Source organism: Anoplolepis gracilipes, chromosome 13 (assembly GCF_047496725.1).
Source record: "Anoplolepis gracilipes chromosome 13, ASM4749672v1, whole genome shotgun sequence".
Classification (NCBI taxonomy): Eukaryota; Metazoa; Arthropoda; class Insecta; order Hymenoptera; family Formicidae; genus Anoplolepis; species Anoplolepis gracilipes.
In genome coordinates this window covers 1,844,068-1,905,015 of record NC_132982.1, presented here as the reverse complement: position 1 = coordinate 1,905,015, position 60,948 = coordinate 1,844,068, and the positions used below count along the sequence as shown (strand labels likewise).

The following is a 60,948-nucleotide window of genomic DNA, read 5'->3' as shown; positions in this document are numbered from 1 at the left end:
CAAACTATTATTATGTGATATAGAATGTGATATTAAACTTTAAAATTTAATGTTATTTCTATGTTATGAATTTTATGTTTATGAATTTTATTTTATTTTATTTTATGTTTATATGTGATTGTATAGACAAATATATATATATATATAAGTATATTTTAATATATTATATATACATTTTATTCTAATATATATACTAACCTAATCTATGATCTGTGACGTCACGATCTCAGCCTAAAAGAGCTTTCTAAAGAGACTTTCGCGACCCTCTATTCATGAGCTCCTCTAACAGTGGATATTGTATCCTGAAATACAACTAATAAATACCAAACAAACAAATCAAAGTCACTAAATTGTACATTAGTTTATATTCACAAGTCTAATAGTTTGGTAATTCACTATACATTGGAATAAGTCACAGAGATCTTTATCGGTCTAAGACGGTCGAAAGCTACTGTCAAAAATATTGAAAGATATAAGGTTTGTTTTTTATTCTTGCACTAGTTCAAAAAGTGTACACTAAAGCGTTTGTTATTCCAGAACTGGTGTAACCAATATCGTTTGTTATTCCAGTGCAGGAAAACTTACAATTAGTGCACGAGTTCACTGAACTGGCTGCATTAGGTCTGGAGGTAGTGTAAGCAGTGTAGAGCAACCAAATAGCCGGCAATTTTAAAACAAAGTTAAAAGTTATAGCAAATTCGATTATTCGCACTAGTGCATACTAAAGGCTGCTAAAGATATCTAAATAAAAAGAAATCATATAAACATTTTAAGTAATTAAAATTCAATCATGATATATTTGTCCGTCATTTTTTTTAGTAGAACATACATTATTCATCATCAAAGTGTTTATATATTACGTCATTATACTTACATACTTCATATACAGGGTGTCCCAGAACAACCTTCCGTCCGTAAAATGACTCCTGACACAATTCTAAGACAATTTTTCCTTTACCAAAATTTGATTTAAAGCGTAGTTTTTGAGTTATAAGCGAAAATAGTTAGTAAATCACGCGTCGAGTATAGAAGGCAGCCAGGAGCGGCGCGGCGCACCGCGAGCGCGGGCGCAGCTGACCGTCCGACGAGTGATTACCGCCGCATGAGTCAAAATCGCTAACTATTTTATCTTATAATACAAAATTATGCTTTAAATAAAATTTTGGTAAAAAAGAAAATGTCGTATAATTACGTCAGGAATAAAGTGTTCCTTAAAATAACGTCGGACTGCTGCGATCAGCTGATTGCTACACGCGATGTGTGTATGGTTGAGTGTGTGCGTAAAAGAAAGGGACAGAGAGTTGGGCGGGCGGGCGTGCATGCGTGCGTGCGTGCGTGCGTATGTGATTTTTACTATATTATATTTTCCATAATTTTTTGGCTAATTTAAAGAGAATTTTACTGCAATAAGAATATAAGCGCTTTCATGTGCTTCACATAAGTAATGATTAAAAATAGTAATTTATAGTAAACTTTTTGCTGAGGAAAATTTGATTTTAAATTGTTTATAGAAAAATAAAAGAAAAATGGATTGCGATTTAGGAAATTTTCTGTATATATTTATAAATGATATTTTTTTTATATTTGTTAGAACTTGTAGGTTTCAGAAATGGCAACTTGTACTTTTATATTTTTCGCCGTTATTGCGCTCGTTATGCTTTTCAGATACTGTTTAATTGGTGATCAACTGACTTAACAGATATTATTGAATAGAAATAATAAGCAATATGTGTGATGTGTGTTTGTGTGTAAATGTCAAATGAGGGGAAATCTTTTATTTGTACGGAGCAATATGGAGAGAGAGAGAGGGGGGAGAGAGGAGGAGGGGGAGGGGAGAGAGAGTGAGGAGGGGAGGGGAGGGGAAGAGAGAGGGGGAGGGGAAGAGAGAGGGTGAGGGGGAAAGGGGGAGAGAGAGGGGAGGGGAGGGAAGAGGGGTAAGAGGGAGAGGGGTGAGAGGGAGAGGGGAAGAGAGGGAGAGGGGAAGAGAGGGATAGGGGGAGAGAGAGAGAGAGAATTCAGATTATTTATATAAAGATGTAAGAGAAAAATATTTACAATATCTGAATAGTAAATTTTAAACATTATTATTTTTTTATTCTAGCTATAATTATGACAAGTTAAAAATGAATTAATTAGACAAATAATGTGTAATAGCATATAAAATATATGACACATATATCCGACATTTGATATACGGACAGTCACAGTATCAAAAAATAAAGTTTACTTTATAGAATAGTAATCGATTAACCACACTATATTGCACTAATGCACACATTAAAGGCTGTGATACATGAAGTTACCTATATAAATAAAAAAAATTAATATAAAAAATTTAAAAGGAAAAATTTTTGTGTAAGCTCATACGATATCATTCTAAACGAAATATATAACTAAAGGCCAAAATCAAAACTAAACAGCCGATATAAGGGGTAGCGAGTGTATATTTATAAAGTTAAAAAACAATTATAATTACAATCAGAGACGTTTCCTACGCTTTAAAATCATTCTTAGTACAAATATAAAAATTAAAACATAATAATTAAACATAATTAAACATAATAATTAAAACATTACAAATAGTATCAATATCATATTGGTCGGAAGTCAACAAAAATTAAAATATAAAAGTATAAAAGATATAAATTAAAGATGTAAATAAGAAATGGCAAATGAGGAAAACAGCATATTTTTTTACAATAAACAACACATAAGAAAATTAAATTAATCGTCAAGAATAAAAAAATTATAGATAAATATTTGAGCCTAGCGGTCGGATGACTATCTCATGCTTTTTCTGATAAACCGAATTTATATCGACACTAATTATTTTTATTTTTATTTCATATGATAGGAGGTATATGTAACTAATACATACTTTGAATTTTATAGCGTTCTTTTCTGGGACCAGAAAAATCATAATATATTCCTGAGATACACAATTTTAAATTATTGTAAAAATAATACTTTTAGAAAATGATATTAGGCCTAATAACCTTAATCTTGATATATCTTTTTAATTTTTTATTAAAATAAAGGCCTCTTTTCCTGCACTCGCATCTCGAAGGAATAATCTAATTAAAAATAATAACAAATTACATACTGGGAAAAATTCTATTTCAATAAAACAATGTATTTAAGCATTGCATGTATTATTGTTTTAAATAGATTATTAAAAAATGTCGAATAAAAATTATTTTAAGTAATTTAATATTAAAATCAGAAATAAGTTAGATCTGTCATTGTTTATTCAATGTTTTTTGCTTTCTCTCTCTAGTCGATTCTATTTCAGTGCCCCAGGGCCCTCCATTAGTGTTATAAGCTCTATGTATTTATAACGCCTGGCTTTCCATTAGCCTAATTTCTTACTAGTGACGTCACATAACGAAGCCTTTAATTTGATTTGTTTTTTAATTTGAATATATACTCGCTTACATTTGCATTGGTTGTTTGGCTCTGATTTTGATCTTTGATTATATGTTTTATTTAGATTGATATCGTGTAAACCTATGCAAAAATTTTTTCTGTTAACTTCTTCATATTATTTTTTTTATATTTACATTTCTTATATTCAAGTATCTTTATGTACGACAGATTTTAATATACATACATTAATGCAGTATAATGTAGTTATATGTTTTCAACTCGGAAATCATTGCTGCTTTGACATTTACACGAAAAAAAATTCATTCCTAAATTGGCCAAAGTATCTGTGTGTGTGTGTACACGTGATGATATGAATCAATCGATTTCTTGATCCATCCATAGTTTATATACCTATAGAGCTGATGTCTATACATTTTGTCTTTGTTTCCGATATTCGCCAACAGATAGAGAAAAAGGGATATTTTTTATCTTTTACTGTAAAAAGCATTGTCATCTCAACATTAAAAATTTGTTGGCAGGTCTTCTTTGTTTATATAACGTTACGCGATTATTAAAATACTTTTGTTTTAAATGACAAATTTTTAATTTTATAGTCCATACGTTATTGTTTTATATATTATTTTTATGTATTATTAGCTGTTGTCCAATTGTGGTCAAATTAAGAAATTGAAATTTACCAATTTCAATTACAAGAATAATAAATTACATTTAAAAGAGAAAAAATATAAATTTATTAAAATTGACATATAATCAAATGCAGATTTACTCGTACTAAAATACCAAGGATGTTGTACACAATAGGATTTGCACCTTCCATTATTTTATATTATTGTGCTTACAAGAATTTTGATCTTGAATATATAAATCATTAACGCATTTCCAAGAAATCGGTTCAGAATCATATTCAATAAATATTATCATGTAAATTACTCCTGACCGCTTTTGCTATATGAGCTGAATCAAAAAAATGTGAAATTCGCTTATTATTAACAGAAAAAAATGGATTGTCCTCTGTCACAGATAGACATTTTTTTGTTTAAAATTCGCTGTTATGTCTGACAATGAGATAAACGCGAGTATTTTTAATCCCACGTTTTGTAATTTGGCAATAGCTTGAGGAATAATGGTTATTAACTTCTTAGCAGAAAATTATGAATTAAGAAAGAAGTAAGCCAAAGGTTGTTTCCAAAGCAAACTCCTCTAAGCATTAAAACTGCAACATTACATGCAGAACTATATGATTTGCCATTACCCAAGTCTTCAAACCCAATAACTTCATCCTGACTTACATTATAATGCAGATTTGCTTTAATTGATGCTTCATCAATGCACAAAATACAATATTTATTGAGAGATGACGAAGAAGACTCAAACTTTTTTTTCAAGACATCAAAAACAAAATCATGCAAACCGGGAGCAAATTTCCATTCTTCAATCATGCGTTGTAAAGTTTTGACATTAGGAAGGATAAATTTTTGTGCAAAAGAATTATAAGTCCTAATACTTCCACAAAACAATAAATTTAAACAAAACTTTTTAAATGCAAGCGGGTATTTTCGTCTCCTCTGGTTGACTTACGATTATTAAGAGCTACTTAAGAAGGGTTTTAACGAAATTTGCAATTTCTGGTGGTAGAAATTTATTCGTTGTCTCACAATATTCTTTCAAGGATATTTCTCTCGCAGATTTTTTATAATATTTTTCTGTTGTAGTTGTTGTTTTAATTTTCGAACTTCCCGACGTAAAGCAAGAATTTTGCCTCTCAAAATTTTTTTGCGTGGAGAATGATTTGAAAATTTTGGCTCTGTTTCAGTGTACTGATGTTTTAATTGCAACATTGATTCCACTTGCATTTGTCCATGTTGCTCGTTAATTATCAATTGATTGTTAACTGTAATATTAGAAAATATTAAATTAATTACAAAACTTAAAAAATTTATTATATTCCATTCATCACAAAAAAAAACAAATATATAAATTATGACAATTATATGTAATTTTTTTTTGTTTCTGGTTCACTGAAATTTTATATTACTAATATTATAATTCTATAGTGAACTAAAATTATTACCTCATACTGATTGACATTCAATCTGGTCTGAAAATTCAAGTTGCTTCTCACAGTTGGATTTCATAATATTACTGTCAACTGAAACATAATAATTATATTCAACACATTTTTGATGGTATTTCCAACGAGTTCAAAATACTTGATTTTTTGAAATTGATAAGATATTTTCGTCATTATGCAAATTGTTGTTTCCGCTTGACTCCAAACATTCCATATTATCATTTTTTACAGGTATGGGAATTGCATGTGGTTGTAATCTGTTTTTCAAATTGTTTAAAAACATCGATAATGTAAAATGATCACCACAAACTTTATAATTTGCATATAATTTTTCTGGTGTCATATTGTTTTTACGATCACATTTTTTCAATCAAATTTTTGCTCTAAAAAACGTTTTGTATAAAATATATTAATGAAAAAATACTTGATATAAATCAATAAATAACAAATCTATTAATGAAAATCATTTTTACCTAACTGGATCTTTCGGGAAATGGAAAAAAAACTAGGGCTAGATTGACGTCCAGAAATATTTTGGCAGCCTTTCATGTTGCAACTATATTCGCCTCTCTTCATTTTAATATTACACATATCACAAGAAAACAATAAATATTTTATCTTAAAAAGAAACAAAAATTATTTCAATCTAATTCATAAAAAAACATAAAGCTAATAAAATTAAAGGTTATTTATGACACTGAGCGCATCCATATTGTTAGATATACGAATTTGCTCATGCGCACAAAAATTTGATACCGAGTCGGACGGCTTATTATCGCTACTGTGTATACTTATACTGTGCTATCGTTTTTATATTCATTATTTCTAGATTTAAAATCTATTGTAAGAGAAATAGAAGAAATATTTATTTATTTATATATTATTTCAAGCTGTGGCCAAGAAAAGACTTGATTTGGAAATATTCTACACACATCCATCCATACTGCATCTCATTATACACTTCTATAACTATATATACAACTATCCTTATCACTATAGCTATATATACAACTAAAAACTATTCACAGTCATTTATATCACATATTTTTAATATTCCTTTTCCTTTTTCTTTCCATAATCTTTTTAAAATCTTCCCTTTTTTCTCATTTAAATTATCATTTTATATTTTCGCTAACTTTTCTTTATTATTTCTGTCTAAATCTTTAAACGAATCTTTTATCACGTTCTTTTAATGGTCTATATTATCTTTACTCATCTAAAAAATTCTACATGTTTTACTATTTCTCTTCTTTCCAATATTTAGTTCTTTTTCCATATTTTCGTATCTTACCTTTACACGTACCTCATCTTTGTATCTATTTTTATCTAAAGAGTAGCGTAAGTAAATTTTGTAAGAAATTTTTGGTCACTAAGTATACAATACTCGGCATTTTCGCGTGACACTGTGCATTACGTTTGATGACGTATCGCTATATACTTAAGGAGCAAGGATCTAGGAGTTGGAGATTCGATAATCGTTATTCAGAGAGTCGGAAACTCAATTTCGGGAGTTTATTATTGATGGTAATTGTAAAGGCACGACTTTGATCTTTATCGGTTTTATACTTGCAACGATTCGAGAAACTATTGTAATATTTGTCGATCACCCAAATTAATGAATTACACTGACTAATCGGCAACTAGATAATATTAAGAATTTTGTAAAGCTTATTTTATCCTGACAACGATCACAAACTATCCAGCTTAAAAAATTAACTTCTTACAATTTAAATATCTCGGTTAATTTATTCCCTAACTTATTTTCAAATCTACTTTTTTATATTTAATATTACATTTCGCTTTTCTTATCCTAGAATCTTCTTTCTTTGTATATCCCTCTCTCTTTCTCTTTCTTACCTTATCACTAATACTTAAAGCTTTACTACGCATTTTTTCTATTGTTTTGATTCCCTATCTTAAAATATTAAAATACCTTTCCTTTTCTCTGCTGCATAATTCCTTTTTTTCTATCCAACATTTTTTTATCAGATTTTTCTTTTATTTTTTAATTATTCTTTCTTCATGTTTTAACGCTCTCAATTCCTATTCTACCTTAAGTTTTTCTAAAATTAAGTCTCTATATATTAAAATTTTATATTAAAAATTACTATGGTATGTAGTAACTGTGGACCATTAGGAACATTCCAAGTTAAAATGCTATGTAAAACTGTAAAAATTGACGTAATTTACGTACAAATTACGTCAATTATAGTATTTTTAACAATAGTAATTTTTAATATAAAATTTTCTCCGTGTATATATCTCAGAGTACAAAAGTCTATTCTAAATATTCATCTGACATAATCAATCATTATCTTTTCTAATTCCTTTTTCTTTTGCCACCTTAAAATTTCTACTCTATATGCCATTACGCTCTGTACTAAATACCTGTACAACATCCATCTTCTTCTAAAATCAATCAATATTTTTATATATTCTCTCTCCTAATCCCCATATCCTACATACAGCAATTTTCCCTTTCTTACTCAATTCCTTAATATGATCTACATATAATTCCTTTTCCTATTAAATATAAAACCTAAATATTTGAAACTCTTTACCTCATCAATTTTTTCCCATATCCACTTTTCACTACGTTTGCCATCACTGTTAAATACTGAAACCTTTGTTTTTTCTGCACATGTTATTTCTAGCTTTCAGAAATCTTTTAACTCATCATATCCTCTAACGCTACTTGCTTCGCTAATAAAGCAATGTCGTTTGCATAAGCCAAAGACTATATACTCTTTCTTTTTCTAAACCTATACCTCCTATTCCTTTCGTTTTTAAAATTTGGTCTAAGTCTGCTATATATAGATCAAACAGGATTGGACACAACCTTGTCTTATCCTTTCTCTATTCTTAAAACTTTTTCACAAGTTTATCCTTTATTTTTATTGTAATTTCCGGAGAGACAGAAAAAAATAAACAGCCATTAATATGTAATGAAATACATAATCTTAGCAGTACGCTTAATTGTTACTTGAGAAAATTCAATGAAATAGTCCAATGCACTGGATGGAGCAATATGAAATAGAATTGCCTTTGAAATCAATAGAAACATATAAATAGTTACGTCATTATTAAAGGATAAAAATATTAAAAACTGATATGTTTTCCAAGATAAGTAGAGAATTCGGTATTTTAGAATCACGGGATTAGGCCCTGAGAAGCGGGTTTCGTAAAATGTAAGCTACGTGACTGCTTTAGACGACGGTTTCCTTCTGACTTGTGTCTGGGTATGAATTTGCATAAACAGGAGCGACCATCAAAATAATCATGAACGCCGGGATATTTTACTTTTCTATTATTCCTAAAAACGCGCGCAGTTCAAACGTACAAAACGTACCAAAAAATAATGCATAAGAAATTTATCCTTCACTTATTATTGTAATTTTTGAGTTTTTGTTTATTATTAAATATTAAATTTAATAAATTCCTTACAAGAATTAGAGGAACATCTAAATTTTCTTAAAAAATAGGCAAAATTCAATCAACTGTAACTTCGTTAAAAATAAACGAAAATTAAAAAAAGCGTTTTAAATGTTGAAATTTTTACTTTTGAAAGCTTACTGTTATTTTTGTGTTTCTGTGAGTATGATAATTTTTACATGCAAAAAACTACGAATTGAACCAAATGTGAATTTTTTTCACTTTGTCAGCCTGTTACGTCTCTAAAAAAATTCTGCCACAATTCTAACCTTTCTAACGTGAAAGCTTGAAATTTTCTTTACAAAATCGTTTTTTAAAAATTTGTCTATGATTGTGTCTTACTGAGTTACCCTCGATTAAATAAAAAGTGAGCACCTTGACTTTAATTGCTCATAACTCCGTTAAAAATCATCATACCGCTATGACCAAAAAAGATTCTTAAAGCTGAAACTTTGCTCTATCAAATGAAGTAATAGTTAGATTTTTTTTAAACATTTAAACATTTTTTAAACATATCCTATTAATGGATAAAAATAACGTAAAAATTATCTATTTTTCCATATTTCTCTTTAACCCACAAAACAATTGCATGGAACAACAATAAAAATTCATCCTTTACGTTTTTTATACCTTTTAGTACTGAATTTAACCAAAAATCGCCGAATAGCTATGAGAATTTTTTCATGGTGACCACTATGTTTTATCGAACAAAATATACAAAAACTTGTAAAATTGCTTAATTTCAGTAAGAAAAAATGGAAAATAAAGTCAATTAATGTCAAAAAATTGCTTTTTAGTACACTGAGACTACATTAGCTTTTACTAATAGTAAGTGTCAGCAAGAGAAGAAAGAAACATTTAAAAACTTTTTTCTCCACCAAAATTTGAAAACATTTGTAAAAATTTGAAAATTAATAAATAAATGGAGGAAACAAAGGTAGAAAGCTAGGCAAGTTACAAACAAAATTAATTAAAGACTTTAATTTAAACAAATAATATCTCGTTACAAATAAATGTGTGAATAGGACAAATTAAAATTTCAGCCGTGAATTAATGAATAATTAGTAGCGATTAGTGACAATAATTAGTAGCAATTAGTAGCGAACGTTTTGGTTCGATTTTTGGAGCTATTGGCTCTATGTCTTTGTTTTCTCCATTTATTAATTTCAAAGAGAGGTTTATATATATTTATTTAATTAAATTTGAAAATTATCAGCGAAAATGTAGAAGTCTACCGACCACTACACAAACGTATGCTGTACAGTAAGATCCGCTAAGTATGGCTCGCGAAGCGTATCGGGAAACTTTCTTGCAAGCGCTCACGGATCACATACAAACTGCGGAACTTGCCGCTAGGCGGCGACGTTTCCCGTAAGTGAAAGTACTTTAGCTACAATACTAAAGCCGCATACTCCTATTCATATTCGCGTGTCGAAATTTATGGTATGACATGTTTTGAGTGTGGATTTTATATTATTTTCTTAGCGATTTATCGTATTTAATAAATGATTTTTTCAAAGATAACTTTGTTACATTTTTAATTAGATAAATTTTTGACGTATTTCATTTTTTATCATTATCTTGTTATTTTATTTATTTCTTATAAGATGCCTCTGTGTTATTTATCGGAAGAGGATTATGCTCGCCAGTCAGTGATGCTACGCCGGGTACGCGGCTCCCGGCTCTACATGACGCACACACAAGCGCGAACCCTGTAGGTGTGAGCTCGGCGCCTCGGCTAACTTCGGAGAGTAGAGAAGGAGCAGTGTTGTGAGACGGGCCCGGTTTTCTCGCGCATGCGCAGCGAACGTAGCATCAATGAAGTATCTCTCCATATGTAAAAAGGTGTACCATTTGTTACCCGTATAATTTTGTAAGTTTTTTAAGGAAAAAAATAATTTTTTAAATTATTTTATGGAAATATATAGATATATATATATAATTATGTGTATATATCTATATATACTTTATATTATATAAATGTCAATTAATTTTTCCTGAAATTACAAAAGAGGTGTATGTTATAAAAAAAAGAGAAAAACAAGACGGGAGGATATAAAAATAACTTTAAACAAGATATACTTATAACAAAATAAAAAATTTAATTTGGCAGAAAAATTATGGTATATCAACATTTGTTGCAAGGGTAAGGAAAACTGCTAAAAACTTTACCAGTATTCATAAAACAAAAATACATTTATTAAAATACAAAATAAAATTATTTCATAAATATTAAAATTAAATCTTTATATTAATATTAAAATTTAAAAGAAAATAAATATTACGTCGTAGATGACCAATAAAATGAACAATAAAATAAAATATATATTTTTCATAACTTTAAAACTAAAAATTTAATAAAATTAATAAAAATATCAACGTATTATATTTAATGACTATAATGAAAATATCTTAAGTTTATTAAATAATAAGACTAAATAATTTAAAAATAAAAATATTGCACTATCTTTGGTAAGAAGTAAATCTAAAAAATAAATAAAATTAATATACATATATAATACATATGTATTTAAAAATAAAAATATTGCATTATCTTTGGCAAAAAGTAAATCTGAATAATAAATAAAATTAATATACACATATAAGACACATATGTATGTAGCATGCATTAATAAATATTGGCTAGATGTGTGAAAATTAATTAAAAATTAAAAATTTTGCAAAAAAATTAAAAATAAAAAAGCAAGAATATAATTAAGCACCATCAGATTTGCCTTTTTCTCTATATAAATTTTGAGTATTATGCAGTTCAAGATGCCTTGAGTCAGGTTGAAAATTTATACAATTAATATTTTTCGCTTGAAAACTGGACCGAACTACACAAATTGAAACGACTGACTCATTAGATAAACGGTTTCTTTTTTTATTTTTTACGTCTGTTACAATAGAAAAAGTTCGTTCGGCCTCAGCATTTGAGTGGGGAAAAGAAAGAACTACGTTAACTAATAATTCTAAATTTGGAAACATTTTTTCCCCATCGAAATTTCTAGATTTAAAAATATTTTGTCACATTTCATCTATTTGTAAGGAAGCTAATTCTTTTTTCCGGTCTTCATTAAAACTCGATGGCAAAATTCTCCATTCAAAAGCTAAATCAGTTATGTCAATATCTTTCAATACTCGTTTTGCAATAAAAGTTAAATCTTTAATTTTTAATCTACCTTCATAATACAAAGCAATTTTGGGATCTAAAAAAGTTAACTGTTCAAAAAGTGTATCTCTAAAAGGCAAACGTTTAAGCATTTCTCGAACTGCAGTAATGTAAAAATCCAAACATTTCAATCTAATCTGTTGTTAATGTTCCAAAGATAATGTATCCAAAACTCTCTCACATTCTGGCCCTACATATACATTTTCTAAATTTTGAATATTATTTTTTTTTTCTGTATCTAAATTACTAATATCTTTTAAAATATCAATTTTTACAAAATTTTGAGCTATTTTTGATATTAATTCTTGGCTACTCTCATATAATTTATGTATTAATATATCACGCGATTGAAATAATGCATTGAAATTATTGAAATAATGTAAGGAATATTTTAAAAATAGCAAATATGCTTTAATGGAATTATCGTTTAAATAATCTAAAATAAGTTCGGCAGATTTTAATTTATCTTCTACTGTTGCTAAAATAAAATAATTTTTCAAAACTTCCCAATTATCGAGAAGTCTAACAACGCATTTGTGCAAACAAAGCCACCTCGTTTCCAATAATTTTAACATTTTATTTTGCTGAATTTCGAAAAAATCTTGAAACTCGCCCAAAACTGCACATCTCTTCGCACTGCCCGAAATATAAGTGGCAACTCCTCTAATTAAACTTTCACAAAAATTTGGTAATTTTTCACAAGCTTTGCTGGCTATAATCGCGGATGAATGGCAAATGCAATTTAACGTTATTAATTCCGGTACTTCTACTTTAAGACGAGACATAAAAAAATTATTGCATCCGATCATAACCGGTGCATTATCGCACGCCATTCCAACAATATTTTTAATCGGAATTTCTTTTTCTTCTAAAAAGTTTTTAAATATTTCAAAAATTTTACTCGCGGAACAATCCGTTGCGTCTAAAGGTAATAATTCTAATAATTGAGTTGTAAGTTTTTTATTTACAGGCAAAACATATTTTACGAGTAAACACATTACTTTAGTATCCGATATATCTGTACTCTCATCGATTAAAATAGAAAATTTACATGTTTGTAAATATTGAACAATTGTCTCGACTTCACGTTTTGCTATAATATTTTTAACAATATTTGCACACTTATTTCGAGCAAGTGAAAGATCTTGCACGACTTTGGGCTCTATACAAATATCTTTTAATAAAGGAGTCAAATGTTCAGCGCAATAAAAAGCTACGTTATGTTCAGCAAAAAAAGCAGATAATTTAATTTCGGCGCGTTTAACCTTATCTTTATGCGATAAATTACTACTAACGGTGGCTTCAAAATTAGACGAAGTTACATTTTTTATATGTTTGGCCGTCTGTGAGTGTGCAGTTAAATTTGTTTTGCAACATTTGATGGCCTTATTGCATGCAGTACAAAGCGCTTTATTCTGTATGTCAGGATGAGGAGTTAACCATCCTTTAAAATCATTTTCATCTAGCCAAGAATGTTGAAAATTTTTAAGTCTACGTTTTTTACAACTCCTTTACCAATACTACTACTACTACTACTACTACTACTACTACTACTGTTATTATTACAATCCATAATTTAATATTTACTTACCAACAACTGGTATCCAACCTCTGCAGTCCTCCGTTGTCCGTTGCACGTTGAGCCCGCCAAAACTTTCGCGCCCATACCTCCTCTGTCTAGGTACGTGTCTGTTAATACTAGCCTAACAGACAACATGGCCGTGCATGCGCGAGAAAACCAGGCCCGTCTCACAACACTGAGAAGGAGAGATATATGTTTTCTGTCCTCTTCTCACCTTCTACCGAGTTCGCGAAGCAACGCGGCATCACACGATGCGCGTAGCTCACGGCTCGCTCTGAATCTTAAGTCTTATATGTATAGCTTTTCTCTCATCCTTCACAGCTTATTTATGACAAAATCTTTTTATTATATATATATTATATATTATATATTATATATTATATAATTTATTATATATATAATATATATATAATATATATATATATATACACATATATTGTTAAAAAAAAAGTTAATAAATAAATAAAAAATAAATTGAAAAATAAAAATTCTTTTTATTGCTGCGTGTATATATATATATATATATATATATATATATATATATATATATATATTATAAACAGGGGGTTTTTAGTTCGTATTCTACCCGGAATCTAGGGTTGTGAGTCCAACATAACCCCATCGGACCGGCTGGTGGGGTATGCGTAAATGCATTTACCTCCTGTCGCAAAAAAAAAAAAAAAATATAGAATAGAATTATATATAATTATTTATTATTATTATTGTAGAATTTATTTCGTAAGCTAAGATTGAACAAATCATATGCGTACAACATTTTATTTATGTTAACTTTGTATAAAAGTAAGTTTATTATATGTTACATATTTATAAGCTTTATTACATGTTTATTATGTATTTGGTAATCATATACAGGGTGGACATTTTAATCCATCCAATCGAATATCACGAAAACCAAGCCCGGGAGAGAAAAATGTTTCAGACAAAAATTGTATGGTTTCGAGGGGGCCATAAGATGGTACCATTGGTTTGACCTTGAAAAGTCATTTGAAGGTCACGTGAAGGTCACTTCAAGTTTTTTAAATGGAACACCCTATATATTTTTACATATTCTTGTAGCTCATCTCGAGAGCTTTCCAAAACACTTATGACAAAGTATTTTTCATTAAGTATTTTTTGAGTTATAAGGCTTCAAAGTTGTAGTATTTTGACATAAAATACTACAAGTATTTTGACATAAAATACTACAGATTTTAAAAATCTGAATTTGCAACTAACAGTTACACATTTTTACTTTAACATAATTATGTGTTTTAATTATACCAATTGATTCGTCTCGTTATTCTGTGCATAAAAGTATTAGAGTAAGATAATCAAAAAATGAATATTTTACGAGATATCTTGTATTTTATGTCAAAATACTGCAACTTTGAAGCCTTATAACTCAAAAAATACTTAATGAAAAATACTTTGTCATAAGTGTTTTGGAAAGCTCTCGAGATGAGCTACAAGAATATGTAAAAATATATAGGATGTTCCATTTAAAAAACTTGAAGTGACCTTCACGTGACCTTCAAATGACTTTTCAAGGTCAAACCAATGGTACCATCTTATGGCCCCCTCGAAACCATACAACTTTTGTCTGAAACATTTTTCTCTCACGGGCTCTTTTCAAGATATTCGATTGGATGGATTAAAATGGTCCACCCTGTATATTGTCATACATATTTTAAAATGTTAAACAATATGTTAAGCAATATAAAATTATTCAAAAAGTAAATAATATTTATATTAATACAATAATTTTTTTACAATTATAACATGTATGATACCAATATATAATAAACATGTAAGACGTATAAACATACAACATATAATAAACTTACTTTTATAAAAAGTTAATAATTGACGCAAATAAAATATTCTATGCATATGATCTGATTAATTTTGGTTTACGAAATAAATTCTACAATTTTATCAATTAATTAATATAATTAATTAATAGTATAATTAAATTAGTATAGTTACTTTTGAAAATATGTTGAATTATTATATTATTATGTTATTATTTTTGCAATTTTTTAATAACTTTCCATTTTAATTAATGGAAATATAAATTTGCACAATTTTATAATATAGAAATATATTAAATTAATTTACTCAATATTTTATCGAACATTTAATGCAGATATAATTATTTTAATCAAAAAATTTAACCATGCAAGTTTTTAATTAAAATGTTATAGTGGACTTCCACACCACCTATGAGGTTTCACTATTGGCGCGTTAGGTTTTTGTAATGTGGACCTTCGCCTGGAGTCCTATTGTATCACATTTTGTTATTTTATACACATATATTTAACGTTTCTATATTTCTATTTACGAGGTGTGTCTTTTGCAGACATGGTGTCTTTTCCAGACATGATATTTTTTTGTACACCTGTTTTTTCTGCGATGTGTGGATTCTTATACAATTAATTAGATGACGTTATATTTTTTATATTATTTTTATTTTATTTATTTGTATATACATACATAATATTATTAATTTTTAATTTTAAAAATAATAATTATTAACAATCGGACGGCCCCTCTGGCCACCCCGACCACTCCTTCCGCCTCGGCCGCCTCGTTTGCCTCTATAATGAGGATTAACTCCCCGTCGCCCGTGGACGTACCAACGGGCGCGGGACTTTCCGCGCCCACGTCCTCGTTCTGTAACAAATAAGCATATATATAAGTAAATAATAAAGAAATTAATAATTTATAACATATGAAAAAATCATTTACAAAAATTACGTCAGGAGACACATATCATGGTTTTTTAAATATTTTTAAAACATCTTTTAGCTTTTTGTGTTCCATACTAAAATATTATAAAAATAAACATTTAATAATGAACTTACTTTCTTTATTCTCTTCTTCGGCCGGCTGCGCCGGTTGTGGTGGCTTGCTCTGGCGGCTGCTCCGACATTTTCGGCGGCTGCTCCAAAATTTGCGGCTGCTGAGGATTTTGCAGCTGTTCCCTCAAATTATTAATTTGCTTTTGCAACTGTTGTTGTTATTGTTGTTGCTGTTTTTGCTGCTGCAACAGTTGTTATAGCAGTTGTTCGATAGTCGAATCCAACGACATACTTTTTAAGTCTTCGACGACTTCTTTTGTAAAAAAGAATGAATTTATTATTTATTTATATATATATATGTATTTGCATTTTTATATCTATTTTTATAATTGTCCGACAGTCTATAGATATAATACTTTCATAAGAAATATAAAAAATAATTTAATGCATTACTTACGTGACATATCCGGATCCGCCATTTTAAACTTTATTGCCATCTGTGCGTCCTTTGATAACGTATTTACTTTTTATCCTTTTTATTTACTGCGCGCCATCTGACCTGACTGCGCTATAATGTAATGATAACGTATCCTGACATCTTAATTTCTTATAATTGACTAATCTTGCCGTTTGAAAATTTGTGGCTTATTTGTTCTATGATGTTTCTAATGTAATAATTCATTGAATTACCGATAGAAAATTAATGATGCATTTGTTTTATCACGCAATCGTAATATCCTTTGCTTTGTCACTTTATTTAGTGCAAGTAAAATAGTAATACGTGCGCTTGTGTTAAATATCTGTTCATAAATTTTAAATTATCCCGAGATTGTAAGTTTTTCCAATTTATTTATACTTTTATCTCTTTCATTCTTATAGTCTTAGCTTTTACCAATCTTTACATTCTGTAAAAATGTGTGATATAATTAAAAAGAAGCGAACTAAGCGAAACTTTTCAGAAGCTTGGCTTAGTGATGACCAATTTAAATCTTGGATTCGTAAAGTATCATTAAATGAAAGCCTTTTCCATTGTATTGTGTGCAATAGAAATTTTTCGTGTACATCACACGGTTTAAGACATGCGGATTCTGTGTGTCATAAAAATAATATTAAAGAAAACACATTATTATCGAATAATGATAATAAAAATTTAAATAAAACAATATCCAAAAAACGTTTTCAACAACAATGGTTAGACATCGAACTGTTTAAACCATGGCTACGCGAAGTATCGGATGACATAAATTCATCTTTTTGCACGTTTTGTAATACGTCTATTGCCGGTGGAGTGTGTCAGATTTATCGTCATGCAGAATCCGAAAAACATCAAATAATGTGTAAAAAAAATGAAACAAATATATCTAATGAAGATATAAATGTGAATGAATCTCTTTTGTCATTTGAAGAGCGAAAGAAAATAGCAGAAATTCGCTTTGCTGCATTAATCTCCAATAAAAATATATCGTATCAAACGGCAAATAAAATTCTGACTCTTTTCCAAGAAATAGGAAAAGATTATAATGATTTAAAAAATATGAGTATGGGACGAAAAAAATGTACTTAACATAATTTCAAATGTAATATGTCCAGTTGAGATCGTGTTGTTAACAGCATTCAAAATACTAAATTTTCAATTTTCATAGACGAAACGTCTGATATTTCTAATGAAAAATGGATGACGTTTCTTGTTCGATTTATTGATCAGGAAACATTAAACATTCACTCGCAATTAGTAAAATTAATAAATATTGATGCCAGAGATTGCAGCGCAGAGAAATTTAAATTATTTAAAGCATTTAAATATGAAATGTGGAAATTAAATATTCCTTTTCAAAATATTGTTGCCTTGTCATGTGACAATGCGTCCGTAATGACAGGTTAACATCTTTCGTTTAAAAAAAATTAGAAAAAATTTGTATAAATTTAATAACACTTGCATGTCCATGCCATTCGGCTACATTGGTTGCACATGCTGCATGTGCTAAAATACCCGATTATTGCGAGGAATTTATAAAAAAACTTACAAATTTTATTAACTCTAGTCCAAAACGTTCGGCTATTTATAAAGAATTCAGCGAATGTTTTCAAGAAAAATTTTAAAATTGTCTAATACACGGTGGCTTTCTTACCACTCATGTGTTGAAAGACTTATTGAGTCTTGGAATACTGTCAAGCTATTTCTGAATGAAAATATCGTAAGCGAAAAAACAAAGATCGGAACATATTTATTGTCTATAATGCAAAATATAGATACAAAAGCTTATTTATTATTTTTAAAATATATTTTGAATTTTTTTAATTCATTTAATGCATTTTTCCAAGCTATAGAAACTAGAATACATTTATTGCAGCCAAAATCATTACAATTTTTAACCACAGTTTGTAAAAACTTTTTAAAACCAAAGCTTTTGGATTGTTTATGCAATTATATTAAATTTGATGAAAAAGAAAATCAAAAATCTTTAGAAGAAATTTATTTAGGATTTGATTGCGAAGAATACTTAAATGAATTAATTAAAGAAGGTCACACAGATACAGTTATAAACGTTAGATAGAATTGTTTGCAATTTTATGTAACTGCCGCTGAAGAAATTAGTAAAAGATTGCCAATTAATAATGAATTTTTGTCTAAATTAAAAGTTTTTCAGCCTGACATAGCTATATTAAATATTGATAGAGAAACATCATTCAATGATATTTCTTTTATAGCTGATACTTTTGGCGGTTTTGATGAAAACGGATTAAAAAAAGAATGGTTTAATTTACATTTAGATTTTACATTAACAGAAAAAGAAAAGCTATTACAATTAAATTTTGATGATATGTGGAAACAATTTTTACAAATCCAATACTCCAGTAATAATGACAAATATCCCAATCTCAAATCTTTTTTGAATGCTGTTAGATGTCTTCCAAATTGAAATGTTGATGCAGAAAGAATATTTTCCGTTTAACAGATTTAAAAACAAAAAAACGAAATAAACTTTCGTCTACTTTTGTAAACGCTATTTTGTGTTGTGTTTTTAAATCAGCTTTAAAAGCGAGAAAAGAAACTGTTCTACAAATGAAAATTGATGAAAAACATTTATGCCTCATGTCGTGGAATAAATTGTATAAGAAGCCTCCTAAAAAACAGAAAAGCAGTCTTACATTATATGCTGCAGATATTAATGATATTGCTGGTCCCTCATCATGCAACGATATATAATAATAATATACAAAAGATAGTGAATTTATTTTCTTTATTATTATATTATATTATATTATATTTATAATATTATATGAATAACAGACATTGTTGTTTATATAATATAATAAATATAATAAATAGTAGGATTTTTTATTTTTCTCAGATAAAAATGTCTGTAATAGACACCATGTCTGCAAAAGACACCATGTCTGCAAAAGACACCATGTCTGTAATAGACACCATGTCTGTAAAAGACACCATGTGTGCAAAAGACACACCCCGTAAATAAAAATATAGAAACGTAAAATATATGTGTATAAAATAATAAAATGTGGTACAATAGAGCTCCAGGCGAAGGTCCACATTACAAAAACCTAACGCGCCAATAGTGGAACCTCATAGGTGGTGTGGAAGTCCACTATAACATTTTAATTAAAAACTTGCATGGTTAAATTTTTTGATTAAAATAATTATATTTGCATTAAATGTTCGATAAAATATTGAGTAAATTAATTTAATATATTTCTATATTATAAAATTGTGCAAATTTATATTTCTATTAATTAAAATGGAAAGTTATTAAAAAATTGCAAAAATAATAACATAATAATATAATAATTCAACATATTTTCAAAAGTAACTATACTAATTTAATTATACTATTAATTAATTATATTAATTAATTGATAAAATTGTAGAATTTATTTCGTAAACCAAAATTAATCAGATCATATGCATAGAATATTTTATTTGCGTCAATTATTAACTTTTTATAAAAGTAAGTTTATTATATGTTGTATGTTTATATATCTTACATGTTTATTATATATTGGTATCATGCATGTTATAATTGTAAAAAAATTACTGTATTAATATAAATATTATTTACTTTTCGAATAATTTTATATTGCGACATATTGTTTAACATTTTAAAATATGTATGACAATATATATGATTACCAAATACATAATAAACATGTAATAAAGTTTATAAATATGTAACATATAATAAACTTACTTTTATACAAAGTTAACATAAATAAAATGTTGTACGCATATGATTTGCTCAATCTTAACTTACGAAATAAAATCTATAATAATAATAATAAATAATTATATATAATTCTATTCTATATTTTTTTTGCGACAGGGGATAAATGCACTTACACATACCCCACCGGCCGGTCCGATGGGGTTATGTTGGTCTCACCACCTTAGATCCCGGGTGGAATACCAACTAAAAACCCCCTTAACAATATATATATATATATATAAATATACATATTGTTACGTCCGCGGAATCGATATTTATCGAACGCGACGCGATGCAACTGACACTCGCGGACCGCACTCGTAAATAAAATATACACTTTTAAATTAAAAGGGATAACTTTAATAACAAACACAAACTTCAGAAACACTAATAACAATATCACAAATATTAATGTAAGACGCGACCGTCCAGCTTGACAGCTGTCAGAGATCTATCAAAATGTCCGTCTTTTGACAACCGAATCTCCCGATATCCCGGAGACGATCCTCTTTTGCCATAATAAGCGGCCATGCAATGCGGCGCGGGAACGCCAAGCAGGGACGTAACACTGTCCCCCTTCTTCAAAAATTGTCGTCCCGATAATTGTTCCAATAAATGGGTTGACCGTTATCTAAAAGTTGACTCCAGGGAACCTCAACGACTTCCTGCTCTATCCTGAGCTGCTGCTGCAGGTTACCGAGCGTTGCTTTTTCCAGCCCCAATCAACTTCCTCAGGATACAGCCATCAAACCCTACGATGAGAATATCGTTCCATCGTCGACTCCAGGGAATCCAAACGGTTTCCTTACTCTACCCTGGGCTGCTGCTACAGGTTAGGTACCGTTATTCCTGATCCCAATCGACTCTAATCATTCGTCATCTTGGACTCTTCTATTTCCCGCTCTGGTTGCGATGTCTTCGGACAAGAGGGGGGTAACTACCGTGGACCCGTCATCCTTAAAGGACTCCTCTAGTCCCTGCCTCGGTATTTGCCCTCTGACCCACGGGAAAACCACGGCCCAAAAACCGTGAGTGAGGCAGTCTTCATAACAAAATTGTTGTATGTTCAACGATCTTTTGATCTTCTTCCTCTTAGAATCTCTTGTAATCATAAAATATATATGTAAAGAGAAACAATCCAACGAATATCTTAAATCTTAAATAATATTGTCGGGTTCCAAGTTTCTAATAAATATCCTGTCTCCTAAAATAGGGAGTCAATCTATCTGTATGCACTAGTTTAAATCGAAGCCTCGGGGATTTTTGAATTCTAAAAACGACATCACTAAGTTTCGTAATAATTTTATAAGGACTTTCCCAATTATTTTGTAATTTAGGACTTCTGCCCTTAGTTCTTCGAGGATTGAAAAACCAAACTTCCTGACCCTCCTTAAAATGCAAATCTCTAACTTTTTTATCATAACGAATTTTAGCTCGAAGTGAATAAACATTTAAGTTTTGCCTAACATTATTATGAATATCCTTTAATTTTTCTTTGAATTTCTGTACATAATTTCCAAATGAATTAACTATCCCATCATTCGGAGGAACTCCCCTAAGTAAATCCAAAGGTAACCTCAGATCTTTACCAAAATATAATTCCGTAGGAAAATAACCAGCTTTATGCTTCGATGATCTATAGGCTAAAAGATACATAGAGATCCACTTATCCTAATCCTTTTGATTTAAAGAAATAAATTTGGCTAAATAGTCCAAAATTATTCGATGATGTCTTTCAACTTGACCATTTGATTGAGAATGTAAAGCAGTAGTTCTGGCTTTCCTTATTCCTAACACAGATAAAATTTCCTGAAAAAGTTTTGACTCAAAGTTTCTCCCTTGATCAGTATGAATTTCGAGAGGAATTCCAAAACGAGAAACTATTTGTTCTACAAAAGCCTCTGCTACTACTTTAGCCCTAATACTTTTAAGAGGAAGGGCTTCGACCCATTTAGAGAAACAATCTACCACTAACAATAAATAACGATTTCCTTTCGTAGTATAGGAAAGAGGACCAAGAATATCCATCTGAATTCTCTCAAATGGAGCCCCAGAATTAAAAATTTCTAAAAGAGATTTCCCTTTCCCAGAAGGACTTTTCTTTGCGATACACTGATCACAAGAACGACACCAATTCTCAACATCGTTCTTACAAGTAGCCCAATAAAAACGTTTACGTATTTTATCCAACGTTTTATTTACTCCAAAATGACCACCAGAAGCAGCATCGTGAGCTAATTCCAAGATTTGAGTTCTACACTTCTTCGGAACAATAATTTGAAAAATAATTCTCTTTGAATTCGAAGATTCCCATTTTCTTAAAAGAACCCCATCTTTTACAATTAAAGAATCCCAATAAGACCAATAAATTTTTGATGAACTATCCTGACCAGAAATCTCTTGTCGAAGAAGGCGTATGCCTTCTTCCTTTGCTTGTAGAAAAATTGAAATAATCGGGTCCTCTAGTTGATGTTTCCTCCAGTCCTCAAGATCATTATCCTTGAAGGTAACGTGCTAACAACTTTTCTCTCGATTCTATTTTATTGCAATAATTGTACCCTCTCTCCGCACAAGATCGTCTCGATAATCCATCGGCATTTTGATGCAAACGACCTTTTCGATGAATCACTTCGAAATCGTAATGTTGAAGTCTCTCCATCCAGCGAGCCAATTGTCCTTCTAAATCTTTAAAAGATAAAAGCCAACGAAGAGAAATGTAATCAGTGCGAATCAGAAACTTTCTTCCATACAAATAATGATGAAAAGATTTTATAGAATCCACAATAGCCAATAATTCTCGACGTGTAACACAGTAGTTCTTCTCTGTTTTAGTCAAAATTCGACTATAGTAGGCGATAACCTTTTCAGAATTATTTTGGACTTGCAACAGAACTGCCCCTATTCCATGATTTGAAGCATCGGTATCTAATATGAATTCCTCACATTCATTCGAAAAAGACAAAATAGGAGAAGAAATCAATCTTCGTTTTAATTCCTCAAAAGCTTCTTGACAATAATGTGTCCACTTAAACTTGACTCGATTTCCAGTTAATTCAAATAGAGGTTTAGCTATCAAAGAAAATCCTCTAACAAACTTTCTATAATAGGAACAAAAACCAAGAAACTTCGGACTTGCTTCGTATTATGAGGAACCGGCCAATTCTTTACGGCACTAACCTTCTCCGGATCTGTAGATATTCCTTTATCAGAAACAACATGACCAAGATATTTTACCTTCTTTCTAAAAAGAGAATATTTTTTTGAATTAATTTTTAGATTAGCTGAACGAAAGCGAAGAAAAACCTTTTTTAAATTTGTTATCATTTCATTAAATGATTTGCTAAAAACAATTACATCATCCAAATAAACGAAACAGATCTTAGATAAAATTTCTGGAAGAACCTTTTCCATAAGCCGTTCGAAAGTAGCTGGGGCATTGCACAAACCAAAAGGCATAACTGTGAATTGCCAAAGTCCATTTCCAACAGAAAATGCTGTCTTTTGCCTATCCCCTAGGCGAAGCTTTATTTGCCAATATCCACTTTTCAAATCCAATATAGAAAACCAAGAATTTTCTGAGAGTTGGTCAAGAATATCATCTATTCTTGGTAGAGGATATGAGTCTTTAATCGTTACTGCGTTTAGCTTCCTGTAATCAATACAAAATCTTATTGAACCGTCCTTCTTTTTCACTAAAACAGCAGGAGATATCCAAGGACTATTCTATTCTTCAATAATTTCTTGACGCTTCATATCCTGAATAATCTCAGTTACTTCTTTTCGGAGATGAACAGGAATTCTACGAGGAAACTGTTTAATGGGTTTGGAGTCACTCAAATTAATCTCATGTTTTAGCAATCCACAACCTTCAGTTATATTTCCATTGAAAAAGACATCCTGAAATTTCTGTAAAAATTCTGCAAAAATATTTTTTTCTTCAAGATTTAAATGATCTAAATTTTGATGGAAAAGCTCTTCTAAAAAATGAGGTACTTTAATCGAGGAAACTACTCGCGAGCAAGAAAAAATTTTATGTTCCTGACAATCAAAAGCTAAGTCAAAGATTCTTTCTAAATTAATCCGTTTAAGAAAATCAACTCCTAATATACAATCATCCGAAATGTCGGCGACTAACATCGGAACATCTTTTTCGAAATATTTTCCTAAGTTCACATCAATATTAACTTTCAATAATATAGGTACTTCCTCACCAGTTGGGTATCTAAGGCAATAGTCCCCATTAAAAGTCTTACATTTAGACTCTTTCACCAATCTTTTGTTCAATATTGAAACGTCGGAACCCGTATCAATTTTAAAAATACAATTTCTTTTATTTACACTCCCTTTATAACAAAAAGGACTCTCGAAAATACCTTTTCTTAACTTAATAAATTTTTTAACAATTAAATTATTTTCACCAATTTGCGGGGCATAATAACTTACAGTCGAGCCTGCCCCGTAAAGTTCGACTATTCCTTGTTTTCCTCTGAAGATTTTACCGGAAATTCTGAAAATGATCTAACGAACCACAAATTCAACATTCTCCTCGCTGATCTCGTCTATTTCTCTGATATCTTTTTTTATTAAATTGTTCATTTTTATCAAAATTCTTGTTATTATTTTTATTATCTTTATTGTTATCTTTATTATCTTTATTATCTTTATTATTATCTTTATTATCTTTATTATCTTTATTATTATCTTTATTATTCTTATTTCCATCTTTATCATTATTCTCATTTCTATTTCTATTAGAAAATTTATTATTATAATAATTTTGTTTCCCATTATTAAATTTATTAAATTTATTCCCGTTTTCATTTCGATTCTTTGGGAAACTATTTTCTTGAATAACCTTTACGGCCATAGCTCTTTCTACAGCCGATTTCAGGGAGGAGATGTTCTCTAATTGAAGGGTTCGCTTTATAAATCCATCTAACAGCGCGGTAATAAATTGGGCACATGCAATTTTATCTCTCACTTCATGAGAGTATTCGGGATATGCCAAACGCGACAATCTCTCTAAACCTGAAGCCAAAGTAGGCAAATCTCCTGACAATTTTTGTTTTCGATTCGTAAATTGTGTATAATATGTGTGAGCCAAATGTCCTTCTCCAAAACGCAATTCTAATTTTGATTTCAATTCCCCAAACGAAAGACTCTCAATTTCAAAAACACCATCTAAAACAGAACGCGCTCTACCTCTTAAATTCGAAGCTAAAGCAACTGTCTGTAAAGCATCATTCCATCCATTCGCCTGCGCTATCAAATCAAATTATACGAAACATTCTCGTAACGGAACACTCCCATCAAAAATGTCCGGCTTTAATTTATAGCCAAATTCATTAAATATGTCACGATTTTCAATAGATTCTCTTAATTCTCTATTTTGAAAAGAACTTAGCTGGATTCAACGATCGGACATCTGACGGATCTCTTCATCTCGTTGTTGCAGGAGCTCCTCCAAATCAGCTCTCTGTTGTCGTTGTTCCTGACGCAGCTGATGTATTTCTTGTAATGCAGCTTGTAACGCAGTATTTTCTGCTGCTCTAATAGGCGTAGCGGCTCGCATCCTTTTCCGTGACATAGCTGCAGTCGACGGTCCAGCAACTTCTGTATTTTCTACTCCTTCTCCGGATGCCATCACTTTTGCACAATTATGTTATCCGTCCGCAAGATTTTATCCAGACGATCCCGGACGAGCCCCCAAAATGTTACGTCAGCGGGATTGATATATATATCGAACGCGACGCGACGCAATTGACACTCGCGGACCGCACTCGTAAATAAATATACACTTTTGTATTAAAAAGATAACTTTAATGGTAACACGAACTTCAGTAACACCAATAACGATAACACAAATATTAACATGAGACGCGACCGTTTAGCTCGACAGCTGTCAGAGATCTCTCGAAATGTCCGCCGTTTGATAACCGAATCGCCCGATATTCCGGAGACGATCTTCTTTTGCCATAACGAGCGGCAATGTAACGCGGCGCGGGAACGCTAAGCAGGGACGTAACAATATTGTTCGCTACTCACACGCATCCATTCCGAGTTGTAAACCGCTCCTCCTATCATTCAATAAGTGCCCAGTAACCGCGTAGCAGCAGGATGGGTTCTCGCGCGCTTGTACTCGCCCGGATTTGTCAATCTTTGTTAATTAATTTCTCGGTAATTATTACGAAGATCGCAAAATGGTAGAGAACATATATATATATATATATATATATATATATATATATATATATATATATATAGCGTCATTTTAAGGACATCAGGTTGTTTTGAATCACCCTATATATATATATATATATATAGGGTGATTCAAAACAACCTGATGTCCTTAAAATGACATATTCTTGAGTGAATTCTAAGACAATTTTTCCTTTACCAAAATTTGATTTGAAACGTAATTTTTGAGTTATAAGCAAAAATAATTAGCAAATCACGCGTTTAGTAAATAAGGCAGGCAGGAGCGGCGCCGCGAGCGCGGGCGCAGCTGACCGTCTGACGGGTGATTACCATCGCATGAGTCGCTATTTTATCTTATAACATAAAATTATGCTTTAAATAAAATTTTGGGAAAGAAGAAAATGTCTTAGAATTACGTCAGGAATACGTGTTCCTTATTGTTCCGGATCGCCGGCCGTCAGACGCTGCAATCAGCTGATTGCTACACGCGGTGTATATCGGTGAATCGGTAGTGAGTGAATAAACAATAAACTCGTTATCGCTGTAATCTGTATTGTGTCAATCAAGTGTTGTGTCCGTGATGTCTGTGTCGTCCGTTTTTGAAAAAATATTGATTCTCTCAGCTGATCCGGAAAATCAATATATCGATCGGTTTGAACTCGTCGACGACAATTGAAGGAGTGTCGCACGGAGACGGTTAAAGTGTATACGTCCGACGGCCGGCAATCCGGAACAACTTTTGGTCATTAAAGTAACGTTATTTTAAGGAACACGTATTCCTGACGTAATTTTAAGACATTTTCTTCTTTACCAAAATTTTATTTAAAGTATAATTTTATGTTATAAGATAAAATAGTTAGCGATTCATGCGATGGTAATCACCCGTCGGACGGTCAGCTGCGCCCGCGCTCGCGGCGCCGCTCCTACCTACCTTCTTTACTTGACGCGTGATTTGCTAACTATTTCTGCTTATAACTCAAAAACTATGCTTCAAATCAAATTTTGGTAAAGGAAAAATTGTCTTAGAATTTACTCAAGAATATGTCATTTTAAAGATATCAGGTTGTTTTGAATCACCCTGTATATATATATATATATATATATAATATATATATATATACAAATTATATATATAAATTATGGGACACCCTGTATATATATATACAGGGTGTCCCATAATTCGCGAACCACCCGTTACGTGCAGGTAGAGTAGGTTAAACTGAGTAAAAAAATTATCTACCATTTTACAATTTTCGCAATAGTTAATGAGATATTAATTATAAGAGATCAGCCAATCGGCGCCCGGCAGGAGCGCGCGACACAAAGAAGCCTCCCATTGTTACCCTGTATATTACTTACTAATATGGTATCCAATATCCTTCTTTTTCTATTACAAGTTGTAATCTTCTTTGCATGGAATTAATTAAATTTTGCATATATCCTTCTTCTTGCGATAATGCTGCCAAGCTTGATGCACATGGTTTCTTAAAGCATCTCTTGGCTTAAGTTGACCAGCTTTCCATGATAACTTCATTTGAGCCCAAACATTTTCTATTGGGTTTAAGTCTGGATTTTGCTGGCCATCGAATTTGCTGTATGTTTGAATTTTCGTCGGACCATGTTTGCACCAATCTAGAAGTATGAACGGCAATATTGTCTTGCGCTATTTTAACAATTGGATATTGATCTTCAGGAAAAATTCGTCTAATGGCTGGCTTTAATATTTCTTCTAAAATTTCTACATATTCTTCCGCATCCATCCTTGGGGATATCTCTGTAAGTTCTAATAATCCATGAGACATCATGCATCCCCAGAATCCTAATGTGATTCTGCTGCTAGTTCCTAATGGGAGAACATACTTTGGATTTAATCGTTTTCCTTTTGGTCGCCAGACTCGATATCGCCCTTCTTCTGCGGATAAAAAAACTTTTTCATCCATCTAAACAACGGCATTCCATTCTTCTTGGGGTGTATTCAAATTGTAGGAATATTCTTTATTAATCGGTCCGTACAATGACGTGCGTTAATCTTTAGTTCTCTCTTATATTACTTATCCTACACCCGATGCCCCGTAGATGGCGCGATTTGGGCATTAAGCCCCACAATCAGCCGTTTCTGACAAAAGGTTTGACCTCAAACCGTGATACATTGAACATAATTAAAATTATAATTAATAAACAACTAAATAAATGATACGAGCGTGATTTGACAAAGCAGACATACCATATATGGAGTAACAGAATAATTAATTAAGTATAAGTGTGGATAACCAATATAATAGAATATATAAAATAGAGTAATCGGCTAATATGATAATAAATAAATAAAATATATTTATTCGTTAATAATAGAAGTATCAATATTCAGCCAAGGACGCATATTCGATGATTCCCAAGTACCAATGTAGGGACGTTGGGTATTTTGTAAACCTTCCAGGTTAGCTATTATGTAACGATCATTTCGGAGAACCTTGGTGACTTCGTATGGTCCTTTAAAATATGGGATAAGCTTCCTAGCAGCGTTAGCTGTATTGTCAAAATTTTCGACCATGATTAGATCTCCTATTTGGTACTTCCGCAGAGTTTTATGTTTAATGTCGTAAATTCTTTTTTGTTGGGATTGGCTTTTAGCTATCTGTTGGGCTGCCTCGCGTCGTGTATGAGTTTGTACAGTTTGTCCAACTTTATCACAAACTAGATCTTTGAGTTGATCATATATAGAGCCACTATTGATTTATTCCAAATAGTAATTCAGACGGAGTTTTACCAGTTGAATGATGTACAGTGTTATTCATCGCATGCTCAACATGAATAAGTATCTTATACCACGGCTTTCCATCCTCGAGGTTTGACAATTTAGCTAACATGGGCCCAAGTGACCTATTTACTCGCTCTACTTGTCCATTTATCTGTGGGGACCCTGTTGCTATCTTAATATGTTTGATACCGCGCGTATCCATAAATTCTTTAAACTCGTGCGATGTAAAGGCACTTCCTCAATCAGATATAATTATTTTTGGAGTACTATAATTTTGGAAATAATTGCTTAAACAGATAATAACCTCTTTTGATCTTGTTGTTTTTACCGGATATAATCGTACAAATTTCGTGAATGCATCAATTGCAATAAGGATATATTTTTTAGCTAGCATACGTAGATCCACCGGGCCAAAATGGTCCACATGCACAGTCTCAAACGGAAGGTTGCCCTTTTCGATTGGGTGTAAACGTCCTTCAACTTTACCTGACAGTGGAGCAAATAAAATGCATTTTAAACACTGACGTATGTGCGATTCGCATTTATCGTGTATATTTGGAAACCAATAAGTGCTGCGAATAGCATTGACCATTTTGTCTACTCCTACATGACCTTTTTCATTATGGTAATGAAAAAAAACATATGACTCCATTTGTCCCGGTACTAAAAATAGCAAGCTATTACCATGCTTTTTATATGCTAAACCGTTCCTCAACTCAAACTGTGGATTTGTCTTTTCTAATCTTTTAGAAATTTTACGGATTCGAAAATTTCGATTTTGACAAACAGTTAAATTCCATTCGAATTGTCTTCTATTACAAGTATTTCAAATGAACGGCTTAATGCATCTACGTGACGCATACTTGTGCCTGGTCGCTGTATTATTTTAAAGTCAAAACTTTGCAGTTCAATGCTCCATCGGGCGATTCGTGCGTTAAAATCACGTTTCTCAAGTGTTTGTGTAACCACACCGCAATCTGATACCACAACAAATGACATACCTTGAAGATAAACTTTAAATCTACGTAAAGCATAGACGATTGCGAGAATTTCAAGTTCAAAACTGTGGTATCGAGATTCAGGTTCCGTTGTTCGCTTACTAAAATAGAAAACCATGCATAGCTTTATTATTTTGTCTTTGCAAAAGGGCGGCTCCAAACCCGAGAGAGCTAGCATCGTAATGGAGTTCGGTGTAAGCGCGTGGATCATAAATAGATAATACTGCAGCATTTACAAGTTTAGATTTCAAAATCTCGAAGGCATCTCTTTCACAATTTCCGAAGTTGCAAGTCGCATCTTTCTTTAATAATTGATAAAAAGGTTTAGCAATGACTGAAAATCCTTGTATAAATTTCCGAAAATATGATGCTAACCCGATGAAACTTTGAACTGCTCTAACAGTCTGAAGCTCTGGAAAATTTTGGATTGCGACAATTCCGCTATTTGTTGGACTAATCCTTTCGCTATTACATGATATCCTAGATAATCTATTTCAGTACATAAAAACATACATTTATCAAAACGCAATTCGAGCTTATTTCTAATCAAGACGCTAATAACAGATCGCATTATCTGTAAATGTTCAACTATACTTTCGGTAGCCACTAGTATATCATCCATATATATAATAACGCATCCGGATTTTAACAGTTCGGCAAAGACTTCGCAAATAAATCGTTGAAAGCATTGGGGTCCTATCTTTAAACCAAACGGCATGACTAGATATTCAAATTGGCCCATTGGAGTTACGAAAGATGTGAACTCGAGGGCCATCGCTACGTGGTAAAACCCATCCTTCAGATTCATGGCGCTAAAATATCGTTTACCTCTGAGTCGTTCTAATTGGTCTTCAAGAAGAGGCAATGGATAGTTGTCACAAGCCATAATCTTGTTTAGCTTTAGGAAGTCGACGCACATCCGAATTTCTCCATTCTTTTTCCGAGTGAGTACGATAGGGGATGCGTACTCAGAGGAACTCTTTTGTGATGCCTCGGCTTATCAAATTGTTGATAATTTTACTGACCGCTTCTCGATCCGCATATGAAAATCTCCTAGGACCAAACTGAACAGGTTGATTACTTTTAAGAATAATACGGGCTTCGGCTTTAATCTCCGGACTATTTGGCCGATCCGGACTGTCATAATACTCAGTAAATATCTCTTCTAAAGCTATCCTGTCCGCAGCTGTAGTACTTAGATTGACTTTGAGTCTATTTACAATGGACTCACCTTCGATTTCTATATTTAAGATCTCTAGTACTGCCATATCAAAAGCTGGACTCTTTGATAACCGATATCCAAACTTATGCAAAGCATCGCGTCCCAACAGCACAGATACGGACATGATATCTGAAACTACACCAAAATATAATAAAATAAACATGAATCATTATCCATAACAGTACGCAATTTTACTACTCCCTTAATGTTAACCCTCGAACGGTTTATTCCATAATATCGTTGCCATTCTTTAGTAGCGGGCTGCCACACTGTGTCACCCACCAACTGCTCCTGACCAAATTCACCGGGCATCCAGAATCAATCCTTGCTGTAGCCGTATGCGTTTCTTTTGATACACCGAGTTTGACCTTGCGTTGGAATTCATCTAAGGGCTCCGTGTCCGTAATAATAAAATAGATTTCCGTATCTTCTTCGGTATTACTATTTGGTTTATAGGCTTCATCTGTTGCTCGTCCGTCTGCCATTGACTTCGCCTCATCTTATAAAATCGCCTCAGTGTTCACGCAACCAATCTGTTTACTGGCTGTGCTCTTTTATCTGGGAAACAGCGTCTTCATCTAGTTGCTTTTTAAACGGACAATTTTGAGCATAGTGTCCGACTTTATTACAGCCGTAGCACTTGATTAATCCTCTGGACATCGTTTTATTTTCAGGGCTTCCTTTATTCACTGGCTGTCCTATTTTGTTAGCCATATACTTAGTTTGTGATCTTGTCTTCAAATTCTTAGATATCGGGACATCTCGTTTGTGTGATTCCAGTCTGATTTTCTTAAACCCTCGTAAAAGATCGTGCACCGACTCAAAACACTGCATACGCTCTTGGTTTTGTAGCGTATCAGATGGAATGCCCTCAATGATACAGTCAATTAGTTCATCCTCTGCCACAGGAACACGATTTCCCAAAATAAGTTTATGATGGACATAGTCGTCAAAAGTTTCTTTGCCACTCACGTGCTTCGAACTGCTTCCTCAGTTCTAACCTTGCCGTTGTTCAAACATGGAAGCCCATGCTAGCTAATAACTCATTCGTGTCCATTTCAAAATGTCCTATCTTCGAATGGTACCAATTAAAAGCTTTTCCTTTTAGTTTGGATCCAATGAGAATTCTAGTGGCATTCTCATCTAAATTCATATGTGTTTCTCAACAACAATAACTAAGTTTTCCATCGTATGAAATCAGCTCCTGATCCGCTGTATTTACTTAACAACTCGCCCATATTTTTAATATTGAGAGATGATCCTCCTGACAAATTCGATGAAGGTGACAACCGCAGCATCTTGTTTTCTCTTCTCAACAAGTTTACTTCTCGTTCCATCAGGTCTCGTTCACGCTGTAAAAGTTTCATCTCTCGATGCTCAAGCTGCACCCCGCGGTGCTGTCTCCCACTCGTCTTCTTCAAAATGTGCTTTTAATTCACTCGCCTCTTCGACTTGGGATGCCTCTTTAATCTACTTCCCTGTGGAATCATGTTCTTGCATGCGTAGAATTAGCTCGGCCTTCCGACCATATACCGCCAACTTCTTACTCCTAAGTATATTCTTGAGTTGCCAAATCGTTAACTCGCTCGGATCCATATTCACTCACCAGCAAAATCTGCCCTATGCGTAACGGCCCTTCCGTCCGCCGTTCTAACCTCCAACCATCGTTCAGCCAAACCGACGATTTATCTCGTTTCTCCTGTCGCAGCACAAAGCGTCACGACCTGTCACAGCACAAAGCGTCACGACTTATTTTCCTCGACGATTTCGTCCGCCGAATCCCACTTCTGATTTGTTGAGGAATATTCTTTATTAATCGGTCCGTACAATGACATGCGTTAATCTTTAGTTCTCTCTTATACTACTTATCCTACGCCGGACGCTCTGTAGTAACGCGATCTGGGCATTAAGCCCCACAAAATGTTGTCTTGCGAATAACATTCGTTGCTCTCTATGTCGTGGTTTGAGCTCTATTTTTTTTGCTACAGATTTTGAATGGATATTTGCAGCACGTAGGCGACGTCTTATGTTTGTGCACAAATGTTTATATCTCTGTTCCTCAGGATATTTTCAACTACATCAAAAGGATTTTCGTCAACAATTCTTACAATTTTTTGATTTTGTTTCGGAGTAGTCTTCTGTGGCCTTTTATTATTTTTGCGATAGTCTCGAAGATTTGCCATACCTCCTTCTTCATGCTTTCTTACCCATAACGCAAATGTCTGAGTGCATCCCACCATGTTTGCAATTTCAGTTTTATTGTATCTAGCTTGATGTAAATCAATTATTTTGCCTCTGTCTGTTGTTGATAAATTTGCAAGAACATTATTTCTATCCATTTTATATTATTAATGTATAGACTCCTGAAAAAAATATTCTCTCTTTTCTTTTCTCTACACAGCACAATCTTGCGTGTTATTTATATTAAACAAATTATGTATAATGTCATAATAACACAATTATATATAATTACTATAACACATAATTTTTTTAACGTAAATAATACGCAAGACACTGGGCTTTATAGAAAAAAAAGAGAGAATATTTTCAGAATTCTATATATAAATATATAAAATGGTTAAAAATAATATTTTTTATATTATACATATGATCTATTATATGTCTGTTAATTATCTATTATATATAATTAATTATATTTATTTTTATTATTAAAACATTTATTTGTTAATTTATATTTATTTATTATTGTACATACAAATACAAATAATAGTTTCGAAAATATATATATATATATTAATTATATTTTTATTGTATTTAATAATAAAAATTAATATAATTAATTATATATAATAGATAATTAACAGACATATAATAGATCATATGTATAATATAAAAAATATTATTTTTAACCATTTTATATATTTATATATAGAATTTTATATATAGAATTCTGAAAATATTCTCTATTTTTTCTCTTCCTTTTTCCCCTTCTTTTTTATAATTTTTTGTAGCAAGTGTTTATATTCGAACACTGGTCGCTCGCCCTCAAATCTATGTGACACACAATAAAAAAATTAGAATTAATATATAATTTATATTGCGCTTTATATTTTTTATATATTTAATATACTTTATTAATAATTAATATTTTATATAACTAATACACATTACTTACTTTCTAACTGTACATACTTCGACATATTTGACACATAACTGCACTTTTTCACATATGTCACACATTAAAGTTTGAATTTGGCATCAAATCGCTTTGAAACCTCGTTGTCAGATATTCAATAGACATGACGCACAAATATAATAGAGTAGAAGTACGTCGTCCGAATAGGCCTTAACACGGGAAAATTCACGTGTTAAAACATTTCTGTTACCGAGTGTACGTATATGACAACCGAAAGCGTCACATACACATGCAGCGCGTACGTACGTGTCGCTTGAAGCGCGGCGGAGTTCAAGCAGCGGAGGAGAAAAAAGTGGGAGGCTTTGCTATGACAATCGAAAGAATTACACACATAATGTGCGCTCGCAAAGCGCTCCTCCCACTGCTTCGTCGCGGGCCTAGTATCAAGTGACAGTGGGAAGCGTCTTCGCGCCGCGAGCTTCTCGCGGCACTTCATTGGCTGACCTTTTACAATTAATATTTTCTTAAATATTGAGAAAATCGCAAAATGATACAGGACTTTTCTGATCAGAATAACACTCTCTACCTTCCCTTAAAGGGTGTTGCGCGAATTTTCGGACATCCTGTATATATTAAAATATGTGTATGTACATCATTGCGTACACATGTACGCGTCCGCGCTTGTATGTATGTATCGTGCGTCGAATCGAATATCAAGATGTATTTCCAATATAAAGGACTCATATACATAAATGCAAATGCGCCTTGAGGGACAAAATAAGGAAAATATAAACATTTTTTAATGTACTGATAATGCATTAAAGTAACTTATATATTTACGTATATGCAACACAATAACGACAGCAAACGTATATTGATCCACATATACGTTTGTGTCGTTGATAGTTCAAACATAATAAATTAATATTAATAATGATTTCTCTCAGCACCTATAGGGTATTACTAACGGCGCGTAAAGTTTTTTTAAAGTGTGGACCTTTGCCTAGAACCCTATTATACCACACATTGAATAATATTATATTTTATAATCTGCCATTTATACAGGGAGTGATGTCTTTTAAAAATATTTTTTACTTGCTTTTTGCAAATGTGAGGTCAATTAATGACAAGATATTTTTTACATACTTTTCTTTTGCAAGTGTCGTGTCACTTAATGACAAATTATTTTTACATATTTGTTTTTTGCAAGTATGGTGTCAATTGTGACAAGCATTTATTCTCTTTTCATTATTATTGCGTTGTAGATGAAGGACCAGCAATTTCTTCTGCAGCATATAAAGTTAAACTACTTTTTTCTTTTTCAGGACAAGCTGTAATATATATAATTTATCAGACGACATACGACACAAATGCTGTTCAGTTACTGTCATGTTTATAACTGTTTCGCCCCTCGTTTTTAATGCTGATTTTATTACGCAAATGACATTAACGCTGGTCAAAGAGAGTTTGTTGCGCTTTTTGGTTTTTAAATCAGTTAAAATCGAAAACATTCTCTTTGGATTTGCATTTGAATTAGGAAGTGCTCGAACAGCGTTTAGAAGATCTCTCGAATTGGGATATTTGTAAATATTATTTAACTGATGTTGTAAGATTGCTTTCCACATATCATCGAATTTTAATTTTGATATATTTTCTTTTTCTTCCATAGTTAAATCTGTTGATAATGCAAGCCATTCTTTTTTTAAGGATTCTTCATCGAAACCACCAAGACTTTTTGTAATGAAACAAACATAATAGAACGATGTTTCTCTATTATCATTAAATAAAGATATAGATGGTTCAAAAACTTGTAATTTTGTCAAAAAATTATGTTTAATGGACAATCTTTTACGTATTTCTTGTGCAGCAGTTATATAAAATTGTAAGCAATTTTGTCGAATAGTTACAATTGTATCTACATGATCTTCTATCATTAAATTATTAAGGTATTCTTGACATTCTGACCCAACAAAAATTTTATTTATATCCTTTTGAATTTCTTTTTACGAAAAATCAATACTTGTTGCTATATCTTTTAGATATTCTTTTTTAACGAAGTTTTGACAGACTTAGGAGAGAAAATTAGCTGATTTTAACGGAAATAAATGAATTCTCGTCTCTGTTGATTGAAAACTGCATTAAATACATTAAAGAAATTTAAAATATATTGAAGAAAAAGAAAATAAGCTTTTATTTCTAAATTATTCATTACAAACAAAAGATATTCTCCAGATTTTGTTTTATCGCTCACAACCATTTCTTGCAAAAAAATTTTAATTGTATTCCATGATTCTAGAAGTCTTTCGACACATGTGTGTTGAGACAGCCAACGCGTTTCACTTAATTTTAAAATTTTGTGATAACTTTCTTGAAAGCAATCGCAAAATTCGTGAAAAATTGCCGAACATTTTGGACTGTTATTAATATAATGTGCTATTTTTTTTAAAAAACTCGTCACAAAATGACGGTATTTTTGCACATACGGCGTACGCAGCTAACGCGGCTGAATGACACGGACATGGAAATGTTAACAAATGTTTGTACATCTTTTCTAATTTAGTTTTGAACGATATTTCCCTGTCATTACTGATGTATTGTCACATGACAGGGCAACAATATTTCCGAAAGGAATCTCTAATTTCCACATTTCAATTTTAAATGCGTGGAATAACTTTTTAGCACTACTGTCTCTTGCATCAATATTTATTAATTTGATTAATTGTGAGCGAATATCTAATGTCTTAGAATCAATGTATCTAACAAAAAATGTCATTCACCTTTCGTTGCAGATATCTGACGTTTCATCAATAAAAATAGAAAATTTTGTTGTTTGAAGTTTATTAGCAACATTTACACTTTCAACGGGACACAAAACATGAAAAATTATATTTTTACATTTAGTTCGACCCATAATCATTTTTTAAAATAAATTAGGGTCTTGTCCTATATGTTGAAAAAAGTTCAAATTTCTTGTGCTGTTTTATAAGGTATATTTTTTTCTGCAATTACAGCGGCATATTGTATTTCCGCTGATTTGTCACGTTTATCAAATGATAAAAGTGAGTCATGTATCATGTTTAAATCTTTATCTGTATTTTTTGTTTCTGCTCAATTTTTTTAGACATTATATGTGATTCGGCTTTTACGAGACGATAAATGTGCGATAAATCACCAACCATAGATTTATTACAAAATGAGCAGAAAAATGAACTTATGTCATGTGACACTTCACGTAACCATTGTTTAAATAATTCAATTTCAAGCCATTGTGGTTGAAATTTATATTTTTTAGATATATTTTTATGTGAACTTTTATTATCATTTAATAAAAGTGAACTATTTTCTTTAATATTATTTTTGTGGCACAGAATCCGCATGTCTTAAAACATGTGTGTTGCAGGAAATATTTTTGTTACATATAGCGCAATGATAAAAGCTATAAAGAAACGGTAGTGTCTTAGCTAAGTACAGTGTAAGCAAAGATCCGCTCCGTGTCTTATAACGCTAACCGTTCAGTTGAGAGTATTCAATATATCGATAGCTTGAGTCGGAATTATATAAGGAAAGTGTCTTTATATTTATTGTATGTGTATTATGAATTTCAATATTATGATGCAAAGTTGAAACGTTAAAAATTTTCATTAAGAAACGTCTCAGTTATCATCGTCGCCGAGGTCTCCAATGCGCAAGTGCACAAAGTGTGATTTGTACGGTTGACGCATTCGCCATAAAATGGCGTTAGCGGTGTTTATAGTATGGCATCTCCCTAGTAACTTTATACCACGCACATGCACACTAGTACAAGTCAGCCTTATCAACCAAAAAAGACTGAGCACCACTATACGGTGCAACAATTCTGTGATACAGAGTCCTATCTAAATAAGTAAGAAGCAAGACATATATGTTGTTCAATTAATCCTTCTCTGTCTCCTGTAGAAACCTTTATTCTAAATAAAGTTCTGCTTTATATACAGGGTGTCCCAGACCTTCTGTCCGTAAAATGACGTATTCTTGACACAATTTTAAGACAATTTTTCCTTTACCAAAATTTAATTTGAAGCGTAGTTTTTGAGTTATAAGCAAAAATAGTTAGCAAATCTCGCGTCGAGTACAGAAGGCAGGCAGGAGCGGCGCGGCACACCGCGAGCGCGGGTGCAGCTGACCGTCCGACGAGTGATTACCGCCGCATGAGTCGCTAACTATTTTATCTTATAACATAAAATTATGCTTTACATAAAATTTTGGTAAAAAAGAAAATGTCTTAGAATTACGTCAGGCATAAGTGTTCCTTAAAATAACGTTACTTTAATGACCAAATGTTGTTCCGGATCGCCGGCCGTCGGACGCTGCAATCAGCTGATTTCTACACGCGATGTGTGTATGTCTGAGTGTGTGTAAAAGAAAGGGACAGAGAGAGTGAGTGAGAGCGACCAATACATTTTCACGTTCATTGTCTTAAAATTGTGTTAGGAATACATCATTTTACGGAAGGTTGTTCTAGGATACCCTGTATATATCGTCAAGCAGAATACAAAGTTCTGATTGTCTTAAGCCCGTTGCAAGTAATTATATATACATATAGATATACTACATTAGTGACCCTGACATGATTAAAATAAAAAAAAATAAAGAAGAGAGAGCACGATCGCTACCACGCACAACGGCCACAATACACACACAAAAAAAAAAAGGAAAGATGCTGACAGAGAGATTGCCTACAAAAGGAGAAGAGGCAACAGGAGGTAGTACATCCTTCTATCATCATTCCAACAGTGACCGACCATCTCAAGGAAACTCGTCCAACAGCGGAAGCGGAATCTCAGTAATATCCTCCCGCCACATCGAGCTGACGCCATTTTATCAGGTCGATTCATGGCTATGGTTCGCTCAGGTAGACCTCGTATTCGCCAATTTTAACATAACGTCCGATACGACAAAGTTTAAGTATGTTGCTACACAATTATCCGGCAAAGCTTTACGTAGCGTATCAGACCTCGTTATAAATCCACCCATCGAAAATAAATATGAGAGTATTAAGCGCCATGTCATGTCCGCTTACGACGAGGGAGATGAAGCACGCCTCCGACGCCTACTCCGTGGCCACGAAATGCGAGATGAAAAACCCACGGCATACTTGCATCGTTTACAAGCTCTCGTAGGAAACCAGTGTGGAGACGCCGTTATCCACTCACTATTTTTTGAGCAATTACCAGAAGTTATACAAGCAATTCTCGCAATCTCCGATACAGCAGACCTTCAGCGTCTAGCAGAGATGGCTGACAAAGCACCTGACGTGATGAAGCCTACGGTGGCAGCAGCCTAAATCCTGTTTGCGAAGAATCTAAATACACAAGCTGATCCAGGTACGCAGCCCATGTTAGAAGAATCACTTAACGCACTCACTTTGCAGGTCTCTAAGATACAGAAGCAATTAAACTGCAACAAGCAATTCCAATGCTCCCAAAACAGAGGAAGAGGAGATCAACCTAGAGCCTGCACCTGCACGCATAGATAAACTCGAGTGGTGCTATTACCACAACAGGTTCGGTGCAAGAAAATGCCAAAACCTTTGTGCGCAGACCCAAGGAGCCAAGTCACAGGAAAACTAATCAAATCTCTGTACATAGAGGCGGCTACAGGAATTAATAAAACACCAAACCGCTTCACAGTCTTCGAACGTATACGAGGATGAATTTTCTGATGGACACCGGCGCAGACGGTTCAGTTCTCCCAAAATTTATGGTGAGCAAACGGCTTACTCGTGTTAGATTCACAATATACGAGCAAACGGCACTATTATCTCCAATTACGGAGAGGTAAGGATGAAACTTAACTTTGCATTACGCAGAGATTTTAATTGGCAATTCATAGTGGCTGATGTTCAACAACCGATATTGGGTGCCAATTTTTTGAAACATTTTAAACTGCTTGTCGATCTCTACAGCCATTGACTAATTGATTCAAAAACAAAACTATATGTACTGAGTGCAATTTCAACCTGCAACACCCCAAGTCTAACAAGAATGAGTTACGACAACCGTTTCAAAGCAATCCTACAAGAGTTCGACCAGGTCACACGCCCAATCAAAAGACTGGAACCCAAACACGGCGTGCAACATCACATAATCACCAGCGGCTACCCAATTGCAGAGCGTGCTAGGCGCCTCTCACCAATTCATTATAAAGCGCTCCCAGTCGAATTCAAGAGTCTCATACAGTAGGGCATCTGTGAGCCATTCTCAAGCCCATGGGCCTCCCCGTTGCACATGGTGAAGAAAACTAATGGAACATGGAGACCATATGGCGATTATCGCCGATTAAACAAAGCCACAGTACCCGATAGATACCCTGTTCCTCATTTACATGACTTTACGCATCGTTTACATGGCTGCAAGATCTTTACTACGCTAGATCTCAACAAAGCATTTTATCAGATTCAGATAGCACCGGAGGACAGACCCAAAACCGTCGTAATTGCTTCTTTTGGTTTGTTTCAGTTTAATAGGATGACCTTCGGTCTATGCAATGCCACGCAGACGTTTCAGCGCCTAATGGATATAGTTCTCCGAGAAGTGGATTATGCATTTTGTTACATTGACGAAATTCTAATTGCGTTCACTACACCAGAATAACACAAAACACACGTGCGTGAAATTCTATCACGGCTACAACAACATGGACTATCCGTCAATATGGAGAAATGCACCTTCAGAGCGGAGAAAGTTCGCCACCTGAGATACACCATCAGCCAGGATGGCATTGCTCCCCTTCAGGATCGTATAACCGCAATTAAGAATTATCCAAGACCGAAGGAGCCGTCAAGGAGCTGCACAGGTTCCTCGACTTCATCAACTTTTACCGACGCCTGCTAAAAGGAGCAGCATCAACACAAGCATCACTACATAAACTCACAACAGAAGCAACTAAGCGAGACAATCGAGTACTACTTGGACACGCAGGAAGCATTGAACAATACAAGAGACAGCTGGAAGAAGCTACTCTCCTCGCACACCCGAAAGAAGGAACACCACTAATACTGCAAACAGACGCTTCAGATACAACAATAGGTGCCGCTCTAGGGAACAACAGCTCCTGGGAAATACTTACGTTCCTTTAAGTTTCTTTTCACAGAAACTAAGACTCACAGAAAAAGTATAGTACTTATGACTGCGAGCTTCTAGCGATTTACAAAGCCTTAAGATACTTCCGTCACCTCATAGAAGGCCGTGAGTGTACCATAGCAACGCAAACCGCTGATATATGCCTTTCAACAGAAGTCAGACCGAGCATCTCCAAGGCAGTTACGTCAGTTGGATTACATCTTGCAGTTTACTACTCACCTGGTCCATCTTCCTGGTACTCAGAAGTAGGGATGGGCATCGATAAGGATGACATCGATATTTGACATCGATGTTAATATCAACTATTAAATATCGATGTTTAATAAAACATCGATATTTCTTTATTTATTATTTATATTTAATTTTAAGATACAATTTTATAAATATTTAAATTTTATTAAATTTTATTTTAAACTAGAACAATATAAGCGCGCAATACGCGCGCGCTATTTATTTTATACATTATATGTATATACGCATACACATACATATATATGTACATAAAATATAAATATAAATATATACATATATTATATATATATATATATATATATGTATGTATATGTAATAATAATAATAATTATAATAATTATTATAACAGTAATAATAATAATTATATAATGTTTTATCAGCAAATTATTTTTATTTATAATACTATACATACATATATATATATATATATATATATATATACTAGTATATATATATATATATATACAGGGTATATATACTATTTATATACATATATATATATATACTAGTATATATACAGGGTGTCCTATAATCGACCTTTCAGGAGATGAAGGAGAATAAAATTCTGAGACGAAAGTTTCTGTATCATTTTTTTTTCCGATCATTATTTACAGAGTTATTTAACAGTTAATTCAACGAATCCTGTGAGCCGGTTATGTGCACCAGCAGTGCCGGCTCAAGCGGCGCGGCAGCTGTCGATTATGTGTTCTGGAACACCCTGTATATATATATATATATATATATATATATATATATTTATATTTATATACATATACATACACAAGATATCCCGTAATTGGTAAAAAAAATTATTAATGGCAGATTCTTTAGATTATTTGCAGACGATTTTTCTTCAACAAAGATATCGAGAAACGACTTTTTCTCAACAAAAATGTTAAGAGAAGTTATTATTTTTTACGAACTTTCAATTTTTGCCATTATATATTTTAATAATCAAACTTCAAATAAAAGTTTTATTAAAATAAATTCCACCTGAAATTAACTCAAGAATGTAATTATATTAGTCTTTTAACTTAAGGGGATCCTAAACGCTTTTTTTTTACCGACGAACCACATAAAAACTTTGCGTGTATAGATATTTTTTTTGGCTACTCAAATCGATAAATCCTTTTCCACGATTGAAGTAGTTATGAGAACACATAATGGGCGCTATAATTTAAACTGAGAAAGGGAAAAAATTAAGAAATTACAGTTTTGTTATCTGCTCGTCATGTCAACATTTGTTTAAAAATTCTGCAGTTTTTCCTTACACAATATATAGCGCCCATTCTTTGTTCTTATAAGTACTTCAATTGTGGAAAAGGATTTATCGATCTGAGTAGCCAAAAAAAATATCTGTACACGCAAAATTTTTATGCGGTTGCGTGATGCGAGATCGAGACACAAAGAGTAAAAAAGAGCCGTAAATAGTTGCCTACTATCGTGATAGATGGCATTACGATTTTTTTCTGGGCCATGTTCGCTTACAAGCTGAAAGCGTGCTCTGTCTTTTTCTAAAATATATTACGTACGTTCATAAAGCATTCTACAGAATACTTATAGAATATTCTATAAGTATGCATAAAATATTATGCAGAATATTCAATAGATATTATTCTATTCACATTCAGAAAACAAATAAAGTGTGTATGCCATTAAAATGTACTATGAACTATATAATCTATATAACTATATATCTATAGAATATATTCGATAAATAAATATATATTTTACAAAATGTCCTATGAAACATTCCAAGAATATTTTCAAGACAATTTCTCTTGAAGAATATTCATAAAATGTTTATAAGAATGTTTGATGCGTATATGCAGGATAAATAAAGGATAAAATAAAAATAAATAATATAATATAAATAAGAATAAAATAAAAATAAAAATGTAATATAAATAAGAGTAAAATAAAAATAAAGAATATAATATAAATAAGAATAAAATAAAAATTAAGAATATAATATAAATAAGAATAAAATAAAAATAAATAATATAAATAAAATATAAGATAAATTGTTATTAAGACATTTTTGTTATTAGTATGCGGGCCCGTTCGTCGTCCTATCCAGTGATACCATTTCTGAGACTCTGCCCACTGCCAGGCCGATATACGGCTCGTTCTCTGTGTGTATACAGCAGCGGGCAGAGTTCAGAAATGGCATCACTGTCGATCTTTCTCAAGGGTCGCGTGTATTACATGTGTGTCGTGTAAAAGAAAAGATAAGAGAATGAGAACCATGTCAAGTTGTAAGTATAAATTCAAATATATTATTCATTTTATTATACATATATTATACATATATTATACATATATGTACAATTTTTTTTCAGCTAATATCAAACAAAAAACAAATCGAGCGAGATGTAAGAGCGGTAGCGTCGTCTACGCTACAAGCACAGAAGATGGCGTCTACGCTGCCAAACGAGAGAGACGACATCGACGTTTCAAAAAGGACCACGGCCAAATAAAATAGTTCAAAAGATTAGTTATTTATATAATTACGCACGCACGCACGCACGCAACGCACACGTGCATACGCACATTTATATGTATCTAAATGAATAAATAAATAAATAAATAAATAAATAAATAAATAAATAAATAAATAAGAATATGCATGTATATATATATATATATATAATATGCATATGTGTATGTGTATATGTGCATATGTGTAGTTGTTAATATTGATTTTTTAGTAAATTTATATACATACAAATGTGTATACATATACAAGGTGCCTAACGATTTTTATTATATTTTTGCAGAAAATAAACGAAGCGGTATGACGAGCAATCAATAAGGATAGAAAAAAGCGGCAAAGGTACATGCAACCAGTGTATAAACTGTGTATATACTGGTCGCATGTACCTCAAACGCGTCGCCGACACCGGCACCGGTATACGCGACGTCGTACGCGGTACCACCGGACTTCGTAGCATACGCCCCACCAGCATATGCACAAACATACAACCCAGCGAGCACTGCATCGGCGTACGTATCGCGGTCTTTCTAAATAAAAATAAAAATATATTATATATATGTAATTATAATTATATATAAATATATGATAAATATATATAAATATATGATTATAACTTTTGTATCTTTTTTTTCTACCTTTTATAAGTTTGTGTGAAGTATTTATGATATACATACATATAAACATATGTGTGTGTATATATATATATATATATATATATTGTGACCGTGTATGTTTTTTGGTTAACTACCGTGTACGCTCCTTGATACAATTGTTGGCCGATGATTGATTGGCCCTACGGCACACCTTCGACGCGATCGCTTAATTAATCGGCGTTTTGCTTTAACAGAACGATAATGTTGGGCGCCAGGCGCGAAAATTCGCGCCGTCTCTAATTAACACGACACTCGCTTGATCCACTCAAAATCGTAAAACAATTACGATCGCGACGGCAACTAAAGCGGCTAGTCAATACTTAAGCGGTAGAGGGGGGATGCGTCAGGAGCTGAACGAGATCGAGAATCGATACTTAACAAGCGAGAAAGCTTCCCGGAAAACAGACACAATTATTCAATTTAAAAATAAATATAGTTGACAAGTATCAGTAGAATAAACAGAGTGTACAAGAAAATCCTCGGTGTGGAACGAGAAAGTTTCTTGGAGAGTTATCCTAAATGCGACAACCAGACGGCCCGTCTGAGACGGGTACGTCGCACGCTCGGCGCATGTGAAGGGCGCGTGACGGCGCGATGTCGCGACCGAAAGGTATCGAATTACCCGTGATTTAAGAGGAATTTAGACTTTTTCGCCAATTGCTCGCGGCTTATTAAGGTCGCGGCGATCGTAGAGACACTTTATTCTATAAGACACTGTAAATCTCGGCCACGAATCGTCCGTTAATCGCGCTAACCGATTTACGATAAAGCTTCGGGAATGCACGTAAACATGCGCGGTCGACACGCATCGACCTCCATCGATCACCACGGCACTTATTGCCTTTGTTATGCGGCGTGTGAAATTCTCCAAACAAGCGGAATACGCAGATTCGATGTCCTTGTACACAAAATTACATTCGACTAAATTACGCTACATGAATTGTTCCCGGATCGCGAGTCGATAACTGGCGCGGAATATTGAAGTCGTACGCGACCCACAGTACACGAGCTCGTTTCCCGACGGATACAATTTAACACGCGGTAATAAATTTCGACAACTGGATAGTACGCAATACGGTAATATAATAGTGACTATCGGCGGCGATTATCGAGAGAGATGTTCTGCCCCTTTACGACTCGGACGAATTGCGGCGCCTCACAAATTCCAACAACGATACGGCAACAAATACGCGACGGCGGAATATAATCTCCCCGTGTATCGCGACAATTAAAATTATGGTAATTATAACAGGGCACGTTCGTCCGAATCGTATGAGTTACCGGTTTGGCGGCCTTACAATCCTTCTTCCTCTCCGTCATCCGGTCTCGCACGGGATGATTTTCGCCAGTCGGGTCGATAGGCCTGTCGTCCTCGATCGCTCGCCGAACAGTGACGAGCGTGAAACTTGCGGGAGACACGCCGGCGACATCGTACGTAATCAGGCCACCTGCGGCGCTATCGTGGTCCTTAGGGCCAATCACGGCCGCCTCTTATCGCGGCCCGTTCGATTCTAGTCATCGATCTTGTGATCCTTCGGTCCCCGCGAGGCAACTTCCCGGTGCGGCTTGTCGACAGCTTCCGGCCGGCTCGGTCCGATGCCCTTGGCTTCCCCGGATCCCATGGTTGAGTCCGACCTTTCAGCTCCATAGTCGGGGCTCCGATGCTCAACATATCGGGTTATCCCCTTGACTGTTCCTTTCCGGTCCTTCGCTCTCGGTACGCTCCTGCGGATGTAAAACTTTTAACGGCAACTGATGTTTCCGCCGATTTATGAATTATCAAATAAAATGTACGGTCCTTACCGGGCGTGATCTCTCCACATTCCTTGACCTCCGCTCGCCGTCACAACCAGGCTCCTCGGACCCGTGTAGCTGTCGGACTAGAGTTTGTTGTCGCCAAACTCACAAGTAACGCGCGCAAATAAAAGTAAATCTCGCAGGGTGCTCTCTCCATAATTCGAGGGCGCAGGCCCCACGAAAACCTTTCCCGATCGGGTCTTTCGGCTCTTGTCACGGACGGTAGAAAACGTCACAATATATATATATATATATGTGTATATATATGTATACACGTGTGTGCGCGCGCGCGCGCGCGTGCGTGCGTGCGTGCGTGCGTGTGTGTGTGTGTGGGCGCATATGTATGTATATCCTTTTACACATATAATTATACAATCACGCATAAAGTATGCATTGTCATATATATGTGTGTATATATATATATATATATATATATATATATGTGTATATATGATAATGTATACTTTATGCGTCAGTGTATAATTGTATGCATAAAAGAATATACAGTCGCGCGCATGCATGCACGCACGCACGCACACACGCATACACACACACTACACGCACGCACGCACACACGTGTGTTTGTATACATACATGATATACATACATACATATGTATATGTATGTATATCATGAATACTTCACACAACTTATAAAAGGTAGAAAAAAAAGATACAAAAGTTATAATCATATATTTATATATATTTATATATAATTATAATTACATATATATTTATTATATATTATATATTATATATTTATCATATATTTTATTAGTATTCAAAAAGGCCGCGGTACGTATGCCGATGCAGTGCTCACTGGGTTATGCATACCGGTATATGCATACGCCGGTGGAGCGTACATTACAATGGCCGGTGGTGGCGCGTACACCGGCATCGGTGCTGCCAGTGGTAGTGCGTACGACGTTGCATATACTGGTGCCGGTGTCGAGACGTATGAGGTACATGTGGCCAGTTTATACACTGGTCGCATGTATCTTTGCCGCCTTTTTTTCCGCTCTTCGAACTGCTTCTTTTATTTTCTGCAAAAATATAATAAAAATCATTAGACACAAATATGTATATGTATATGTGCGTGCGTGCGTGTGTGTATGTGTGCGCGCGTGCGTAATTATATAAATAACTAACCTTTTGGACAATTTTATTTTGCCGTGGTCCTTTTTCAGTTTGCGTAGACGCCGTCTCCTAGCGTAGACGACGCTCCTATATCTTCCTCGATTTTTTTTTCTTTGATATTTGCTGAAAAGAAATTGTATATATATGTATAATATATGTATAATATATGTATAATATATGTATAATAAAATAAATAATATATTTGTATTTGTACTTACAACTTGACATGTTTCCCATTCTCTTATCTCTTACACGACGCACATGTAACAACGCGACCCTAGCAAAAGACGATCGACAGTGATGCCATTTCTGAGACTCTGTCCGCTGCTGAAATGAAATTAAATGAAATGGCATCACTGGATCGGACGATGAACGGGCTCGCATACATACACCATGAAGGAGCCGTGTATGTGTGCTATAATAATTATATGTCAATAATGTATATTGTTACGTCCAGACCCGTAAAGAGGCTAGGTCAGAGGAAGGGCGTAACAAGAACTGTTCCGATGTCAAAAGTCTTATCGACGAGTGACTCGGTCGAGCGAGCTGCAGGTTAGCAAACAGGTAAACGACGGGTGTCGATATTACTCTGTTATGCGAACGCTCTCTCGGTGGTCCCTTTTTGGTAAGAGAATTGAATCTCTTTTACGCGGGACGGGACCTTGTGTGATCTTTTGCGTGGAGGGAGTGAAGGAGTTAAATAAGTTTACCGATCATTTTAATTTTTAGATTAACATTTATTCAATTAATTCTTACCATTTTACATATGATCTTATTAATATCGGCTTTAAAATTATTTGTATGAGTGTGTGTGTGTTTGTGTGTGTGGATCGCGGGTGTTACATAAGTACGGAGGTCATCAACCAGAAAAAAAGGGGAACGAGTGCGATTCTAAAGATTTTATTCTGGTTGGTATTTGTTACAATAGTTTATAATAAAAAAAAAATAAAATAATAATAATAATAAAGATTTGCGAAAAAGTATTATGTATGTTACGGCGCGTTTTCACACAGTCGTGTCGTCCGATCTATGGTCTCGGTTGCACGTGAGAATCGACGGGTCGCGATTTTAGGCACTTTAAATAAAGAACAGGGTTGAATAAAGGGGAAAGAACGACGGTGAAAGAGAAGGGAAATGGACTTACTATTTAGGCAGATTTGTTGCGTTTTTAGCTGCTGGTCAGGTCGTGGCCCAGTTGTGGCTCTTGCTCGGCAGGTGGTCGTTGTTGGGCACTGACTCTAATAATTTTCAAAACTTGATCAGAACTCCCGATATGTGAAACGAATTCCTTGTCAGCGAACGACCGAAAATAGAAATGAGCGGGAAGAACTGTGCCGAATGAATCTAACGTTGTACTATCGACTGATTTGAATTTTTTGGTGTGTCTGTAATGCGCGAGTCTTCCTTTTTTATAATAAATCTTGAGGGCGTGTTAACAATTTGGACGGGAGATCTTGACGTGTAAAAAGCTGTCGTTTGGTGAGATCTTTTTCCTCCTTATTTTTGATTGTTGCTGATTGGTGGGCTCTATATGGCCTCTTAGGAAATTTGGAGATTCTTCATTTGGTTATCTCCTGGGATTATGCAGCTGTTTTTATCCATTTATTTATTTAGGGGATCTCGCTATCGATCCTTTTCGGTCATTTCTTTGAACATCGATTTCAATGTTTAAAACATTTTTTCGTTCCGCGGCCCTCTTATGACTGGTCGGGCAATTATTGCTTTATCTTTATAAGAGGTAAAGACGTGGAGCCGACAGTGCGTAGCGGCGTTATTTGTTTCTTTCTTAAGATTATGCAGCTGTGTTTGTCGGTTTATTCATTTAGAGGATCTCACTATCGGTCCTTTCCGGTCGTTTCTTTTGACATCGTTTTCAATGTTTTAAAATATTTTTCGTCGCGCGATCCTTTTTATGATTAGTCGGGCGATTATTGCTTCATTTTCGTGGGAGGAAAAACGTGGAGCCGACAGTGCGTAGCGGCATTATTTGTTTCTTTCTTAAGATTATGCAGCTGTGTTTGTCTGTTTCGTTGTTTAGAGGATTTCGTTATTGATCCCTTCCGGTATTTGTTTAGATATCGTTTTTAGTAGGTCTAAACATTATTTGATAATAACAGTTCTTTTCTATTGCACGACCCGTTTTGTGACCGATCGGACGATTATTGTTCATTTCGTGGAAGGAAAAACGTGGAGCCGACAGGACGTAAAATATATATATATATATATATATATATATATATATATGTACCTCTATTTTCAAATATTTATATACATATTCTTCATATCATAATTATAACTTTTTTATAACAATATTCATAACATACAAATATGTTTTGCTCTTTGAAAAGATAAGTGCAAATCAAATTTACGATTGTATAATCACATATATGAAATCAATATCAATCGATAAAAAAATAATTTATTTTAAATTATGAATTGTATAAGATGACAGTTGGATATAACTTGGCGAGAATAAGAAGGATTACAAACATACATTTGCAAAAATTGCATCTAACATATAAATTTAGATTTTGTAATATATAAATGCAATAAAATCATAACTGTAATAAAATAAACTAAAAAAAAGTATCTTTATATTCTTGTGGCTTGTCAATATTGCAAATGCATGTTTGCAAAAATATCTTTCTCATTCTTGTATAATTTTCAGATTTGTTATCTCGTATAATTTATAATCCAATTTCAACATGCACTCGATTGATTTTACATGTGCGATTATACAATTATTTTGATTTATTTTTATCTTTGCAGAGAGTAAAACACATACAAAAGAAATAATTATGTGTCTATTTTATAAATGTATTCATCTGTAACGCTGTATCTCTATAAGCTATGTGTTCGCGATTGTAATAATAAATTGTATGTACTAGAGCCCTCGAGTGCGAATCTTAGAATTGTCGCGCGTATAATCAAAAACCGCGCGTTCAACCTATCGGGAGCTGCGCTTTCGTGCGGGCGCCCACCGCCGGGCTGCCTACCGAAACGATACAAAAGGCTGTGTCATGATAACAAATATAAGATTGGACAATATATATATGATTACCAAATATATATATATATATATTTATTATATATAAATATATTTATTATATAAATTTATATATATATTTAAACATAATGTATATATATATATATATTTATATAATATATATATGTATATATATATTATATTTATTATATAAACTTATATATATATATATTTATAAATATATATACATATATATATGTATATATTATCATGTCTAAATAGACACCATATCTGCAAAAGACACCCCGCAAAGTAATATATAAATATAGAAATGTAAAAATTATTATATGTGTAACGAGGCACCTTCTGTTACTGACAACAGCCTCGTTCCCGACCGACTATTAGTCGGAAGTCCGCAGCCCGGTGACTATCAACTGGGCAAAAACGGAGGCGCGGTGCGCCCTTTTTTTAGACCTCTAACTCGCGGCCGTTGCGACCGAAGGATCTCGGTGAGCGAGAGACTAAGTCCCGCTCGGGTACCGTCCGATCGTCACCGTAAACACCCGAGCGGCGACACGGTCTCGATACTCACCGAGGCCTCGAACTCCGCCGACCGATCACGGAGAAGCCCGAGGTCGCAACGGCGTTCAAAGTTTTAACCGAACCTTCCAGAAGAATTACATTGAATAATTTATGTTACATATGTATAAAAGAAGTAAGAATAAAATGTAGTACAATAGGGCCTCAGGCGAAAATACATATTACAATAACCTAACGCCAATAGTGAAACTTCGTAGGGTTTTCTTTCCATGCACTTTGTAGCAGACTCAAAATCGTACAAATTTAAACTTTTTTGTAACTTCAACCAGTTATGAGATATTTGCTCCGACATCTGTGGACAGACACCATATATATATAATATTTTATATATTCTGAGACAATTTTAGTTATGCATATTATATAATTATATAATAACATACTATTTCTTTATATATATCTATATAATGAATTATGAATATTGCTATAATTGAAAAATTATAAATATTATGATATAATAAAAAATTACATAAATGTATGAAGATAAAGATACATACAGGGTGTCCCATTTTAAATAATACACTCAAATATCTATGAAAAGGTGCGAAATAAAAAATGTTTCAAACAAAAGTTGTATGGCTTGAAGGAGATCATCAGATGGTGGCAATGATTTGATTTTGACATTTTTTTTTATTAACGTACCGTTTCAGAGATATTTGATTGCATTATTTAAAATGGGACACTCTGTATATACATTTATTGACATATAGTTATTAGTTTGATTTTCAATATTCAACTTTTAAATTTATCTTTTATTTTTGGAAAAGAGTGACAAAATGCTTTATTTTTAGAAATAAAAATAATTTGTTTGATTTATTTGAAGACGCGCGGTATAAACAACTGAATCACGCGAAAATATACATGTATCTATTGCGCGGTGATAACGTGCACGTAATGTGACAACCGCACGCGAGAAAATTCAAACACGTTATAACGTCGAATTTATTATAGTGTTATAGAATTTGATTATTTATATTAGTGTAGTTATAGTGTGTATGTGCATATACGATGGGACGCAAGTATTACGAAAAATGCTTGCCTCTTAATGCTCGCAGGCTTTCGACAAAGAGAGGATGGTTTAAAAGGTGAGTACAACATCAATTTATTATTGTTATATCAAACACACAAACATATACGCGCGCGCGCGCACACACGCACGCACGCACGCACGCACGCACGCACGCACGCATGCACGCACACAGATTATATATCTATTACGTACATACATCCATAACAAATAGATACAGACATACAAATCGAAATTATAGATGAATCTTTTATTCAGGATTATCTCAAGTCTAGTTCTAGGATTCTATTCCGCCAATGAGATAGCTGAATGGAATCTAAAAAATTTACTTGAGAAGATGTTGAATGTAAGCCCAATCTATGAATTCCAGCTATACAGAAAGATAAAAAGAAGACAGATGTAGAGAGAGAGAGAGAGAGAGAGAGAGAGAGAGAGAGAGAGAGAGAGAGAGAGAGAGAGAGAGAGAGAGAGAGAGAGAAAATGTCTTTGCAAAAATTATAAAGCATATTATTGATCGTATTTATTACTGACAATGAGTACTGGGTATAAAATATCGATGGATATAGATTTAACAATCTTTTTCCCTTTCATCTTTTTTTCTATAACCGTCTCTCTTGTTTATTACATACGTGCATCTCTATCTGTCTATTATATACGTGCTATGAATAAATGGTTATATATCTACTAATCATAAAGATATTGGAATTCATTATTTTTTATTTACAATTTGAGCAAACATAATTGATTTATCCTATTCGAATAGAATTGGGATCATTAGAACGACGTCACATTAAAATGATCAAATTTATAATTCAATCATAATTAGACATACATTTATTATAACTTCATTTGTAATTGTACATTTTTTGGTACAGTTGGAAATTTTCTTATTTCTTTTATTGTTTAGATTCCTAGATATAACATATCTTCATACTAATATAATACAAGAATTTAACTATTGATATATAAATTTTAAAGAACTAGATCTTAGAATTCTATTCGAATAAGTTAACAACTATACTTACTCAGATTGTGAATAAAAAATTAAAAATTCAATATCATTATGATTAGTGGACATATAATCATTCATTCATATAGCACGTATGTAATAAACAGATAGGGATGGTTATAGGAAGAAAGATGAGAGAGAAAAAGAATGAGTGAGCGAGTATCTGTATATCTTATCGTTTGCACTGTTGTGAGATAAATGGTGTAAATAAGAAAAAAAGAGAAATCCATTGATACTTTATACCCAGTACTCAATAATAAATACGATTGATAATATATTGCTTTATGATTTTTACAAAGACATTTGGTCGCTTATTTGCTCTCTCTTTCTCTCTCTCTCTCTCTCTCATTATTATTTTTCTCTTATTATTATCATTTATTATTTTTATACATGGTAACCAAAAAAATTCATTGACGGAAAATTATTTTCAATAAAATGTAAAATATATTAAATAACAAATAAATTATTATTATTATTATTCTAAAATTGGATTACAATTTTTAAAATATTTTCTTTTCATAAAAAATGACGAGTTTATAAAAATCTTAAAAAAATGTTTCATTACACGTGATACTTTAGTAATATTCACGTGTTCCTGGAGAATCTTCACACTTTCAGTTTTAAAAATTCTTCAGAAACACATAACTGAAGAAGTAAAAAGCATTATATCTGACATATACATATGATTATTGACCAATTTTTGAAAACGTTTCAAAGTCATAGTTGAAAAATAATTAAACATTTTTATTAACTTTTATAGTCTAATTCCTAAATAAGAAGTTATATTTTATTTTATTTAATAGCGTTTTTTTAAATAATTTTTTTCACCAGAATATCTTTTTGGATTACCCTGTATATCTATAAAAAATGGTATTTACTCAAAAATTTGTAAAGGAAGGTATGCATTTGAAGCAGTTTGGAGAGCATGATAGGATCATTGGGTTCATTTTAGATGGAACAATCTTTTTCATATCGAACATAAAAACATGTTACTATGAGATGTATGCATGATCTCAATATCCCTTTTCTCTTCCTTTTTCATGAAAATGAAACTAAGTGTGAAAAAGGAATCAAACAATTCTGGCGTGTTGCTATAACTGCTTGAAATGCATATCCTTCTTTATTGCCAATACTTTGTTACATTATTTTTATATATCATTTTATATGTCATTACTTATATATACATACATTAGTATAAATATACATGAATCGTTTATTATCATCTCTGAAAGATAAGATTACAGTCCTTTGCTTATATCCATATTTTTATAAGTAGGTAATGCCAGAGGCGAGATTCGTGTGCTGATTGCTTCAAAAATAATGCCAGAGGCGATATTCGTGTGCTGGTTGCTTAAAAAATAATGCCAGAGGCGATACTCGTATACTGGTTATTTAAAAAATATTTTATACCAGATGCGGTTTGCATGTGCGCTTTGATTTATTAAAAATTATGGCATTATATGTATTGTCCAAACATAATCTATTGTGCCATTTTATTTTTTAGTAATAATTATGTAACAATATAAACGAAGGACTGTACTTATTGTTCAGAGATGCAAGTTTTACTTTTTTAAAAAAAAATTATGTACGATATATTTTAAAACTATGTAATAAATATATCATATTTTATTTTTATAGCAAGATAAAAATAAATAATATAATAATATTCTTCTGTTGTCCATATTTTCAATATACAAATATTCTATAATTCCATGAATATCGCAAATATTGGGCGTTTGCAGGAAGGAGGAGCAATGGAATTACTTGCCTCCTCCCTGGGTAACAATAAAACCCAATAAACTTTCTCGATTTACATCTACCTTGTCGTGGTGAGAAAGCTTTATACTAAAAGGTGTAAAATTATGAAAGCAGTTTTAAATAAATGTGGAAGTGACATTTTATGTCATTTTATGTCACCCTTCTCCCTTTGAAAAAAATTCTGTTTCTATCTTTAAAATATATGAACACATACACACACACACACGCACGCACGCACGCACGCACTCATGCACGCACACACGCACGCACACACGCACACACGCACGCACGCACGCACGCACGCACGCACGCACGCACGCACGCACGCACGCACGCACGCACGCACGCACGCACGCACGCACGCACGCACGCACGCACGCACGCACGCACGCACGCATGCACGCACGCACGCACGCATGCACACATATAAACATACATATCACTGTATACATATACATATAAAGGATGTCTCATTTGAAATATTGACCTCAAATATTAGTAAAAAATATATTTTACAGAAAAATGTTTTAAACAAAAGTTATTCGGTTCGAAGGAGGCCACAGAATGATGCCATTAGTTTGATCTTGAATAGTCGTTTGAAGGTTACTATCAAATAAATGGAACTCTCTAATATTCTATTGCAGCTTACCTCAAAAGTTTTTCAAAACACTATGATAAAGTATTTTGTTAATAACTTATTGAGTTATAAAGCTTGAGAGTTGTAGCAAATACAAAATATCTTTATTCATTTTTCGATTATTTTGCTTTATTTTTATGCATAGAATAATGAAACAAATCAATTAGTGAAACTAAAAAACATAGTTGTCTTTAAAAATATATATGAATTTGTAACAAGCAGTTACATATTTTTTAAAATAAATTATTATAAGATTAATTATTTGTTTCAATAATTGTAAGAGCTTTTATGATAAAAGAAAAAATAAACAAATGTACATCATAAATGGATGCAGAAGTTTTATATTAGATTCAAAGTTAGACATACAATTTTTTTATCGAAGTAAAAATTCAGATTGAGATCAAGTGTACATCTCTATCACATACAGAAGTGGCGTCTTTATTTATAGTTATTTAAAAGCAATCAAATACGTACATATTATGATTCGTGATTATTAACAAGTATATTTTATTGTAAAAAAACAACATATATGCTTTGAACGTTTATCCATTTAAGGTTTCTATCTTGATATCGAAATTGAATGACGTTCACGACAAGATTAATAAATACAATGTGCACGACAATAAAAATAAAAATTTAATTTTAAATCACTAAAAATATAACAATTAAGATTATACTAAAGTAATTGATAAGTTAGAGAAACAAAAAAATTTTTGGAATTTCTAATAATGAAAAAATTAACAATATATGTAAAAAAAACATACAATGTAAAAAACTTGATAAGCTTGAAAATATATTATTTATGAAAGTTCTTATTTTCTTTATTATCTTTTACAGGTATAATATTGTAACATTTATGTAACACGAAAATATAGGATTATATAATACATTCTACATATATGACACACATAAAATACGGCCAATAGCAATTTTCTGTGGAGCTTTTTATCGAAACCAATTTTTTACATGAAAAACAAACATTGATTGTACACATTTAATAATAAAAGTCTACAATCGAATTAGTAAAGTATACAAATGTTAACGAATCATTCGCCTATAATAAAAAAAAATAAAGGTATAAAATAATTTTTAATTCCTCATAAATGCTTTCCAGAAGTTTTTACTTTAAAATTAAATGTATAGTGGGAGAGTTAATTAAACCATATTGATTTATTACTATACACTATCGCGTTTATTGACCTGACTTCTTTATTATTTTGACTTTAAAAATTGTTTACATATCATACTTATTATGATGTCAAGTATTGTTAAATCTCCGCAACTTTAAAGAACAGCAAAATCGAACAGATACAGATATATTCTCAATATTAATAGTTCACAGAAATAAAGACTTAATAATTAAACAGTTAAATTGTTATTTAAAAACTGAGTTCTCATCAGCAAGCAATTTTAATACATAAGATGAGTTATCAAAAAGAAAGAATAGTTATAGCTTTTTGTCAATAAATAAAATATCTACAATTTATACATTGAGAACAATTTTAATAATTTCAAAACGAACTGGAAAGTAGAAATAATGTAAAGTTTTTATCACTAATCGTTTTTTTTTTTTAATATTATTGAGGCATAGAGAATTTTAATATAGAATGTTTCAACTCTGTATTATATTATCTTTAAAATATAAACTCAATTTAAAATCAATAAATTAATATTTTAGAAAATTTAATATTGTTATACAAAAATATATGAATTTGTAACAAGCAGTTACATATTTTTTAAGACAACTATGCGTTTTAGTTACACTAATTGATTTGTTTTATTATTCTGTGCATAAAAATAAGGCAAGAATGAATCGAAAAATGAATAAAGATATTTTGTATTTACTACAACTTTCAAGCTTTATAACTCAACAAGTTATTAACAAAATACTTTATCATAGTGTTTTGAAAAGCTCGCGAGGTAAGCTGCAGTAGAATATTAGAGTTCCATTTATTTGATAGTGACCTTCAAACGACTATTCAAGATCAAACTAATGGCATCATTCTGTGGCCTCCTTCGAACCGAATAACTTTTGTTTAAAACATTTTTCTGTAAAATATATTTTTTACTAATATTTGAGGTCAATATTTCAAATGAGACATCCTTTATATGTATATGTATACAGTGATATGTATGTTTATATGCGTGGTGTGTGTGTGTGTGTTGTGTGTGTGTGTGTGTGTGTGTGTGTGTGTGTGTGTGTGTGTGTGTGTGTGTGTGTGTGTGTGTGTGTGTGTGTGTGTGTGTGTGTGTGTGTGTGTGTGTGTGTGTGTGTGTGTGTGTGTGTGTGTGTGTGTGTGTGTGTGTGTGTGTGTGTGTGTGTGTGTGTGTGTGTGTGTGTGTGTGTGTGTGTGTGTGTGTGTGTGTGTGTGTGTGTGTGTGTGTGTGTATATATACACACAATAAGACAAATATATATATGTAGGTATATGTGCACGTATGTGTGTGTATAACATACTATGTATATACATTAATGCATAAATAAATTTAGTCATATATGTACATAATATATATATGTATATACATATGTATATAAATAACTAAATAACTGCGTTCAGCAGAGAAAGCAAATTAGTGAGCGCTTAATGATTCTTTATTGTCATTGGTTTCTGCACTTAAATCCAATGAAGATCTAAAAGCAAGAACCAATCACAATAAAGAATCACTAAACGCTCACTGGTTTGCTTTCTCTGCTGAACGCAGCCAATGTTATTTGCGTCTAAACTCTAAACGTATAAAAATATATATGTCAATGCGAACAGTTCTAATTATGTAAAAAAGTCAGACTCATATTTATATTTTACTGTTATCGATGCTTACATACGCTTACATATGCGTATGAAATGATAAATCAGAAAAAATATGCGATATTGTCTGATTTCAACATTTTGAACACAATGAGAAATTGTTCTTTATGACATCTATAAAAATAATACATATGTCGATAATGGCGTAATTAAAATTATCGATATTATCGACAATTTTAATTCCGCCAAAATGAGGGCGCTATCCCGTCGGAGTTCGGCCGTCTTTTTAGGATCCCCTTAAGGGGATTTGTTGTGGACATTAGAATAAGAATCTCTTTTAAAAATCATTTATTTTATCAGAATTATTCACTACAATAAAAATTATTTACTATGATAAAAATTACTAGTTACGATTAATACTACTTGCCCCGTTGCCTCAGCGAGAATGAATGCTCGCCCTGCTTTGTCCGTTCATCGCAAGAATTGTCTTATCGCTTTTGCTTTGTCTGTCGATCGAAAGAATTTTCTTATCGCTATAGTGTGTCACTCGCTGTGAGCCACCTTATGCCTATACGACTTGCACGACACCTCCCTGCGTTTTTAAGAATCGTTTATAGTTTTCTTATTTTGTTAAAACGATTCTTATCCATGATTGGGATGGCTGATGCATAAGCTACATTTTGTGCTTTATCGCCTATATGATTAGCATTTTCTCCGAAACTGCAATTATTATAACAATTTCCGCACATCATTCTAATAGTTTGAATTAATAGTTTAAAGAATCCTATCTTTACTAGAAATACAAAAGTAAGTCCTCCTATTGCTACATATCCTATATAGTTTAAGTATTGCATTACTTTTTCCTTCCATGTTTTTTGTCTTTGATGTTGCATTATCTTATCCGCTATATTTTCTATTTCATCTAATGATTTTCCTATTCCTTGTAAGTTATTATTATTTAATTTTACACTTAATAGATCTTTTGGAATATCAGACTCAGTCAATGTTATGTCAACTGTAATGTTTTCTTTGATTAGATTATTAGGTCTTAGTGTCGCTGAGTTGGATATTCCAATACAATCTGGCGCTAAATCAATCATTACATTTCCTTTTAATTTCGGTCGCCTTGTTTTATTATCTGTACATAATATGTTAATTTGTTCTTCTTTAGGAATAATGCCTATCCACGTGTTTCCCGTGTCAGATTGTATCCAATACGATTCTTTAATAATAGCATATTTACTTTCACATTCTTCACTTGAACGCTTAGTAAGTATATTTAATAGACAATCGTTATCTTGTCTTATTGAATAATCTGGTTTATTTCTTTTTATTAATTTTATGTCTCTTAATTTTCTTCCTTTTTCTAACTCTAGTTCTGTTACGGGAATAAAGTACATTTGCATCTCGTCTAACAATATAAATCTATTCTTGGTATCAATTATTGATTGAAATAGCCATCCATGAACAGATAAAGTTATTACTCGTTTTACGTTTAATTTTGCTTCTTCTAACAATGGAATTTTCATTTCTATTAGTATTCTTTTTCCATTTAGGATTGCATTTATTTCGCAAATATTAATTAATGTTAGATAATTTTTTTCTTCTAGTTTTACCGGAAAATTCCTTACATGTTCATGTGTTCTGAGTATTTCAAACAATCTTTCAGGTGTTAAAAAATAAGGTTTAATAGTGCCATGTTTGGCATCGTAAGCAAGTTCTTCTATACGCTTTATTTTATCTTTTAATTCCATTATATCTAATTCTATGTCAAATATTAATTCGTTTAT

The 60,948-nt window shown here is 32.5% G+C and overlaps 2 protein-coding genes across 2 annotated transcripts; one reads left to right on the top strand and one right to left on the bottom strand.

Moving 5' to 3' along the window:
• Positions 1-11,917: 11,917 nt before the first annotated feature.
• On the bottom strand, positions 11,918-26,312 carry LOC140672315 (uncharacterized). The gene is made up of 6 exons (XM_072904365.1): positions 26,099-26,312; positions 25,650-25,930; positions 16,210-16,317; positions 13,654-13,739; positions 12,536-13,568; positions 11,918-12,112 (listed from the first exon to the last, which is right to left on the bottom strand). Exons 1-6 carry the CDS (start codon positions 26,310-26,312, stop codon positions 11,918-11,920), a joined length of 1,917 nt encoding a protein of 638 aa, XP_072760466.1.
• A 13,325-nt stretch (positions 26,313-39,637) lies between these two features.
• LOC140672314 (uncharacterized) lies at positions 39,638-40,264 on the top strand. Its single transcript, XM_072904364.1, has one exon. It carries the CDS (start codon positions 39,638-39,640, stop codon positions 40,262-40,264), a length of 627 nt encoding a protein of 208 aa, XP_072760465.1.
• The last annotated feature ends 20,684 nt before the right edge of the window (positions 40,265-60,948 follow it).

Excerpts from the sequence above, each read along its gene's own strand:
- LOC140672315 (XM_072904365.1), bottom strand. The coding sequence starts at position 26,312 with ATGGCATCCGGAGAAGGAGTAGAAAATACAGAAGTTGCTGGACCGTCG. Across the intron at positions 25,931-26,098 it reads ACAACGAGATGAAGAGATCC|CGCAGGCGAATGGATGGAAT; the intron begins GTCAGATGTCCG and ends TTGATTTGATAG. Across the intron at positions 13,740-16,209 it reads CGGCCGAGGCGGAAGGAGTG|ACAGAGGAGGTATGGGCGCG; the intron begins GTCGGGGTGGCC and ends ACACGTACCTAG.
- LOC140672314 (XM_072904364.1), top strand. The coding sequence starts at position 39,638 with ATGCTGACAGAGAGATTGCCTACAAAAGGAGAAGAGGCAACAGGAGGT.